Raw genomic sequence first — 72,089 nt, 5'->3', positions numbered from 1 at the left:
GAAACATCAGTTTTTGATAGACACTGGAGCACAGAAGTGTTCCATTGATCATTCACGGGTTCCAAATATTCCACTTTCAGGGCAAACCAATGTTTCTGTAGGGTTTTCTGGCACACCAGTTGTTTGTCTGGTTTCTTTGCTGGTACCCATTTCTTTGGGTCCCTTTACGGACCACTGTCCATTTCTGTTGACTTCGAATTGTGGAGAGAACTTGCTGGGGTTGAATCTGTTAAAATAATTAAATGCAGTGATTTATTGTTCTTCTGATGGAGTGCGCTTGACGATTTCACCACAGCAATTTTCTGTCTCACAATTCTTGACTAGAACTTTGCCGCCAGAATTCATTAATGTACCAGAGAGCTTATGGGCTGTTCACGACAATGACGTCAGTGTTTTACAGATTGAACCTGTTAAGATAGTTTTGAAACACGGAATTGAGCTGTCACGCATTCCCCAGTACAAGATTTCAGTTGAGGGCGAGCGAACTTTGAAATGCATTGTTTCCGATTTTGTGCATCGCGGGGTGATTGAAGAAATTTCAGGAAGTTTGTGTAATAGTCCGATTTTACCCGTGTACAAGAAAGGCGATAATGCAATTCCATTCCGTTTCATAATTGATTTACGTGCCATTAATAAAGTCGTCGCACCACAATTTCCAATTGTGCCTGATGTGACGACAATCTTAACCATGATTCCAGCTACAGCTACTTACTTTAGTGTTGTGGATCTAAAGAATGCTTTCTTTAGTATTCCTATACACAAGGACAGTAGATACTTGTTCGCGTTCACCTTAGGGGACGCTCGTTCACATTTACTCGAGCACCCCAAGGGTACACAGAGGGTACTAGCATCTATAGTAGGGCTTTAAAAGAACAGCTTGATACCCTTGAATTGCCCTCTACCTGTACATTGCTTCAGTACATTGATGACTTGCTTTTAGCTGCTGACTCTGAGAGCGCCTGTAAGGAGGGCACTGTGTGATTGCTTATCCATCTAGCTAAGCATGGTCACAAAGCTTTGCTTAAAAAATGTCAATATTGTTGCCAGGAGGTCGCCTATTTAGGCTATCTCCAGTCAAAGGAGGGAAGAAGAATGACACCTGAAAGAATAAAACACATTTCTGGCATGTCTGTCCCAAATACACAGAAGGAAGTTAGAGCCTTGATAGGTATGGCTTCTTACTGTAGGTTTTGGATCCCAAATTTTTCACTAATGATCAAACCGATGTTGGCTTTGACAAAGAAGGGCATTTCTTCGCCATTGCCATGGAACGCGGAACACCAGCAATCGTTTGACTTGCTTAAGACTGCATTATGCTCTGCACCAGTTTTGGGCACACCAAACTATGAAAAGGCCTTTGTGTTGTTTGTACATGAATGCGATGGATGTGCTTTGGCTGTATTAACGCAGGAACATGGAGGGAAGAATAGGCCGTGCGGTTACTTTTCTTCCACCCTTGATCCTGTGGCATGCGCTTTGCCAAGATGTTTGCGAGCTGTCGCTGCTGCTGCTGCGTCTGTAAAACAGAGTGAGGGAATGGTCCTAGGCCATGATCTAACCCTGATGGTGCCTCACTTCTGCACAGTTGACGAGATATGAATTGATCTTGTTTGCTCCTCACATTCAAATTAAGAGATGTTGTGCTCTTAATCCGGCTGAACTCCTACCTTTCCCGCAAGATACTACTTGCGGCGATGAAGAGTCACATGACTGTCTGTATACGACCGAACAATAGACAAAGGGTAGAATTGATTTGAAAGACACTCCTTTGGATAATCCGCAAGGAGAGCTGTTCTGTGATGGCTCTTGCTTCAAACTTGCGGATGGTACATCCACAGCTGCTTATGCATCACTACATTAAGCACGGTTGTGGAAACTAAGAGAATCACGTATAATTCTGCGCAGGCCGCAGAGATTATAGCATTGACCCAAGCTTGTGAACTTTCCAAAGGGCTTGCAGTAAATATATATACTGATAGTCAGTATGCCTTTGGGGTGGTTCACAACTTTGGGAGACTTTGGTCAGAGAGAGGGTTCCTAACTTCACATGGCACCAAAATCCAACATGGCTCCCTAATAGTACTACTCTCAGCGCTTGCGCTCCCTACTCAGTTAGCAGTTATGAAATGTGCACCACATCGAAAGGTTACAGATGATATAGGGAAAGGGAATGCTTTCGCTGATCAAATAGCTAGACAAACTGCTACCGATCCCCTTACGGAGATTTATGTTTCAAGGGAGAATGTAAATGCTTATGCAATGGATGAGGGTGTTGGGTCTGTACGGGATATCCAAGCTGATGCCACGTTAGAAGAATCCAAAAGGTGGGCTGAAGGCTTGGGGAAACTTGATGATGACGGGTGTGGGGTGGACATAGCGGAAGGGAAATGGCTACTCCCTGACGTGTATGTAATAATGATGGTCATCATGGCCCATGGCCCAACACATGTATGTGCCCAGAAGATGACAAAAATGTTAGAGAAAGTTTGGGTAAATGACAACATTTCGAAAATTGCCCAGCGCTACGTCCAGGATTGCATGATGTGCCTACAACACAATGTGGAAAGGGGACAGTAACGCCAAGGGGAAGTTTTGGGCCACCCTCTGTCCCCTTCTAAGTTATCCACTTTGACTTTATTGAAATGGAACGATGTGACAATAAGAAGTATGTACTGGTGGTCATCTGCGCGTTTAGTAAATGGGTTGAGGCTTTCCCTGTTAAGGATACTACAGCCATGACTACTGCAAAAACCATGTTAAGGGAATACTTCCCGCGGTTCGGGCTACCAAGAGTTATCTTGTCGGACAATGGTCCACATTTTGTCGCTGCTGTAATTCTGCAGATATGTGCGGCATTACGAATTGACAAACGGTTCCATTCGGCCAGACATGCTCAGAGCGCCGGACTAGTAGAAAGGCACAACGGTATCATCAAGAACAAGACGTGTGCCGGCACCAAACTAAAATGGCCGGACGCCTTACCGATCGTGTTATTATCCATGCGTACAACCCCTCAAACTAAGACTGGGCTCTCTCCATTTGAGGTGGTAATGGGGAGACCTGCCAATATTTGGAACCTTCCTAAATGCAATTCATTGAGAAATGTTGAAAATGTATTACTTTCAGATTATTACAGCCAGTTGACTAAAAAGCTGTATTTGATGTATCACCAGGTACAAGAAGCTTTACCTGTGCGATATGAGGGCCCGGGCCACAGTATACGGCCTGGAAGCTGGGTGCTCGTCAAAGCATTCGAGCGCTCTTCCTGCCTTGCGCCTCGCTGGCGTGGGCCGTTCCAAGTCCTGTTGGTCACCCAGACAGCGGTGCGGGTCTCTGGGAGAAAGAACTGGATCCACGCGTCCCACGTCAAGAAACTTCCTCACCCTGTGCCACACGTTACAGAAGAAACAGAACCCCTCGCTAATACTGCAACCAACGATCCCAAAGCAGTAAGTAGCACTGAGAGTGTGTCGGAGAATCTCTCTGAGCCCATGAGGCTTGGGGAAGCCGCCATTTTGTCTTCACACACTCCACAAGTTTTGCATATGGAAACTGCTATTTCAAATTCGGCATATTCACTTGTCTCTGACACGTTGCTTGCAACAGGAAGTGACGACATATTGTTTCTGGATCAATCATTACCGGGAAAAGTAAGGTACAATCTGCATCCAAGAAAATAGACTTATGGCACAGTTTTGCTGTGCATCTGATAGACTTACGGCACGGTTTGGCTGTGCATTTGAAGAAGAAATGGATCATCGAGGGTTTGTTTTTGCCCAAATTTGAGAAAGGGGATTCTGTTGGCTAGGGTTGTGGAAGGACTAAGAATTCGCTCGACCGGGAGGTCGCCAGCAACGAACATTGGGTATCCATCTGGAGACTACAATGCCTGCTACCGCTATCGCTACCGCTCGTATGGGACTTGTAAATAAGGGGGTGACCAACCGGGACGATGGACAAAACGCCTGGGCCCCAAAAATGTATTGCTGTATTTTTATAATGATATTTGGTTTTTTAATAGTTGCTGCCTTAGGGTTGTGGTACCTTGAGGAAACTCATTCTTTAGAACTTTTGTTACCTACTGAAAGTACACCTATTCTTCCTACTCTCTTTGTACATTTGCATACTCTGTCCCCGAGGGACTCTCAGCATAGACAAAGGTAGTACAATAATACTCTACTACTTATCATGAATGCTATGCATGCCATTTTTATTAAGTCTAACTGTTGGGTCTGCTCACATTTACCACAGCACGGGGATAAGGGGTTAGGTTGGTACATTCATCCTTTGCCTCTGACAGCTGCTTGCTATGCTTCTCTTAGAGCACTGTTCTTTGGCCGTTGGAATGATAGCATCTCAGGGAACTTTGATGGCACCAATTTGAATAGTTTTGAGAAACGTGTTTTGATTCCCCTGGGATGCTCGCTTTTCGCAAACAGGAGTAAACCTAACGTTGCTTCTATTAGGCCTTCTGATAAACTGTCGCATCCTTTCCAATCTTTGATTTCCTTTAAGATGGCTCCAATAGGCAATAAGGATGCCATGCCTCCTTCTTACACTGTTAATCATAGCCCCGATTCAGTTTCTTTTTGCATACAGAGGAATGGAACTCAGCCAATGTGAGATTTTCTAGGTTGTGCCAACATTGCAAATTTGACTGGGGAAAACAGACCTTTGTATGTAGGCGAACCTGTCTACTTTGTCTGTGGTAATATAGCATTCCCATGGTAGCCCAGGGATTGGCAGAGAACCTGATATTTAGGGATCCTGTTACCTGGGGTGTTTATAGCTAGTACAAAAGAAGTTTCAAAGGCTTGTCCACGGCGGGACGAGAATGGTGACACCCCACCACAAATCTTGGGAGATATAGCAAAATCAGTTGTGCCATTTTGGGGGCAGATAGCGAATTCAGAGGATATCAGAAAACTAGCGAGAGTACTGGAGAGAACCATCAACCGGACCACGGACATACTTTATAATATGACGTTAGAACAGAAGGCGATACGACTAGTAGCACTTCAAAACCGGATGGCATTAGATGTCATTCTGGCTGAACGTGGAGGAGTGTGTAAATTAGTGGGGTCCGCTTGCTGTGTTTTTGTCCCAGATTCCTCCCCAACCATCTTCAAGGCAATACACAATCTGCAAGTCCTTAGTTAAGAAATGCATGTTCCCGAGGGAAACTGGGATCTTAGCGCTTGGTTCTGGGACTTCTTGCGATCTTGGGGTTGGAAGGTACTTTCGGTCTTGCTGATTATTTTGGGAATCCTGTTGTTTATTTGTTGCTGTATTCAGTGTCTACCTGGTATGTGTTCGATGCTAGGGGGATGTTGCGCACAAGCGATAGGTTCGATAGGACATAAAGTGTATGCCCCAGATAAAACTTCCAAAGAATATGTGTTGAAAGAAATTTTAGCGAATGACCTAATGGCAATAGATATTTCCGACAGCGATTCAGGGTGCATGGACGATGATGCATGGAGTTATTTGCAAGGAGACCGAAAGTAGTTTTAGCACTTGGCATAGGCCAAAAGGAGGGGTTGTCAAAAGAGAAATTATATCGTGCCTCCTATTGCAATAAATATATGTATATTGGCCCACGCCAAGCTGCTCGAAAGTCGTCTGCGAAAGAATCCGTGTTGCAAGGTCCTGACCTTTAGATCAATGTAAGCTGCCATTTTAGGTCAATCCGCCATTTTAGGTTTGCTTTGTAAAGTCATCCTGTGAGTTAAAATGGTGGACAATGTCATTCCAAAATACAACATGGCCGTCTTGACCTCTGTACATAGCTAATATGTAACTTGCCTCCAGGCCACTTGTTGAGGTCGTGAACTGAGGCCTTGTCCTTCGTTGACCTGTGTGTAAGGGATTACTCGTGCAATGAAACTAATCCACGAGTATACTATAAAGACAATATATTCAAATACTGAACGTAGAACACTTGTTTAAACCACATTGTATTAATGTTTAAGAAGACTTACATGGAAAATCCCAGAATACACAGTTGCTGTATAGGCTTGTTGATACATGTATTAAAAGCAAACCAGTTACATGCGGTTGTTGGAGACTTGGCATGAACCCTAGATCGGTGATGTATTAGTGGAATATTAACCCGAAGTGGGGCTGGACATCGTGCTCACAAAATGTATAAAAAGCAAATGCATTCTAATGTATAGCGTCTCTCACTGAACACATTGAACCACGCTGGAGTTTGTTGTGTTGTACTGAGGGCCGATAGCTATCTGATTTTGCTCTGTTTTTGTAACTGGATTCAGTATAAAATAAAGTACTTTGTATATTTCTTTGTAACCCGTGTTCGGTGTATTTCCTTTTGGGGTACTCAGCCTCAATATTTTGATTTTGTTTTCACACCATGTCCTGTCTTGTGGACCATACCCCTTCCAGTCTACTAGGTAGTATAATTTGGATCTGACGTACTTTGAATCCAGGATGTCCTTGACTTCGAATTCTGGCTCCCCGGCAACTACTACTGGCTGTGGTGGCGTTGCTACCCGGATTCCAGGTTGAACAGGTTTAAGGAGAGACACGTGGAACACAGGATGAATCTGCATGTTTGACGGCAAAGCTAGTCTGACCGCCACAGGATTTATCACAGAGGTGACGGTGAATGGTCCCAGGTATCTTGGACGGAAAGTTTGGGTTCGTTTAATGGACATGTGTTTAGACGCCAGCCAGACTTTCTCTTCCACTTGGTAGTTGGGGGCCTTCGCTCGGTGTTGATCAGCAAACTTCTTTTGGCGATTCTTAGCTTGAAGTAGGTGTTCAGCTGCCCTTTTAAAGGTTTGAGAAATGGTTTTGTGCAAGGTTTTGATTTCTGGCATTTCCAGGGTTGTAGGAACGTCCAACTCAGAAGTACGTGGGTGCCTGCCATACATGGTATAAAAGGTTCTCTACCCAGTGCTGGTGTGTAGGGAATTATTATAAGCATATTCAGCTATCCATAATAGGTCGAACCAGTTTCCTTCAGCTTGGGGTAACATGCAACGCAGATACTGCTCGAGCGTCTGATTTGTCCTCTCAGTTTGACCATCCATTTGGGGATGGTGACTGGTGGATAGCCGGATGTCGATCTGGGCCATAAAGCAGCATTTTCTCCAGAAGTTGGATACAAATTGAGTACCTTGGTCTGAGACCAAAACTGAAGGAAACCCATGGAGCCGTACGATGCCTTCAAGAAATACCTTAGCCAGAGTGGAAACATTTGGGAGCCCCTTAAGAGGAATGAAATGTGCCATTTTTGAAAATAGGTCCACCACCACAAGAATAGTGTTAAACCCTTGACTGGGTGGTAAGTCAGTAATAAAATCGAGGGACAACGTATGCCAGGGTGCTGGTGGGATTTCCAATGGTTGGAATAGCCCAGCCGGGTTCTGCTTGGATGACTTGTTTTGAGCACACACTCCACAAGATAGGATGAATTTGATAATGTCTTTACGCCACGTGGGCCACCAATAATTTTGTTTTACCTTGGCTAGGGTTTTAGCGATTCCGGGGTGGCCCTCGATCAAGGAATCATGATAACTGGTCATGACTTGTTCTCGTAGTTCTTGGTTTGGTAAGAATAAATGATTCCTGAAGTAGGGCAACTGATCTTTTATCATGTAATGTTCTCCTTGTGCACTCCATGCTTGTAATTGCTCCGGAATCATCAGGTTTTGGAATTCTTCATGTAATTATTTTTGAGTTATGGTTGCTGTGATTCCTAGGAGCTTGTCACTCGGGATGATTGCTATCGGGTCAGGGGTCTGATACCCTTGCTCTTCCACCCCCATACAGGAAAGGGCATCGGCCTTCCCGTTTTTTACCCCTGGTCGAAATGTAATCACGTAGTCATATTCAGCAAAAAAAACAGCCCAACGTAGGTGTCGTGAGGATTGGGCCTTTGCCGTTTTTAGGTACTGGAGGTTCCGTGGTCAGTTATTACGGTGATTGTGTGTCTGGCACCCAAGTGGTAGTGCCGCCATGCCTTAAAGGCTGACTTAATGGCCAGGAGTTCTTTGTCTGTGATAGCGTAATTGAGTTCAGGGGGTGTGAATTTACACGACCAGAAGGCAACAGGGTATAACTGGCCCGTTTCGGGGTCCATTTGTGAGAGGACGGCTCCCATAGCCATGCTTGAGGCGTCCGTTTCCACCAGGTATGGGAGATCAGGGCAAGGGTGGCGTAAGATTGGGGCAGATGTGAATCTTGCTTTGAGTTCCTGGAAAGCTGCCTCGGTTTCTGTTGTCCACTGGAATTTTTTGTTGCTTTTCCTTAGCAATGACGTTATGAGATGCACGATTTGCGAAAATCCTGGGATGAACCGGACGTAGAAGTTTGCAAAACCCAGCATACTTTGAACCCCCTTGAATGAATTTGGGGATGGCCATTTCAGGATCGCATCTACCTTGTGTACATCCATTCGGATTCCATTCGGGCTGAGAATAAAGCCCAGGAATTCCACCTCAGAGACGTGGAATGAGCACTTTTTGAGCTTGACGTAGAGCTGGTGTTGACAGAGTTTCTCCAATACAGATCGGACATGTTTAACGTGGTCCTGCTTTGATGCGGAATATACTAGAATATCCTCGATGTACGCTAGAGCACAGACATCAATCAATTCCCGTAGGACATCGTTCATGAAATATTGAAATGCTGCAAGCGCGTTGCAAAGGCCAAAGGGTATTACTTGATATTCGTACAAGCCGTATTTGGTGCGAAAAGCTGTTTTCCATTTGTCCCCCTGTTTTACGCGAACAAGGTGATATGCCCCCCTCAGGTCTAGTGTTGTGTAGATTTGGGAATCTTTGACTTGATCAAGCAATTCAGGGATCAGTGGCAGGGGGTAGCGTTTTTTACGGTAATCTGCTTCAGTGCGCGATAGTTGATGCATGTTCTCAAGTCCCCCTCCTTTTTTGGCACAAAGAATAGAGGACTGGCTCCTGGAGACTTCGAGGGACGGATGAAACCGTTGTCCATGGACTGGTCAAGATAGGCCTTCAGGTGCTGGTTTTCTGGTTCCGTGATTGTGTAAATTCGCCCACAAGGGATTTGTGCACCGGGTATCAGGTCGATTTGGCAATCGTATGGTCTATGCGGTGGCAGGGTATTAGCCTGTTCTTTCTGAAAGACATCTTGAAAGTCCTGGTATTCACTTGATAGGGTGCCGAATTGCCACAGTTGCAAGCGTGGAGGTTCTGGTGTCTATTGGTTGTTTCTCTTGGCGATAACATGTGTGGGCGCAAGTCTCGGGAAAGGCCAATTATTTTGCTCATCAATCAATTTGAGGATTGTGAGCTACCAACGATGGCATTCCCAAAATCAACCGGAACTATGGTGCCTTAATGAGGTTGAAAACGATAGATTCTTGGTGTTCATCCTGGCACTGAAGGGTTAAAGCTGCAGTGCATTGAGATACTGGACCAGAAGCTATTTCCGTGCCGTCGACAGTGGTAACAGTGTCGGTGGTTGATTTAGGGCATAACGGAAGCCCCATCTTTGCCGCAAGATCCTGGTCGATGTAATTCCCAACGGCTCCACTGTCAATGTACGCTCTTACTGCGTGCATCCGAGATGGTTGTTGGTGATTGATCAAGACCACAGATAGTGCAAAATGGGAGGTCTGTAGTTCACTTTCTTCGCTCGACAAGTGGACCCCTACACTTGCCGGGCTGAGGAGATTTCCGATTCCTTGATGGTATCTTCCTTGTCCGTGGCCCCTACCGTCCTCCTTGGTGCCTTCACAGCACACTCTTTAAGGAAATGACCTGACCTTCCACAGTACAGACATAACTGCTGCTGTCTCCTTTTATCCCTTTCCGCTTTAGTCAAGTGGGTTCTGACCCCCCCGATTTGCATTGGTTCTCCTGAACCTTCCGTTTTGCGGGCAATATTGTCCTTTAAACGCACATACATAGGGCGAGGGTCCGGTCTGGTTCAATCTGCTCTTCGGTCCTGCAACCTATGATCCAGTTGAACAACAAGGTCAATTAATTCTGAGCAGTCTTTCGGGGGGTCACTACTTGTGCGAGAACATCCTTGAGCTCCCCCCACAACCTCCAATGAAATAATGTGGTTCTCTTCTCCACTGGCCATTCTGCTTCAACTACGAGTCTATTGAACGTGGCTATGTATGTTAATAGTTCTTGATTCCCTTGGCGTAGGGTCAGAAGTTCGTTGTCTAATGCCTGCCCATGAGTACGACGGGCGAACAGCTTTTCAATCTACTGCTGAAAGCCCCTGAAGTCATGCAGCAAAGGATCGTCTTGGGCCACAAAGAGTACAGACCAGTCCACGGCGCTACCACTCAGGTAGGATAGCACAAAAGCGACCCGTGATTGGTCATTCGGAAAGGCCCCTGGTCTACAAAGGAAGTGCAGGCAGCACTGGTTCATGAATGTTGCAAACCTCTTGGGATCCCCCGTAAATCGTTCGGGCGGGGCCAAGGGAACTGCCCCAGGAAGGGTTATCTGAACGGGATTGGCTGATGGTGCTGGCATCGAGGGCACGCTTCCCGGCAATGGTGCATGCCCTGCTTGTGACTGGAGAAGTTGCCGGCTTAAATCATCAGTGCGTTCTTTGGCTACTATCAGCTCTCTCCTCAGGGTGTTGGTCTCCTGCCTGGCTGCATGTACTTCAGAACGTAGCTGCCCCAACATGTGGGCTAACTGGTCGGTTTCTGACGTTTCCATGATGCCCAGGTGGATTTTGATGTAAGGCTTTATGTTTTGTAACGCTCACCTGGTATCCACAGGGACGTCACTCAGCCTGTTCTGACCTCTTACGACCTCAAACCCTTCCCTGGATTCTACTCGACTGGAGACTGGGCCTGAAACACAGGATTGGTAGAGTTTAACTCCCTATTGTCTCTGTGTGTTTGAAACACTTCTTCCCCAGGGTCCAAACCCTCCCTTTGATCCACAGCTCACCTTGTTTTCTTGGAAAGTGTGCTCTCCATCCTGCTTTCAGCGCAGGGGCACGTTGATTGATGCGGGCTCGTTGCTGCCTAGTTACTTCACTGGCAAGAGTCTGACAGGTAAGTAGAATGAGTCTTTTGAACAGTTCTCTAACTTCGTTCCTTTCCTTCCTTAGATGATGGCCGGCGACCGGGGATGGCGACAATCTGCTGAGATGAGTAGCACTGAAGGTGAGTGAGAGTGCGATGCGCAATGCGACCCTTTCGTATTTGTATTGAACTGAGTTATTTTTCTGTGTCTTTTAGGTGCCGCAACGTTTTCAGCGTGGATGCCGGTTATGAAGAAGAAATGCAGTGAGTAAGCGTGGTATGCGGTGCCTCTAGATGTTTCCACGCTTACCTGGAGTGTCTTTTCCCTCTTGCAGATGGATGAGAAGTTACGGAGACAGAGTTCCCCCAGAGCGGCTGGGATTCAGGTAAGCGTTTGAAGCTCGTACAGTCTTTAAAAAATAAGCGAAGATTTGCTGAATGCTTACTAATGCCTTATTTCTGTTCTTTTCCCTTTTCCTTAGGAACCGGCGTGCCGTGATGGGAATGACACCGCCGAAGATGCCCGCAGAACAGAAGGAGCGATGAATGATGGGCAGAAGCGCCGCAAGGTTAAGGCTGTTCCTAACGGTGTTCTTGTTCTTTCAGGAGCTGAGCGCAGAAGAAAGATGCAGGCCTACTGGAGACCGATCCGAACACGGTGAGTGTCACGCTGCAGGTGCAGAAAACACAAAGCATGTTTCTCAGCCTGGGCGTGACTTAAATAGTCTCTGGGTATCCCAGGTGTCTCTGGGCTGAACCACACCCAAAAGACTAGACTGCACATGCAGTTCTGGGAACCGAAATATGTGGGGGCATCCATCTTGTCCCCATCAATGCACTACAAGTGCAATCCCCAATGTTATCCTATGGGAGTGAGTGAGTCTGGTGCCACAAGTGCCAAGTCTGACTCCAAGTGGGTCTTTGGAGGGATGGAGAGGCCCTTGAGGGGGCCATGTAGGTGATTGTGGCCTGGCTCCAGCCTGACATCTTGGAGGGCTGTGGACATGAGGGGCAGGAATCATGACACATTCTTATAGTTCGTTTTTAGTTTGATTCCTTGGTTTGAGGATGACTGGACAGGTAGATGTCTCAACACACGCCGCAACATTTTTTTTTAGCCCATGGATGGTTGGGTTGTAGGTGTATCTATTTCTGAAATCTGGTTGGCTTGAGGTAGAGGATACCTGGGTAATTAGTTTTAGAGTATCAGGGTAATTCTGAATGTTTGGAGTTGCTTCCAATCTGTTGAATTCAGATAGACGAGTAGTTAATAGTCTTAAATTGTATGGTTGCCAAATTAAACAATGTCTGCCTTGATTAAGGGCTACTGAATGGCTGCAGCGTTCAGGGGCGGATGTGAAATGGAGACCCCATTTTACTTCCAGAATTTGGTGGTCGCTTGCTGCATTGGGAATCACTTTAAATGTAGCGATTTGGCTGATGGCTTTGGCAGAAATAAAAACGTAATCAGGAGTTAAGTATGCGCTGCCTCGTGACCAGGTAGGGATTGGGAGAATGTTTCTTATTATTTGTATTATTGAGCATGATGAAGTTTCTTATTTCCATTTGGATACTGCTTAGACTCGGTACGAAGCAGTTGGTGTTGAGATCACCAGCTATTATTGTGGTGCGAATATGAGGGTCCAGTAGGATAAGCTCTAACATGGATTCAACAAGTGCTAAAAAGTGGTCTTCATTCGAGGCTATGGGGTTCGAGTACATGTTCAAGACAGCAGTGTGAGGATAGAGGGTATGATGGGGGTTTGACAATGATATTTTCACAAATTCTATTCTTGAATGTGGGGAGGCCCAGCTTTGTAATTGCAGTTGTGAGTGGAGTTTGACTGCTGTTAGGCGGCCTGCAGCTGGGCGGCCTCTGACGGCCTTAACAGCAGGAACCCATGCAACCTGGAAGTTTGGCCAAATCGGTTGAGTGATGATACAGGTTTCCTGGTGGAGGATGATTTCATATGCATCTAAAATCATGGCTTTCGAGCAGAGGAGATGTGTAAAACCTCTTGTGTTCCATACTGCCATGGAACATGACGAATGCAGCTGTTCTTGTTTTATCTAGTAGGAATTGGATCTATTAGATGTCTTCCTGGCCTTGGAGAGCCATGTCCACTTAGATTTTGGAGAGTGGACAGATGTCTGTGTAGGTGGAGCTGGTGGTTGCTGATTAGAGGTTTTTAGTTCTTTCCAATGTTGGAGTGGATTTTTTTGCATCTTTGGCTGCCATGCCTGTTTTTTTGATTGATTTGGGGGATCTGGCAGTCGTTTCTGGTCAGCTTGATTCAATCTTTGAGGAGGTTGTTGCTTTAATATTTCTAAATCAAATCCACTGGCTTTTAATTCATCTATTCATCTCTGGTCTACCAAATTAGATTTTTCACAATTTTAGATGGGATATTTAGTTGGACTGAAGATGGACTAGTAAAGCTAATGGCTTTAATGTCATCTTTAATGATGTGCTCTAGTTGAACGATGGATTGGAAAGCCAATAAAGAGTTGTTCTGTTGGGATGGAGATCAGCATGGAGCCTGTCACTCATTGTTATGATTAGACTGTCTGTGTCCAGTATGACAGGTTAATTGTCTTGTTGACAAGTGATGGGGTCCAGTAGTAAGGATGGGGCACTATTTGATGTGCCATGGCTTGTAGGAAGGGGACTGGCTACTGGCGTAAAACAGGTGGAGTCTGTTTCTGTTTGAGGTGTGGTTGTACATTCGACTACCTTTCGGTTTTCTATATAAACTCTCTTCTAGAGTTTTGAAATTTGGGTAGTCAACATCTAAATTAATGCAAATTGTTTGTTTGGTTTTGTTTAATAAAGATTGCAGACAGTGTAGGATCTGGTGGACTATGTCCACAATAGGGAGAGAGGAAATATAGTAGACTGAATAGTTCATGATTTCTTCATTGATTTCAACAGAATCAATCGGATCAACATTAATAGGCAGTGAAATTACATTAATACAATTAGCAATTGGAGCCGAAGCATCCAAGTTACCTTGAGCTGGCTCCAGATGGGTCGGTGATGGAAGATCAGCAATCCGGTTCAATCGAGGGTGTTGGAGCTTGAAGGTAAATTCTTCTTGAGGGTCTGTCAGATTTATAGAGGAATCTGTCTCTTTTCTAGGGATGAAGGGGTTCTCAATACATTTCTTGGATGTTTGTTTAGAATTTTCTTTTACTCTGGGCCGGCTGATTTTTTGTTTTTTAGATTTTCTTTATTTCCGTTGTATGTTTGATCGAAATCGATCGAATATTGGCGTTTTAGAGCCACTGACTTCTATAATCTCCTGGTTGTTTTTAAGTGTCACAGGAGAATTAGGTTGATTTGGGGACGGGCTCAGTGTGATTGAGGCATCTAGTGACGCTCCATTTGGAGCAATATTGCTCTCCGTCCCAGCCATTGGGGAGCTCAAGGTAACTGGGTAGGGCTCTTGGCGAGCTGGAGTAGAAATACTTTTTTTCATTGTGGAAACACTCGAGACTTTCCAAGCGAGCCAAACAATTTTAGATCCCAATGACTGTAAGATGGAACTATGGTAATTTGCTTTATTTTCTATAGTCTCGTGCAATTTTGACAGGGTGAGGCTGCTTGTGTTGATGGTAATGAGAGTAGCGTTGATAGATAGAGAGGTAGGAGGAGGGAAACCAAATGAAGGTCTTGGTGTAGGTTTAGAGAAAGATGCAACCAAGGAGGAAAATTTGGTGTCACATAGAGATCTGGAATGTGATCAGGAGTTGTCGGGGTCAAACAGGTCTGGATAGTGGCGTTGGATAGAGTAGCAGATGGATTGTTACCTTGAAGATCTGATGTGAGTAAGGTAGGTGTGCGAGGCAAATCCAGCTGCTATTGTTGAATGATTACAGCATTGGAAGAGGAAGCCATGACAGCACTGTCTTTGTTTTCTTAACAGAACTGTCTAATGTCGGAGCTCACCAAACGAACTCGCTTCTGTGGGAGTAGGCAGGAGAGGAGAGGGTTTGCACCTGATGGTTCAAATGAATGTGGCGATGCGGGCTGCTTGGTGAACAGATCGGCAGCTTGCTGATGCCCTCTAGGGTTCCAATTTGTAGCTGGTCACGATTAGTGGGCATGGCTATAGAGTGAGAAAGGAGAAACAGAAATTTGAGTTGGTGTTGGGCACATTAAAGGTCCATATGCATCATGGAGCGGTAGTACAAGTACCCAGTGATGAGGTTAAAGTTCGTAGTGATGATCCTGAGGATAACAGGGAAGCACGTTGTTCTGTAGAGCAGCAGACAGCATGGGCAGCTGGTTCAGTTGTCAGCACTCGACTGACGCACTCAATGCGAGGCACGCGCGCTGATGCGTGCAAGGGTTCCAATTTGTAGCTGGTCACAATTAGTGGGCATGGCCAGTGATAAGGTTAAAGTTCGTAGTGATGATCCTGAGGATAACAGGGAAGCATGTTGTTCTGTAGAGTGGCGGACAGCACAGGCAGCAGGTTCAGCTGTCAGCACTCGACTGACACACTCGAGCAGATGAGGGAATTTATGTTGAACGAGTTTACATTTTTGTCATGTCACTTTGGGGGTACGGTCTTAGCGTTGTCTGAGATGATCCCGAGGTAGTATTGGGGTAGGTGGGTCCACCTGGCAGCGATGAACATGTTGGTGAAGTAACTGAACATGGAACTGGCAAAGTTCACGCACACTTCTAATCTACACAGCTTTAGGAATGGGTTATTATGACTCTCCTCCCCTGAGTTTTTTCACAGGGATGGTGTCCATCTCTCAGAAGAAGAGTTTGATGCTTTCATTCATGATTTGCTGGGGGATATTCATGGGTGCTTGTTCCGTAGCACTGGGGGAGGGCTGTCAGACAGTAGCCAAATTAGCACTGTGGTGCTGTTGACAGGCACCTATACAATGGATTATAAAAATTCTCACACCAGGACCAAATATTGAACTAAGATGAACTATGATTTCGCTACTCGGGTTGTGGGTTGAAGGGTCCACTCACATCGAATAGGCCAAACAGACGTTGGCAGTGGGGGTGGCCCCTCGGGTTGCTCATTGGGTGGAAAAGCAGTCCAGACTTGGGCGTTGAACTGCCAGGCTGAACATTGGATTTTGTAATTAACCCTAGGGCAGCAGAGACAGCTAGTGAGACAGCTAGTAGGCCATACAGGCAGCTAGTGGGTCATCAGGGCTGCTAGGGTCAAGGTCGTGGTAACCGATTATGTTGATGTAAAAGACAGGTGGTGTTCCCCGTCATGATTTGTGACAAAATATGTGCTGTAATAAAGTGCAGTCTATTTAAATCCCCAAAAGTTTTTGTAATTTTTGTATAATACAATGTGACATTCATGTAGACATGGGCATATAAGTGCACCCCTAAGGCCGGGAGCTCAGCTGTTTGCACATGCCGGCGCCGCCAAGTGCTTTGTCGCCGTTTCCCACCTGCTGTGTGGTCCACTAACAGATGACCTCTGTTGCATCATGCCACCATCACATGCTTTGGTGTGGAATTTCTGGCAGTGGGGCTTGGAATACTCTCAGCTTGCTCCACTGATTTGATGCATTCTGGGGGCTGGTTTGAGTATTTCTAGGCACTCGGTGAAGTATGCAGATTTGCATGGAAAATGTGTCTTTTCTATCACAGTATAAGTCATATAGAAACCCTAATTGTTGTGCATTTTGCTATTATTAAATACTACACCTCTTCATAAAAAGACGATGACACCTGATTCACAGAAGCGTTTTATAATGGCGCAATCCCATAGGAAAACGTTCTGTGACTCAGGCCCCAAGTCTGATGATCCGGGCATCTATTTTCCAGACCTGGGCATTCATCTAACAAACTAATGTGTCCTTGTATTGTATTATCGAACTTCACTTCAACAGATTGCAGGTGGCGTCTGGCGCGCATGATGTGTAAAAAGAGACCCTGAAACTGGGAACCCCTGTGGCATAGAGTCAGGATCCATGACCCTGTGATTCTTGGATTCAATAACTACATCATTGTATAGCACCTAGATTGATATCTGCCAGGTTTACGCAGTATAGACAGCTAGATAAACCCTCCCGAACAAAGCACACGCATGATGGATGCGCACGATTGACAGGCAGTGGGGCTTAGACAATCCACAAGGTCATTAACCATGGACGTCATTTAGGGGTCGCCAGGTCTCCCTTGCTACCCCTGTGGTCTCCCATGCTACCCCTAAAAAAATTCAAACCAAACATTTTTTTTTTTTTTTATTGAGGCTCATGGGCTGGGACCAGCAGCATGTGGCTCTTTGTTTCTGGAGACACAGAGGTGTTGCTAGGGGGGAGCTAAGGGGGCTATAGCCCAGGGTATTTTGGTTGTAGCCTCGGATAGAAGCTCAGGAGCTACAACCAAAAGGCTAGCTAGCCCTGAGTCCCGCGACCTGACAATAGCTTAGCCCCTGATCTTCTCCAGACCTAGCTACACCCGGGCTGGAGAGGCTGTTTTTCTGATAGTTATAGCCGGAAAGATAGCTCAGTGGTTTGAGCGCTGGCTGCTGCAATGTGTGTGTATTCTGCAGTTTGCAGGTTCAACTCCCAGAAAGGTCAACTCAGCCTTTCATCCTGCCGAGGTTGCTAAATGTGTACCAACACAGGTTGGGTGATATTGTATGTATATTTGTTCGATATGAAGCGCTTAAGCGTAAGTGCTATATAATAGCGTGTCATTAGTGTTTGGCCTTGGAAGTCTGCTTGCATTCACAGTGATTTGGTAATATGGGCCTATACGCACTGTTATTAATGATACATATGGTGATACATTCTTGTATGAAATGTATATCACTTTACATTGACATCATAACCATATTTTTCGTAGTGTACTCAGAAACAATGCTATGTGGTGCCACTTCCTGTTTTGTCAAGGGGTGAAAGGTCATGTTCCATTGCTTCCTGTGATGTCACTTTGCGGTGAAGTCAAATGACATCACTTCCTGTGATGTCATCAGAGGTCAAGGGTTATGTGATGTCACGCCGCTAGCCCTGGCATTTTGGTGAAATGACGTCCCTGTCATTAACCCGGTGTGGGATGCACGGGGCGTGCGCCAATTACTCCCCAAGCCCATGCACACAGAAGGAGCCCCTGTTTATGGTGTTTGGTGACATACTCTGTGTTGTTTGCATGGTTTATGTCTGTGAATTTTCACCGTTCATGGACGTGTATCAGGGACGTCATTTTAGGGTCAGAAAAGGTCACAACTGCAACTTGTGAGGTCTCCCTTGTGACCTCTGTGATCGCCATTGCGACCTCTAAAAAAGAAAAACAAAATAAAAAAGTGTATCTTTTTTTTTTTGTAATGCAAGCTCCTGGGCTGTGGCCAGCACCATGTGGCTCTTTAATTCTGGAGTGGCTAGCTTTCTTGTTCAGGTCCCATAAAAAAAGAAGAAAAATGAGAACAGGAGTGCCACAAGTCTAACACTTTCTGCACTGACCCTAAATAAGAAAGAATAGGAATACCAAATAATGTGTCTTTCTGGAATTCTATACAATAATTGCTAGACTCATTAAAGGTTTATTTCAGGCACACTTCAGGGGGTGAGTCACTGATTTAGTCTGTTCTTAAATGCCTTAACTCAGCCTTTCAAACTTCTGAGGTCGATAAATGAGTACCAACACAAGTTGGGTGATATTGAGTGCATATTTTTTCTATATAAAGCACTTAAGCGTAAGTGCTATATAATAACACATCATTATTATTTGGTAATGGACGTCTGCTTACATTCACAGTAATTTGGTAATATGGGTCTATATACACTGATCTTAACGATACATATGGCGTTCCCTTCTTGTATGAAATCTACATCACATTATACTGATATCGTAACAATATTTTTCGTAGTGTACAATGCTATGTGATGCCACTTCCTGTTTTGTCAACAGGTGAATGTTGTGTTCCATTGATTCCCACGATATCACTCCGGGGTGGGGTCAAATGACATCACTTCCTGTGATGTCATCAGGGGTCAAGGGTCGTGTGATGTCACTTCCGCGACCCCTGGCATTTTGGTGAAATGACGTCCCTGGCGCATATGTGTTTTGTTTGTTTGTTTTGGCTGGTACGTGTATGGCATGGCAGATACAAATGCATATCTGTGCCCTTTCTGTCTGGCAATGCTGCCCAGGGATGAGAATCAAAACACAAACCCTGCAGCAAATCCCAGTGCTCTCTGCCCATTCCATGTTTGGTCATAAAAGACCAGATCTCATTGAGGGCAACGGTCTCTTTCCAAAATGCTCTTCTGCCTTCGCCCCTCGCTCAGTGAATCCACTTTCTACCTTCCACCAGCTCTGTTAAGTTACTAAAGCATTAACATTAGTCACTGAATGGTTAATTGTGAATACATTCAACAAAATGCATCTTTATTAAGCAGCAAGTTTCTGAAAATTCCAAAACACATTTAAAAAAATGAATTCCCTGCTACTCCTTCTGGGGTCTTCTCCCATCTCCGATGACACTAGTCACGAGTTGCACATTCATTTTCAGCGTTGAATTTTACTTTTGTCTCCCTGAACACAAACGTACTCTGAGTATCCCAATGTGCGACTAGAATAGACCCGGTGGTGGTCGCACACCATTGAACACCGGCAGCCTGCTAATGCTAGATTAAACCTGGATGAAAAAGGCTTTCTAAAACATCTCTGTGTAGCAACCCGTTGGTGTGGGTATGATAACCTGCTGTTGTGAGTGTATGCTTGCCACGTGGACACAGATGTGATGAGGGGGTCTTACTAAAAGTCACTAGGCCGCCATCTTTCCCTTAGCTCCCCATCTCACCTCTTCTGCAATCTTTTTGCCTTTGCTTTTCTTACCGAGTTGCCCTTTGCTGTTGTCGCTGCAGGAGCTGATTGTGGCATCCCGCAGGAGGAAGAGTGAGTGGCGCTTCCCGCAGGCCACCTGCAGAAGATAGTCTCACACTTTCAGCAGCAGTCCCTGTTGCCCCCTCTGTCTCGTACCACCGCCTCCTACCGAGTGGTCTAAGTGAGCAGGAACGGTCGGGAGCGGTGTTCCACTACTTTTATTTTTTACTGTTACCAGCTCCAGTACTTTTTGGAACCATTTTCACCCTTCCGGAACTGTTCTTTATGAAGTTAAAACACACGTCTCCGCTTTACCATCGGATTTCAGTTACAGACAAATTGAAAACTATTTCAACTCAATTGGTTTTCAACCAGCATGACTGCAACCCTTGAAAAATGTGTTGCACATTGTTAGTTTCGTTCCTACTGTGTCCACTTGCGGAGTCACAGTTCCACCACTTTTTTTGCCACACTTCTATCATTGCTCCTACCTTTTGTACCTCTGCAGCTTCTCCTCCCCCTGTCTGTGTTGCGAGCTGTCTCTCCTACTGCTGATGGCACAACTCATAGCCAATTATGTTTGTGAGCTTTTCAGAGCAGGGTTTCTATCTGCCGCTATGGTTAACCCATGTTAGGAAAGAATAGATGGTGCATAGCACTGGTGATTAAGCTTTGTTATTTATTGTTGCAACAAAAGAGTCTTTCACATGTAAAGGGTTCTTTGACCAACAGGGATACCTGAGCAGAATACTATCAGCCAGACGAGAGTCTGTGCGGCTGTAACGTCTCAGTTGCTGCTACCTGTCCACACCAGTGTTGTCAGAACATTGGGCGGTCCAGGGGACCCAACAATCTTGCAGAGTGCTGGTAGACCTGTGGCCGGCACTGCCCTGGTGTGGGAAGTACAGCAAAGAGCGCCAGCTCTCTTCATATCTTCTACTAGACCCCGTGTGGCATTACCTTTTGTCTTACTTGTTCCCAGCATTACATCAATATGTATTTTAACACACAGTGAGCAGCATTAGAACCCCTATCTAAGCCACCAATGCTACACACCCCTGATTCCTGTCTGCCCCCCCAGCCTGTTCATAAAGCCATTGAAGATGTCCTAATTCAAAGTTGACCACGTCCATTGAGCTTTTCCAAGCTTCCCACTACACTGAGACAGCTGGACTGAAAGTTCAGCTCTTGCTACACAGAGAGGTGCCAGGAAAACATGTTTGATACTGTCAAGCTTTCTTAAAGAGATTAAGGTAGGATAGCACAGGGGCAACATGCTCGCCTTGGAAGCAAGACGACACAGAGGTTTGGTCCTCGCTTAGAAACCTCTGGGTATTAAGCACGTTATAAATAACATATCGTATCGAGGTAGTGAACCCGTGGACTAGTTGTCTCTCTCCCAGACACTCTTGCTAACCTGAGCACTGGTTAAGTTCCTGCTCCCTACCTTTCCCAAAGACATTTTAAAGCTTGTTTCAGTTTCCCATTTTCCATCATCCATTTGCCTATATTTGATATCTGCTCTTCAATACAATTCCCAGTTTACCTGTCTGCCTGTACTATATATTCAGGCAGTGTATGCATGTGCTTTTCCTTGCAGGGATGGTGATTCATGTGTATAGTGATTCTGTGTTTTTAGCAAGAGACTGTTATTTTGATTGAGCATCGCATAGATATTCCTTTTAATTTGGCACTTGGAGCCCAGTTGTTCCTTACAAGCTGATCCACATCTCATATAGTCAGGTTTCTAGGCACACACTACCAATTTCGAGGTGACACAGGTTTAGTATTCACTCCAAAACGTTGAACCATTTGCATCCCCTTGTACCACTTCTTGCCAGCATCAAATTTCATCAAACTGGAATTAACTCTGAAAAGGGTGGTGTTGACGTTTTCTGCCACCAAGGATTCAAATGATGGCCGTGTCTAAGTGCACATTTTATTGCATGTGATGTCTGATTCTTGGATCAAGATCTCCTCCCCCTCTTCGTTTTTCTTTTTGCCTGACGAGGTTGGGGGGGGGGGGTATGGCAAGCACTTGAGGTGGGGAGGGAACAGGCAATTAGGATCGCTTTCCTTTAGCACACCTTTCAGTTTTATGTCCTGACCTATGGCGTGTTCGCAATTAGGTGGAGGCATGACAGGCATGGGGTTGTTTTTGTGAGTATGGGCTTCACATATGCAATACCATAGTTCTGCCATAGATTGTCCTCAGAATATCCCTTTCCATGCTTTTATTTTCAGCAGGGAGCATTTCATAAAGAGATATGAGGGTTTATTTAAGAATCTGGAGATGTTCTTGCCAGATTCTTTGGATGAAGCACTTTTTTCCTGACAGAGATAAATGAAGTGATTTGCCATGGGAATCTTTTCCTGGATTTTGTAATATGGAGGTTCTTTTCCAGATTGGAAAAATTCTAATTTTCACTCTTCATCATTAACAAATCTTCTTTGGGTACTTGCCCTTTGGTTTGTGTGAATTTGTTTGTTACTACAGGATTGCATTTGCTGATCTGTGACTTTTAGTATATTGTATGTGGTATATTTAGTTTAGAAAGGAGGTTTAGAGGATGTTGTAACCAGTTCAACATAGGGCATGCTTGTGTTGAATTTCCACCTTCTTGGTTATTTCCCGCTTGTCTTCTTTTGTGCCATCAGATGTGGGACTCATGGAAGGCATTCTCTTTGTTCCACTGGGATTCCTTTGTTGGTTAGAAGTATGATAGTGAATCTTACTAGTTTTACAGTTCATTATTTTGTTTCTGCTTGAGCGATGTCCACATATGTCTTCAAGGTCTTCCCCATTCTTATGATCTGGGATTGTTGCCAGCAGAGGCTTTGCTGGGGGGGGGGGTGGCTAAGGGGGCTATAGCCCTGGGTCTCCTGGTTGTAGCCCCAGATAAAAGCTCAGAGGGTACAACGAAAAGGCCTGCTAGCCCCGGGTCCTGACAGTCCCAACATTAGTGTAGCCTCTGATCTTTTCCAGACGTAGCAACACCCCTGGTGCTAGGCTTCTCCTATATTGCACCGAAACTCTGGAACTCACTCCCTGCCACCCTTAGAGCTGAAACTTCCATCTCTGTTTTCTGCAACAACCTCAAGACCACCTTCCTCAACTAGCAATGCAACCCCCTCCTCTTCTTCTATCATGTATATTGTAATATAAACAGAACTGTAATATACCTATATTGTAACCTTGTATATATACTTTGCATTACTATGTAACTAAGCTTTGTACTGTAACAAATGCCCCAATGTCCCCGGGCTGATGTGCGCTATATAAATACGAATAAAACAAACAGTGCTCATGAAAGTAAAGGCAAGTCTGAGGATGCAATTATGGAGTTGTAAAACTATATGTAGTTGTTCCTGTACATGTGAGAGTATCCTATCATGGGGCTAAAAATAACATTATATTAGATAAGACCATTTATATGAAGTGCAAACAGCATACGTTTTGTTTGGGTCTGTTGAGTTTATAGAGAAGAACGAGGGGCAGTATTGCCTACTGGGTATGTCCAGGGAATCCCTTCGAGCTGCTAAGGTATTGTGACAGGAATGCAGGAAGTGGGCTTCTTGCTTGAATGTTTGGGAGGCAGGGTTGCCAATTGAAATCTTCAATAACATTCTTTTAGGCTTTCCTCTTTGTCTTGCAGCGTGATCATTTTGTTGCTAAATAGGCGCATAGCTAGTTTAGGGGGAACTCGGTGCCCTTAGAGATTTGTGAGCATGTGGCCATATGCTAGTGAACATTTTTTGAGGTTTGAGAAACGCTGGCAGAAAGTATCATTTGACCATTGGGTGACTAGAAAGCACATAAATTCTGGAATCCTTAATTTTGTGTTTGCTCATTTGCTTACTTGTTAAAATGTCACAATCATACTAACGAGAGCCGGAGGGACAAGTTTCCCGATCATCACCAGTAAGAATTGGAATTCACTACTGCCAGCAGTAAGATAGGACCAATCTTAAGGCACCTTTCAGAAACATCTCAAGACTCTACTCTTCTCTCAAGGCCCTTCCCTGGGCTGAGCTGCCTACCTGTCACCAGGTTCACTCTTCTGTCGTAATCTTGCAACCAGCGTTTTAATGCTCATGGGTTTAGCACACTTTACAAATGCATAAATAAACATCATAAATACTTACTGATAATATACCAGTTCTGGATTAATCATAGTTGGGATTTGTGACGGATAAAAAGGGTTCATGAATGTCACCATGGAGTTGATTGGTTGAAGCCTTTCTAGCCTCAAGTACAATGTAAGCTTGATTTCGCTCACTTGTTGGTGTGAGAGAGGATGTTACATGCGTGCCTTGTATGATCATGCATTGTTCAGTTACCTTTCCAAAATGATAAAGCTATTGGCTAGTGTTTCTAGTATTCGTTGTTTACCCTACATTGAATTTTACTATTGTCATACTAGATGAGCAAGGTTCTTTCAATATTTCCACCACATCATGATGTCATCTTTTTGTTTGTGTCAGCTCTCCAATCCTGCCGACCCCCTGCAACTGCTTTCATTCCCACTACCCCAGAGACCCATATGGCATCTTCTATTTCCATTTAGTCAAGTAATCTTCCACCACTTTGGTGTTGGTTGAAGTTGGTGGTTTGCTCAAATCCAGGCCTTCAGCTTTGAATGTTCCTACATGTAAGAATAGGAAACGGAAGTGGAAATCGGACTGCAAAGGTGTGTTCAATGGATCGTAGGCTGCCTCAGCTGTTTGCCTGCATGGGATGATTCCGAATCTATAATTGCACTTGCCTGCCCTTGTCAGAGGCCATCCAGACATACTGCCTGGGATGCTGGGGAAATCAAGATTAGGGATGTGTTAGAGACCTGAAGGTCAGAGCTCCAGGCCCAGTTCATGACCCCTGTGAATGTGGCCATCATTTTTCATCATCATGTTTACATAGTGGAGTCTTGATGCCCTCTGGATGACATGGGCGGTTTCTGCCTTTGTGAATGGTAGAGCAAAATGGTGGAATGTAGATACCATGCATGAAAGTCATGTCTAATCGAGTCCCTCATTCAATGGAGCCTCGAGCTCTTGGTTCACTAGGTAAGGAACACAGTGGAAGGATCCTCTGCAACCATGCATTAACTCTGTTTGTATTTGTATTTATTTGGTCGGTTTGCCAGACAATTCTACCATAATTGTAGCAGATAGGGCAAAGAACATAGCTTGTGGAAACAGTCCCTATGAATGGGTTTTATACATAGACTCTATAAATGTATTATTTAGTTTGAGCTTGTTAAAGTAGGGGGTAATAATGTCCCAGGAGGATAGCTCAGGGGCAAAGTGCTTGCTTTGGAAGCAAGATGACACATAGCACCACAGGTTCGATCCCTGGGTCCACGGTTAGAAACCTCTGGGTATTGAGCACATTATAAATAACCTATCAATATCATAATGTGTTGGTACATAAACAAAGATGTTTGGTGACAGGGAGACACACATACACATAGTGGGCATTTAGGGAGAGTATTTAAATGAATACAGTTGTTTCACATCAGAGTACAGCAGGGCAATTCCAAGTAACAAGGCGGTCAAGGGTGCCCCTTCACTGAAAAGCAGCATAGGACTTGGATATGTTTGAAGTGAAGACACCTGAAGAGTGAGTCATTTTGGAAGGAAATGCAAATATCCATGGGGTGTCAACATGAGCCAGCAATGTGAGCTCTATGACTGCTGTTGTCCCAGCATCCCAGTAGTAGCTGATATGGGCTTAGACAAACTCCTCTCGGCTTCCTCTAGCTCAAGCCCACTGATGACTCCCTAACTCGGCAACCGGGTCTAGATCCGGTCAATGTTAGGCAAGGAGGCATTGAATAATCTGCTTGGGGTATGGAGATGCATCGTTGGTTATGGGGATGGTTGCAGTAAGATCTTGTTTTTTTGGTGGTTTCCTATGTTGGGACACCCTCCTACTCAGCCATCTTAAATCAATATAGGTTTCATGTTGTGACTCCTTTACAGATATATCTATTTTCCTGTTTATCTTTTCAATGCTGATTCTATCTCGGTCCCTACGTGTTCTCATATTTCTCCCTTTCCCTTACTTTTCCTTAATGTTTAATCACTTTTGGTTAAGTCGTCATTTTTACTGATTTAACAATCTCAAATAAACAAAGAATTGCAACTTTATAGAAAGCATTGCTGGCAGAGGAAAATCAGCACATTCATTCCAGTACAGATGTAATAATGTTTTAGTATGTCCTATCACACTACTTGTGTAGGGCGTCATCTGAATATATTGCTGATGCACAGCTGTCCTTGTTGACTGCAGTAAGGACGTATGGAAGAGTAGACATTATCCTAAATCTGGTTGGCCGGACTCTCCTTCGCCAATGTGATCTGTCTCTGCAGATGGAAGAGATGGATCGGTAATGGACTGCACGCGCCTAATGCAGATTACAAGGTTCACCAGGTACATGCAGTGAATCTGGCTCCATAGCCACCCTTCACGCCTGCATGTTGGAAACCTGCAATAGATTCTGCCATTGTCAGAATGATGTGAATGGGGCCACCTCTGCTGCGTTGCCTTTTTTTCTCTTGCGCTTGCTAAGATTGCATCTGCTTCTGCAGGAAAAACTGGGCTCAATCCATGCAATTGCGTGGATTCTTCACCTGCGCGAGGGTGTATCTGCGGGAGTTGCAGGTGTGTCTGAACATGTGCATACATTTCAACATCGTCCATTCCATTTGTGAGACAATAGTCCAGTCATGGTTTTAACTTTGCATTCGGGGACTTGTGCCCACGACGTATAATAAGGAAATCCAGGACTACCTGTCACAGAATGCAAAGTTAAAACCGGGAATGGACTAGCATCTCCCGAATGGGATGTATAATGATGAAACGTATGCACTAAAAAGAGTAGAATCAGCGGAAGCAGAAACAATCCCAGAGAAAGATATTTTCTTTGACTACACTTCGGCATCCACAATTTCAGAAGGAGGGTCTAAGGGGAGTAGACTTGCAGATGGATCGCTGCTCAAAAGCAACGTGCTTTGTTTTGCAATTGTAGAATACGTGTAGCAGATGTCATGCACTGATGGATAGCTAATTAAGAAAATTATTTTCTAGCTTCGATGTGTTGAGCAAGCACTGCTAATGAGAGGTTTTGTGACTAATGATGACAGTGTTGTTGACTGAATTTGCTGTTTCAATGGCTGATTCCCTGTTTCCAGAACCCAAAGTTCATCCGGGGTGTGTTCCCTACAGAGATGCTCTCAGAGGCAGCCTGCCCTGCAGATGTCTGCCGTTTTAGTTCACACACCAATGGCCACCGAGCAATGGCAATTCTGTCTGTCAGACTGATGCTTTACACACGTGATGAACTGGAAAGCGTATATAACGTACGTTTGTGTATTTTAACAAACCGAATTATTCAAAAACATCTCCTTAAATACATTCAATGATGTTCTGTAGCGCCTCTCTCCAAGAAGGGCGCCCTTGATATATATAACCTGTGCAACAATTATGTTTTTATTATAAACAAAGTTCACAAAAAAATGTTAACAGATGAATTGCAAGACAACCACCACAAAGCCACACATTTAAAACAGTGGTCGTATTACAGAAACGTTACGTAAGTGTAATTAGCACTAGCTCAAAAATTGGTAGGTGGGAAAAATATGTATTCTTTCAATGCATTTTTCCACCAGAGACTGGGGGCCTGATTTACAAAAGCACGTTTGTATTTGTTTTGTATTTATTGTATTGTACTATTATATATGTTTCCACCTTTCTTTTATGTGTCTAAAGTTTGTAATAAACTAAGTGGCAGGCCTTTGGAACAATCTTCCGGGCCAGATAAGGATGGAAACCAACTATCAACGCTTTCGAAAACAATTGAAAACTTACATCTTTAAGTAAAACATACAAATCTTTCTGGCCCAGTCCGACATCCTATATATATCTGTCTTGTGCTTTGTGTTAGTTACCCGTCACTTGTTTTCGTGTGCTTGTTTCTGCGCCCCGAAGCTTGCGAGCTACCGGCGCAATATAAATAAATAAATAAATAAATAAATAAATAAGTGCACAGAAAAAAAATAAAAAATAAAAAAAACTTTTGAATATGAAAACTCCATTGAAAAAGGATTTGTAAATCAGGGCCTATGGGCTTAATTTACAAAACGTTTACCACGAACCCAAAATACTTTTGACTGCAAAGGTTTATAGTATGGAGCAAAGTGACTTAGCACTACAGAAGCACACTCTGCACCGCTCTACATGGGCACTATTTAAAAAAAAAGACAACGTTTGGTACGGAGCTAATTGAATTTGCACTGCAAAAGTACACTTTGCACCTCTCTAAATGGGCCCTATTTAAAAAAAAAACGTTTAGTACGGAACAAACTGAATGTGCACTGCAAAAGTACTCTTTGCACCGCGCTCAACATTTTGTAATTTAGGCTCTTGGACTGTAGTAAACATTTCCCTGGTGCAAAATGCATTGAAAGAATATATTTATTTTGCAGTACGGCAATGTTATCCCTAGGGCAGGGGTCTGCAAACTTTGACCCTCTACGTGATGGGCACAAAAGATCCCATCAGGCCAACTAGCATAATCAATGATGTGGGATCATGGGAGTTATAGTGCAAAACATAAGGAGGGACGCAGGTCGCCGACCCCAGCCCAGTCCTAATTTCTATAATAGCAAAACAGCTCTACCAATTTCTGGTGACAGCAAACATTATTGTAAAATAGTTATCTTTAATAATGACTTGTTTTTACATCTGATACCACCTGCTTTGCTTTTCCAATTATAAGTAGCAAGTGTTACTCCTAGATAAACTCAAAAGGACTCCTTTATGTTGTAGCTTTATGTTTTAACTGCTGATTCAGCCCTGCCGGCATTCAACATGTGAAACAATAATGACTGTCCTCAACTTTAAAAAGCAAATGCTCTCTATCTGTGCTCCGTCTCCCATTGGTGCTCCCTCCCCGTTCACTCTCTTGCACATCGCCACTGGCTTTCTTTCCTGGTCTGACTTCATTTTTGCTATCTTTCATATTGGGTGATTTAAAAAAAGTGGAAATCACATTTAGGCGACCACTAACATTTCGGGAACCCCTACATGTAATTCTAATATTTTGCAAAACTTAGTGCAAAATATAAGTGTAAAAACAGGTGCAATCACCTTTAAAGCTTGTTTTCCCACTTCATTTTGCAAAAAGTGTCCATGCCACCTGCTATGGCAGACAGCATTGACAATCGATTCCGCTGGAATCTGCATGCTTTTTGCAGCGGTCCAAAACAGTAGTATTTCATTGGAATCCATTGGCTGGCTTTACGCCAGCATGAACATGTCATGCTGACATGAATACACCATGTGTTTTTTTGGGGACAGAGAGGGAATGCATGTCAGAAATGTATATGGTGGCCTTTGCCTCCACTCTAAATCCAAGTAGAATCATCATCCCCCGACACGTCCACCATTTGCGTCTTGGTTTTACTCCTTATGTCTAGGCCTTGGGGACTTAGAAAAGAACCCCCTTTGTGTTTAAATGCATTCATGGAGTGGCTCCTTCTTATCTTTCGTCTCTTGTGTCTGCTTATATCCTACTCGAGTGTTTTAATCTTCATCTCTTTTCCAGTGAGCTGTTCCCCTCCTCTGCTGGGCCCAGTCTCATTTCCATTCTTTCTCACTTTTGGGCCCTAAACCTTGGAATGCCCTTCCTTACTGTTTACTCTCTACAGGCACCAAAGATATCTTTGGACTTTATTTAAATCGTGTCATATTTTGCTCGCCCCTCCCCGCCACAGGCCAGGCCAAAAGGTGATTGTCTTTCACCTTCCTTTGTTGTTTTTTACCACTTCTCGTAAATGCGTAAATGCGTTCAGTGCTATGTTCAAAGGGCTTTCTAAGCTAAAGTAAATTTAAAAAGTCCTCCCGCTTTCAGTCCTCTGCATCATTTCATTTTTGTTTTTATAATGTATGCCAATTTTTATTTGCCCTGGTGTTTTTACACTTTTATATTGAACATTAAATACATGAATTTTGACATGGAATTCATTGTTGTGCCCCAATGTTTTTAGATCGCACACAAACTAATTCCCAAATGGTGGTCCTGGAAAAAGTGTATCTACATCTAGGAAATTTTGCACCACAAGATGAAGATATGGAGCGATGGTGGAGGCGGATCATTTCAGGAAGTAACATAAGACTTGTATGTGCGACTGTGAATTATCTTGACTCGATTCTGAAAATGGACTCTCTCAACTAGAATTATCACTAAGAGTCTGTTTTAGAAGACTGGTCGAACCTATTTCTTAGCTATGAAGTGATTTCTTCTGCTGAAACAAAAGTTTGTCTCTTGAATTCAAACTGAAGTTTTTCAATAAAAAAAAAAAGTGTATCATTGTTTTTTAATCAAAGTGTTATGCAACCATAAACGCTGCATGCAGTCACAGCCAGTTTATTTAAAATTGGATTACATTTTTTTGCCCCACCCTTTCCCCTGCATTGTGATCATATTCGTGTTTAAAACTTTAAATAATAGTAAGCAGCTGTAAAAAATGTAAATATTAGTGCAGTCATGCATGTATTGTAAACACTTGCTCTGTTTGTATGTATTCTAACCTTTTTACCCCTTCCCCTAAACAAACTGGTTTATGTTGCATATGCAGTCTATTACCCTACTATTGTAGAGCACCTGGGAATAGCACTGCCACGCCTACTGCGATCCTTCTTGCACATTGCGTATGGTCGAAGTTCTAGATGACATACATAGATTAAGTTGATGAATAGATTGATTGAAAGTTGCATGTACAATTAAACTGAAAACTGTGTACACATATATAGATAAACAGTTACACACATATATGGATTGAAAGCTGCACCCGCATATTGTGAGAATACTACACACACGCGTGTGTTCAGAGCAGAGAGCAAAATCCCTGAGAGCATTATTTTCCAAATCCAAACCTGCAGGATTAATTTGCAAGCAGAATATTGTCTACACGTAATGACTTGCACACAGCCTATACATTCACAAACCCACACTTATGCAGGGGAACCTAACCGAATGATGTTTTTTTCTAAATGCTATTTGTTCCAATACCTTTTTTCTGATACCATACTTTTTTGACAATAGAGAAAAACAAATATATTGAAGAATTTTATTGTATGTGAACACATTTTCTGGTGAGCAATGATGAAATTATTGAAGTAAATGGTGTGCCTAGAAGGAAGCAATCATAGAAAGAGTGTATTTAAAATGGCTAGTATATTTTAAAAAATATATATCCATATATCGCACAAATTTGGTGCAAATCTGTCTAGCGGTTTGGGCTAAAGACGTGAGCAAAATGTTTTTCAACATATGTCTACCCTGATCTTCAAGTGTTTTGGGACCCCCACTATAACTTTGCTGAAACCACCCCAAACATCGCATATTCATTGAGAAGTAGAGATATCCCTTTTCTGCAAACTTCGGTGAAGATTCGTCAAATGGCGCCAAAGTTATAAGTAACCCAAAAACTGCTCTTGCCATGGATTGAACAACTTAACCATAACTATAACCATAACTACAGGGCCGCTACTGCATATATATAGTTATATATTTTGGGGTGGCTTATAACCCCTTGCCATAAAGCATGTTGAGTGGGAAGGGAAAACAGCTGCACCAGAAAGGTTGAGTTGGCATGTGGTGCACATTTACATTTTCTAAATTAATTTTTACTGCTCTGTGGGCATGTACAGGTTTTAAGAGGACATAGCACACTCAGGGCCTCATTACGACCCGTGCGGTAACCATGGCGCTAGTAGCGCCATGGTTGCTGCCGGTATTTTACCCATTCCGCCATGGTGAATGGCAGAATTACCGTGCCATTCCAAGGTTGGCGGGGCGGTAATTCCCCATTCCCCATTCCCATTTTTGCCCCCATAGGGCTCAATGGAAATGGGGAAGGCGGTAGTTACGGTACCGCAAATTGCAGTGCCGTAATTACCTCCGAGGTCCCTATGCGGGTCCAATCCTTAACGGCTGGTAAAACCAGCCGTTAAGGTAGGGACCCGCAAAGGGACCTCGTAATTAGGTGGTAAGGGGTTAACGGTGCCGCCACCTTTTACGGCGCTGTTAACCCCTTACCTCCTGGGTCGTAATGAGGCCCTCAGTCTTTTTGCAGTTTAAATCTCAATGTATATCCTGCCTCTCCAAACCTAAACAGTATTTTTCCAAATCAAACCATACACACTACATTTTTAGCTATCCAGATATACCACTGCATATTTAGAAATTATAATAAAGGAGAAAAAACAACAATTCCAATTCCAACAACAAAGACCATATTAACTATAATATAAAGCATAATGGTAAATGCAATCAGTTTTCTTTCTTAAATAAATAAACCATAATATGTATTTTGCAAAGTAAAAAAAGTTATTTGTTCAGAAAAGAATGACCATGTAGCACTGCATATAATCTTAATTTACATTTCCAACTTGTAATCTTCAGTAAATAAAAAAAGAATTACTTCATATAACTTACCCTCACCACACTGCAAATAAACCTTTAAATATGTAAATATGCACTGGCAATTACTTTCAACTTTTACAAATGATCTAAATATGTTCACATTAGCCACAGAGTCAGCATGTGCATAGTGTGAGTTCTGCAATCAGAATGGCAAACGTCTACAAAATGGTGCCTATGATATTTTTCAAAAATCAATGGCACAAAACCATTACTGTAGTAGGCTAACTACTAAAATGGCTGACATATTTTCACTGCAACCTATCACAGGTAAGTACACAATTGCAATAGTAACACAATCTCTTCACCTATCTATTTCTCCACCTGTAGTGTCCCCCATGGATCCAAACTCTCCCCCCTGGTTCTTTAACACTTGCCTTGCTCAGCTGGCAGTCCTCATTTTCTCTTTCTCCTCCAACTTTCAGTGTTACACAGAGCACACACAAATCTTTTTAAACTTCCTGCTGACCCTCTTGCATCTGTCATCATCCCATACTGCCAATCTGCCATCCAGTGCTGCTGCACTATCAACAATCTCTGCCTAAATGCCAGCAAGAGTGAGATCATTCTTATTGGGACCTGAGCACCCTCTTTCTTCCCCTCATTCTGGCCATCCTCTGTGGGCTCTCCCCTTCTCTTTCATCTGAAGCCAGAAACCTTGGAGTCATCTTCGACTCCTCTCTTTCCTCCAGTATATTGCCACGAAGTCAAACTTTCAACTCTTCCTTCTCAAAGAAATTCTCCCTTTTCTCACTTTCACACAGAAGCTCAATGTTACCAGAGCTCTGGTTCTCGATAGGCAAGACTACTGCAACATCATTCTCTTGAATCTACCCTCTTCCTCTCTATGATCCCTCCAGCTAATCCAGAATAGGGCAGCAAGCCATATCCTTGGCCTCACGCCCAGGGACCACATCGCTTCTGCCCTAATAACTCTTCACTGGCTCCTGGTTGCTGCAAAAGGATTACATTCAAATCCCACTGCATCATCCATAAGGCTGTCTGGGGCCGGGGACCACGCTATCTGCAACTTGCTCTTACTAAATACTTGCCCTCTAGACCGCTACGTTCCTCTGGTACCAGCTCTCTGTGTGTCTAGCATTTCCCTAAACAGAGGACCGGGGCCAATCTCTTTTTGTCAGCTGTCTCCCTCTCATGGAATAGCCCCCCCCTTCCTCTCTGTCTTGAGCTGGACCTCCTCAATTTCCGGAAGCTCCTCAAGACTTTCCTTTTCACCACCTCCATCCCTTCTTCCCTCCTCTGCTAATCTAACAGTCACTGTGATTGGTGACCAGGGCCCGTATGTGTCCTTTAAGGCGCTGGCCTCCCACACCAAATAAAACCAGCTTCTGCCTACACACAGCACTTGCCTTGGCACTTTCTGGGCTTTGCCACTGTATGCCTGCACATTTACACCTGCTGCTCACTCATGAGCACGGGCACTTCAGAACGTACCCCCCCTCCCTCTTCCCCTCTCCTCTCTTTGTACTTGCACACTCTGAATGCTCAAAAGGCATAGTAGATTCATCTTTATCCTCCAGTGTATTAATTGTTTCCTAGTCCGTGTTCCCTCGCTGTTGCTCTGTGGGCGCTTTGAAACACAATTTACTTGTTCTATAAGCGCCTAACAAATGCACAATAAATAAATAAACCAATTGTAGACACCAAAACACAGACATCATGCATGCCCCACTCTTACTATTAGTCCCTTACTATTGGGTCCTGTCCCAAATCGGAAGCGGCCTCTGTGATACATGTTACTCGGAGGTGCGGCTTGATTCTTGTGTTCCGTAGTCAGTCAGCACGCATTTGGCACGGGCGAAGGTCCCTAACTCTAACCCTCGCGAGTGCGCAAGCGACTCCCGGTGCAGAGACAGAAGCTCCGGAAGCCTGTGGGAAGCTAGCCGAAATAGACCTGCTCGACCCTACCTTACTTACCCCTCCCTGTGCCAACACTCCAACAGCAGTGGGGCATTCTGAGGGCACTCGGAGGGGGTACAAGGTGTGGAGTTAAGTGCTGCTCCTGACTTGGAGAGACCTGGAGAGACTGCAATTGGGTAAGGTGGTATCTTGCTCTCTGAGCCCCTCTTACCTCCCTCAAAATCTGCACGTGGATAACGTGGGAGATTTACCAGCTGAGGAAGGGACGTACGGCTGGTGGAGTGTTTGAGGGCTTTTCAAGGGCTGGCATTGAGGATTGGAAGCACAGCAGAGTGGAGTGGAGTGGAGTGGGGCTACGGCTTTGGTGTTTTCTTCTGCCCCCCCAGCACTTTTTCTTTGATGCTCCTCCCCTTATTTATACTCTATACACCGACTATCCTTTTGCCTAAATTAATTATTGGCTTTAATATACATGGGCAGGGAGAATTTGATTAGGTGCTACATTGCCTTATCTCCCTTTTCTAGTCCTACTGGGCACCTAGCTGCTACTACCACTGGTTGCGACTGCGGGCATAATTGCCTTTGAGCTACCAGGGTGTGGCCCAGGAGATTGTGGGTTTTGGCCTTTGATCCTGGACATTTACTCATCTTGTTCTCTCAACAACATTCAGGCTCCCAGGTGAGAAGATATACTCGACAGTGATCGAGGAGTGTGAATCATCCCCACTCCTTTACTTTGGGGGTGGAGGGAACATCAACTTTGTTTTGATAATCCTCATACTTGCTATTTAATTTAGTACTGGAGAGTCTGCTGTCCTTTGGCAGATAAGGCTGGCGAAGCATACAATATACCTTCCACCGACATGCAGCAGGGGAAAAAGTTTCCCAATTCGAATTACAATCTGCGCAAATTGAAGACCCTCTCCATTAAGAAGAATATGGAGCCGGACATGAAGGTGGTTAAGACTAAGAAGAATGCAAAATATATCAAGCCGGTGGACCAATGGGCTATTACTGAGTTCTTTCCAGCAAATCCACCTCCAGAAATAAACTCAACTACCATTGAGGAAACCGTCGTTCCTAGACCTAGTGGCAACAATTCACTGAATACCACCAATTTTGATGACATTGATAACAATTCTCTCCTAGATCTGTGTTTAAACATCCAGAGAGGGATGTCATCGCAAACTCCACTCATGATTGCTAGTGGCTCATTACCTCATAACATTAGTAATAGGAGCACTCCTCCTGGCCTACATAATACCATTGGTAGCAGTGGTTGATTGTCTGCCTCCCCTAATTTAGCAATGGCATCTATGGAGGATGCACCTGATAAACAGGACGATGATCTGGACTGTCAACATCCCGGATCCTCTGAGGTTGCCGAGCTTCAATTATCGGTTGCTGCTCTCCAATTTGTGCTTAAGATCTTGTTGCAAATGACAGGTCGTATTTTGACCAATACTAACATCTTACCATGGCGTTAGAACAGAAGGAACATCTCCGTGAAGAAGCGGAAACCAACCTATCTGATGCCTTGCACATTGCTGAAGAAAGCGATGACCCGGGCACCATGGAAGAAGCTGTAGCAGAGCCCCGCAGAATCCGTTATCAATGTTGAAACCCTGGAAGTAACTCAGGATAAGTTAGACGACTTGGAGGTGGTAATAAGCCCCTTTATTTTCTACGCAAGCAAACAACGCAGACTGGCGAGGAAGGCTCTTAAAAGCAAAAAATCTAAAACAAATGCCCTACTCCCTACGGTTGCTCTACAGATAGATCTGGATACCCGTTCGAAAAAGGCCAAAAAGAGATCAGTGGAATCTGGTATATGGGTGCCTATGGCTAAAGGTTCTCTTTCTGGCTGGCGTGTGGCGGAAGAAAAAACTATTAGTCCGGATCCAGATATGGACCATATGAAAAACCTGGATCGGATCTAGATTGTAGCTTGCCAGAATGTACTGAGCAACCAGCTGTGTCTGCACATGAGGGAAACTCATCGATATCGGTGACATCTGAATTAGGAAACAATACTAAAGACATCAACGAGAATCACATCTGCCTTATCAAGAACCTATATCAGAGTGGTAAAAATTCTTGGCTTGCACGATCTGAGTTGTTAGTCAGACTTTATTGTATCCCCCAACTTCGAGTTCTGAAAACTGATGATTTCCTCTTTATAGAGCCCCTGACAGGCCCTAATCCTAATGTCTCTGCCTTACACTGCACCTTCTTGTCGACAGCACGGCTGATCAGAAAATACAAAGAGGAATTGAGGACTGTTGACATGGACATCAATGTGGACTTGAATGAACCTGACATGAGTACTGGCCTGGAGGCTAGTTTAGTGCCAGTCCCCGAGCCTATTTGCGCCAAGCCAGCCGTAGCGAAAAATCTTGAACTTGCAGAAGTACAACAAATCCTAAAATGGCTGATGGAATCCCTTCTGGGGGTTCTACACAATCACTGATCCTTTTCCCTTCTTATGTGGAACTGCAGAGGATTTGCCCACTTGTTAAGAACGGAGGGTTCTGTCGACCTTCTGTCCAAACACAATTGTATCTGTCTTCAAGATACTTGGGCAATGGACCCTCTGCTATGGGATGGTTTTGTTGTGTATCAATCTTTTGCAAAATGGGGTACAAGGGGCCGTCCCTTTGGTGGTTTACTTATTGGGGTGGTAAATACGGTGGTCTCTCGAAGGGTGCACTATGATGTCGAGAACTACCTTATGGCGGTAGAGGTTGAATACGAAGAGGAAAGTTGCTCTCTAAGGTTTTTACTTATTAACCTTTACAATCCCCCGGGATCAGTATTGGGAGAACCTCTACAAGAAGCATTTCAGATCCTAATGTCATCTTGGGCATTGAAACCTGGGAATGTGGCAGTGAGGGTCATGGGGGATTTCAACTGCCACATGACAGGCGAGGGTTATATTTCGTCTAACTCTAAGTACAACATGCCTTATGGTCCATGATAAAAGAGAGACTGAGGGGTTGGGCTGGCAACAAATGTTTGCTTATTGGGATATGGAGATGATTAATGGGCGCATGCCTGGTGATAGGCTGGGGAAACACACCTGGACAAATGGGTTAGCATCCAGCACTCTGGATTACATTTTCATGTGCCCTGAAATGCAATCAAAAGTTTTTGACATGAAAGTGACTAATAACAACTGGAGTGACCATGCAATGCTGTAATGTTTCCTTCGATTACCTAACCACACTACCCCTACACTGAATATTGGTAATATTAACAGCAATAGGTCAGGCTCTAGAATTATATGGTCAGAAAAAAACATTCGATCAGCTACAGAAGCCCTCAAATATATCTCCTCGGTTGGCTCTCTAGACTTCAACAACATGACTATAAATGCCATTGAAGAATGGATTCTGGCATTTTCAGGAAAACATGCTGTGGCCAAAATGGGCTACATGATAAGAACAGAGGGTGCTACACACCCCTATAATAAAGGAATCAGAGAAGCCAAGAGAGGTTTGAGAGCTAAAATTCGTAGCGCCAAGAACTTGAACTTACCAGTAGCTCTTTACTGCGAGAGAGTTAGAAGAGTTAAACATTGCTATAGAACCAGTATTAAGCATATAAAAAAAGACAGAGAGAAATGGTGCCTACTTAAAACTAGTGCAGGCTATCTGCTCTAAGAACTCGCGCAATATTTGGACTCTATTAAATGAGACTAGGAAAAATGGCAAACTCCAACCAATGAATCCCATAAGTGAGGAGGAATGTATACAATTCTTAGAAGGATGTAATTTAGGGGACACTAAGATGTTCAAAACACCTTTGAATAAAGCCCCCACCTTCCCGCCTTTTGAAGTATCCACTGGGATTATCTTGAATAAAATAAAAGATCTTAAGTCCTCAAGAGCCCCCGGCCCTAATGGGCTGGCGAATGTGGTAATTATGAATCACACGGAATTCTGGGCGTAGCTATTCTCCATACTTTTTGAGAAAATCTTAGCGCAGGGGAGGATCCCTCAGTCTTGGCAAACAGCCATCCTTATCCCCATATGTAAAAAGGGTAATCCCACCGATCCCAACAATTATAGGCTTTTCTCTTTGTTAGATGTCACAGGTAAACTTTTTGTATCATTATTGTTAAGTGAAGTGCAGAAATGGGTAGACGAGGCCAACATACTTAGCAAATTTCAATGTGGATTTCGGCGGGATTTTTCTACTTCACACAATCTCATGGTGATGGACATTTTACGTACACGTGCACTCACCAAGGGACAGCCTCCTTTGTATGCCCTCTACATTGATTTTTAAGTCTTCCTTCGATTCCATCCCTAGAGACAGATTGTGGCAGAAACTTGAGACAATGGGCTGCCGGAAGCCCTTTCGTACTATCTGAGACTCCTGCACCAAAACACTTCGGCCTGTTTTAGGCTAAATCATGAAGGTAACATGACCAAAAAGGTGCCCCAAAATAGAGGGGTAAAGCAGGGATGTGTTACTGCACCCCTGATATATAACCTCTATCTATACGATATCCCTGCAGTACTAGCTGAAGCAGACAATTGTCCTCGGAAAATTGGGGAGGCGCCTTGTATTGTACTAGTTTACGCCGATGACCTGGTAGTATTAGATAATACTATTAGTGGGCTGCGGCGTTCTGCTACTACTCTATGGGAATATGCTAATCTTAATGGTCTGACTATTAATTTAGACAAGACCAAAGTGCTCAGATTCACTGGGAAAAGAACATCCTGAGTTAATTTGAAGGTGGGTCAGATTAATATACCTTACGCACCCTCCTATCGTTACCTCGGAATTGAAATTGAGCCAAACAGCGATTACCCATATTGTAGACAAGGACGCAAAATCAGGGCCGCGCAAGCTACTGGACTGATTGCTGCATTTTCAAATAAGCAGGGTGGTTACACGCTCTGGGGGACACGGCACCTGTATATTTAAGTATTTGTACTCATGATCACCTACGATCTAGAGGCCCTTCTTTCTTTTGACTTGGCGTCGCTGCAAGTGTTGGAAGGTAAATTTTGGCGTCGGATATTGGGATTGTCCCCAGGAGTACCAATGGCTCTGATAAGATTAGAAATGGGCCTTCCATCATTAAAAGCTATTGTACTCAGAAAGAGAGCCGGATTCTATCTTAAGATGATCAGTGGCAGCTCTAATCCCCTAATGTCGGTGATACATCAGGAAAGTGGTCAAAAAACGTACCACATCACCTTTATGTAAAGAAATGGCAAAATTCCTTGCTGATATAGGTTGGACACATAGAGGCACAATTTATACTAAGGAAGTACAAAATGCACTTGGAAAAAGGGTGGACCTTTGGGACTGGCTCGAGAACTTTGCCCATTTGAGCACCCTTAAAAGCTACCAATTAATTAAATATAGATTGTATACCTATATGAAGCCCCAAGTGTATCTGAATCTCTGTCCTACGAAAAGACTCAGGCGTTTTATCATTCTGTTTAGATTGGAACAACTACCTACTCTGAGGAACTTGGGAGTCAGGGAAAATATTCCTGTCCATGAGCGAATCTGCCGCCTATGTAAGTTACCAGAATGTTTGGAGACAGCCAAACATCTTCTTACGGAATGTCTGACATTGACTAATACACTAGTATTATACCTTGCTGAATTTGCCCACAATCCCCTAACTATATGTGAAATGTCGTTCTGGCTATATTGTACAAACACCTGCAATATGCATCTGTTTATAGCACTCTATAATATATGGCTAAAAATGTAATCAAAATTGGGCCATTTGATCTGAACAATCTGATCATTGTAATAAGGAAAAATCCCTTGATATTTTGAGACCTGTTATTTTCCTGCCACATATTTTGTACATTATATAATTTTGAGGAGAGTAGTTGTGTAAATATGTATATTACTGATCAAATAAGTATAAATTTGTCTAACATTTGGAGTAAAGTTGTTAACAATATTGTTCTTTTAAATTCATATTCACTGTATTGAATATCATTTGTCTATTGCTTTGTTTGTTATTTTATCAATGAATAACTGTTTATTATGTGTAAAGTTTGAATTTTCTCATTCTATATCACATTAAAGTTTATTATTATTATTATTATTACTATTAGTACACATTCAAACTAAGAATAATTTTCCTAGAAACTCAGGAGAACAGATATCATGGCTGGTTGCAAAACTGTGTGGCTGATTGGAGGCAGTGACTCTTTTGGTTACTGATTTCTTGCAAGGAACTGTTATGATTTTGAGGAATGCCCTTGTCCCAATATTTCCAACATTGTTGTGTCTAAGAAGCACAGGGAGGCCAGATATAGTACTCATTCATTGTGATGCCAATGATCTGGGTAATTCTATGAGGCACGTCCCTTGCTTTAATGATGAAACAAGATTTAGAAAGGTTCATGGAACATTTTACTCACACAACATTTATCTTTTCCAATTTGACTCAGCGGCAAAAATGGATGTCGACCACCAGATTGAATTCCAAAATTGAAAAATCACAGAAAAATTTAAAAAAGGTAATTTCAGCTTTCATGAGAGAACAAAAACAATTATGGACATCAAACAATATCCAGTTTTGCACGTATAACCTGTATAGACATTATGTAGTACACCTAACTGATTAGGGACATGCTCTGTTCCTTGATAATAACATAGCAGTCCTCCAAATGTGCTGAAATACTACACCGAGTGTACTCCAAAACAGTTCTTTTAAGGACTACCTATTACATACATATGCAGACATATAACATATACAACTTTAAGCTATAAACAGTCTCTTGTAGCCGTGGACACATGTAATTTTTAACACTCAAAAGCACATATTGCAAAACTTTCATAGCTCAAATGACACAAGGGTAGAGGTGAGGGCATACAATCATAAAGACATGTACAATTGTGTGGTGTAACATCCACAAAATAATATGATTACTGCACAGAAATGTGTGTCATAATACCCACAGCTACCACAGCAGTTATACCGGTGACTACACAAGACTGCCAAAATGCATGATGTCGCATGGGCTTGATGATAGCTGTGGATACGAATGCGCTGCTTGCTCCTTCATACTCAAAAACACATATTGCCAAAGTTTGAAAATAGAAATGACACAAGGGTAGAAGTGAGGGTAGAAGTGAGGGCATGGAATCAGAAAATCATGTAACATTGTGTTGTCTAACATCAACAAAATAATATGATTATTGCACATATTTGTGTGCCCTAATACACACTGCTAGCACAGTGGTGATACCTGTGGCTATAGCCTACTTTGAGAGGGCATGACATTTCAATGGCTGGACTTAAGCCATGAGCATAAATAATCACCTTTGTAGCTGTGAGTGTATGGACATTTTAACATATCAGTAGACACATACCTGCAGGGGCTTCAAACTTCAAATAACTAAAGACTAGAGGTGAGAAATCAGAGCAATTAGAAGTGAAAACTGTACTTAAAACATTCAAAAACAAATACGTTAATGTGGTTAAAATATTCAGAGTATCTGCGACTATGGGCGCGGGTATACCCGCGGCTATAAAACAATAGACAATAGAGAACACTTTCATTTTCAATATTATTTCATAATGTCTATGGGTGGCTCTGAAAAGAGCCTTTCTTTTTATGCCAATATATGTCTTTATTTATGCATTTGTAGAAGTGCACTAAACCCTTAGGCATCAAGGCGTTAGTTACAGACAGTAGTTACGAAGACAAAACGATAAAGATTAGACTAGCAATGTACACACAGATCAAGCAGTTGGTGATGAGGAGTCAAATAACAAAGTCCCAAGTCCCAAGGTGCTTCCTAATGGTACAATACAATTGTTCAGCTCTTAGTGACAAAGGGAAGGCATTCCAATTTTTGGCAGCGATGACCCAAAAATATCCTTTCATTCAGACATACTCCTCTCCTTTACTACAATTATATACAATATTTAGCAAAATGTCTCTGTGCTCTTTCCTTAGATGACTAATTTTATTTTCCCAAAGAGAAAATATCCTGTGCTCCCAGTCAAAAATACTTTCCACAATTTGAACACATACCTCTTATTTCTATTACTCCACCTAAAGTAATATTATAGATCTAGAAAAACATACTAAGTCAATGCACATCACCTATGTCCTCAACATCACTATTAGTCCCATTCTTAAAATTCTCTATTGTCCCATAATCTTCAAAGCTATGAGATTCATCACCTAACAATCCACATAATGAATTGACACAATGACAAATGATCTCCATTTCTGAAATGTACAGCAAAAATAATATCTAAACATTTTTTAACTCCATTATCTGTTTAAAACACACTTCTCTCTCAGGAAATACCACCTTACTATATAGAACAACATTTAAGATAATGAGACAATAGAACCTCCACTTTAACTGGTCCATATAAAAGTCACTCTAAAAATGACGCTGTCTTTGAGGTTGAAAAGCTGAACAGCAACTGAGGTACTTGACCTTCTATTGGAAACTGCGCACTATAGAAACAAGACCCATTCAGAAAGTAAATGCAGAGAATCCCTCCAAGTAACGTTTTTTCATTGTTCAATCTAACAAGTGAGGTGACAAACACTGTTTTTTACTCTCATCCTACAATGTACAACTACACGGAATGGCTAGAAAAAAACTATCCCACAGAGGAGGAAATACTGAAGGAAGATGCTGTAGAAAAGTAGCCACAAGAAAGTGCAGAATATTTTGGATTTTGTGAGTTCATTCTTTATATTTATGTAAAATGTGTGAAACAATCATATTTGTAAGTAACAAATATCATTCAGCATATAGGTATACCATAGCATTGTAAATACAATACCATTCAAAGTAAGATGTATCACAGAGGTAGTTAAATGACATATTGTGTTGCACTGTGGCCTATGTTTAAGTTACACATAACTCTTAATATTAGTGTCACCGGCACTTAGAAACATAGTTTCTATGAACTAATTATGAAAACTGAACAATAAAGAGCATTGTTCTTTTTACCATGCCATTCTGTTTTACATACACAGTAATTAAAATTAAATAGGTAACTGAAGTTATTAGTAGTAATTACGTACTTTACTGCAGTTTAGGTTAAATCCAAATGTATGTCTTAATGTGTGTTCCACAGAAAAGAAGAAAAACGTCCCCAAAATTATACGAATGAAAACACTCTATACACTTACTGTTTTTAAATGTCTGTGCTACCAGAAAAAGTACTTTAAAGTCAATCATGTCTTCAACTGCTTACAAATATTTTCAATATTTTTGAACAGATGAAGAAGCGATTCAAGTATCTACAATAATTAAACACCAACCTCCTGCGGAATTCCCTACAAATACAATCATGGATACTTGATGAAATTAAAGACATTTTAATTAATCTTTAAAATGATATGGAATCACAGATAAAGAACATTAAAGACCTGAAACGAAAAACAGAGAGTTAAAATGCAATTAGACTGATGAAGAAAATCTATCATGTGTACATGCTAAAAGAAAAAGAAATCCCACAACCACTTCCCCAAAATAAATATTTGTACAAAAATGTTTATAGTTATATATGTTGTTGATTAACACAATGACAGTGTTTCTGTAACTTTTCACAAATACTACGCTCAATATATCTCAAAATAAAACTTTCCAGGACTCATCTACCATTCACTGGGCCCATAGACATTCATGGTAGCCACAGTTATAGAAAAATATTGCATTTCGCGTGAAAAGAGGAGTGGGGAACAGGGAAGGAAAGAACATTAAGGATGGAACTAAAGTACAAAACTGTACTAAAAAGTGTTTTTGTTCTCTGACAATGTGTCTGCTTCGTTAACCCCCTTACAAAATCTGTTAGAAGTATCCAAATACATATCCAATGTATCCCTGTGATATTCCTTCAGATTATTTATTAATTTTATTTTACTAAACATAAAACAACCCGAACTCTCAACGAAAATATCTATTCACAATCCTTATAGATTACTGCAGTGATACCATAAACAGGTACTTAACAAATGCTTCTCCCATACTGTCCCCAGTTCCTCACAATCACTGTTGCAGTCTTTGATTTCCTCATAATTATATGATGAACGAGAATTATCACCTGACATATCAGTAGATGAATTATTAGATACAGGCTCACAACTTTGTTCCATTTCTTCACCTTTCTCACCAAATAATATATACCTCCAATAACTGTTGTATGAACCCTTCAGCCCCTCCAACTGCTATTGGCACAGTTCTTCTTTCCCATTAGAATGTAAAATAAATACCAGCATACAATATTATACAATATTATAACCACTTTCAACAGCCGGTCAAGTGACACAGCGAGTAGAGCGCTCGCTTTGACATCCGTGCAGAGCCTGCGAACGCAGGTTCGAATCCCGGCAGCGCCAAACTCAGCGTTTCATCCTTCCGAGGTTGATAAATGAGCACCACACACCGTGGGTAATAATAAGCAGCGCTCAGATACCTGAGGGTTCGTAGCGCTATATAAATGCCAAATTATTATTTATTATTATTATTAACATGTAGCTTGGAACAACCAATGAAATAATCACTTCAAACTACTATTGTGATTGTAGAAAACAATGCACACGTATAACTTACCTTTATAGTCACGGCTATTCTGTACCCACGGCTGTCGGGGTAGGGTAGACCAGCTCGCCAAAATACACAGCGTCCCATTCGCATGCCAGTAGCCGCGAGTATTAATGACAGATATTGCTTCATCTACGCTACGCTAGGCTGGGCCCATAGACATTCATTGTAGCAGCGGTAACAGAAAAATATTGCATATATGGCACTTTTCTCACATAAACTGTATTAAATGGATTATATAACAATTATTCATCCATTCAAGCAACTTTTATTCTCTAATGTCTAGTTTTTTAAACAGAGAGTGGCTCTTAAAAGGCTGTTTTTTTGGTAGAGGGAAGGGGTAGGGTGGAACTGGGCCAGGGACAACTTTAGGGTTGACACATATAAAAAAATGGGTAAAAAAGGGTCATTTTATTTTTGTTTGTATTTGTTTTTGTTTTTTTTTATATTTCTTTTTTTTTTCAAAAAAGAGATAAACAAAATGGACTCTTAAAAAATAAATGTGAGCCTGGTGGCGGCAGTTGGCCTGCTGTTCTGAAATGGCCCATGCAGAGCCATCTAGGGTGGCATCTCCCACCACGATCCATTTGTGTCATTTGCAGCACATTACTTTGCACTCCTGCAGATTGGGTGTAGGCAGGATGGGATAAGTTTAGGTGGTCCTGGATCGAACAGAGGCAGTAGCAACAGAAGTGAAACGCAGTGAAGAAGCAACAGCAAATGATGTGGATCGCACAGAGGTGATTTTGGCTTTCAGATACCGGTGTGCAGATTGCGGACCATGGACTTGCACCTTATGATGGAAATGTGCCTTCCTGTATGCTGAATCAAAGTGGAGGTGCCCAAGCTTTGCAACGGTTTATTGGAAGGTCTTCTCCACAACACCTCACGCAGAAAATACATTAAACTTCCTCAGCCTCCTTTTTACTATGATGCTCCTTTACATGGAAATACTGGTGAGCTAGCAGCAACAGTTTTCTCGGCAGACTGCTTATTCCACATAGGTGAGACAGTAGACACCCACACACCATCTTCATCACTGCTGATCTGAGACATACTTAAATGTGGGACCAAGGAGGAATAAACAAAACTGTACAAAAACACAACACAAAAAATCTCTGCCACTTAAAATAGAAAAGGTTTCAAAAAAATAAGCTGAAGTAAAGAAAAACACAAACTACAAATGACAGGACAAATGACAAAGGTAAAGGAACACAGGATGGTAAGAAAGTAATGGAACAATGTGGCTACTGCTCTTTAAAAATTCCTGGATGCTCAAAAGCAAGTTCACCCACCAAGAGACAAAAAATTATTAGAATAAATGAGAGTTGTCATTGGGTTTGATGAGTAAACCTGGTTACGCCCATAAGCCAATCAGAAGCCGTAATCCATATACACAGCTATGCCCAGACACAATTACATATTTGTGCGTACAATAGTGACCAATCAGATTGCACACTGTGCCTACACTTGACATATAACCGTATTAACAGGACCAACCAATCAGGCACGCGGTACATTAATGCAGCTGCACCCATTCACTCCTTCTGCACCGGCCAATCAGATTTTTCACTGTGGTAGCGTGACTTGAGCCTTTTCAACAGGAGTAGCCAATTGGGTGATGCAGTGCATTAACATGGTTATGCCCAGGCGCAATGATGCATATCCGCACGTACCACACCAACCAATCAGATTGCATGTGCAGTGAAATGAGACACATGACTCATAGTCCCTTCTACACATCACGATTTCTATTGGCTTACACTGTAGGCACAGCAACAGGTAGCATGCTTAAGTATTTACGTGAATACAAACCATGCCACCTGATTGGTTTATGGTCATAGCCACTGTTATTCACCGCACCCAAAGACAACTCCTTTACTTTTCCTCATTGCTTTTTCTTCTGACTACTGAGCAGGTTCTCTGTAAAGTAGAAGAAATGTTTTAGCAACCTAATTTTTCCCATCCTTTTTTGCCCTCCTTTGTGCATATACCTCTTCCCTTTGTCCTGTCATTTGTTCTGTTTGACAATTCATTATTTTAGTTAGTTATTTTCTTTTATTTTAAATATTTGTATTTTTAGTGACATGGTCTTTTTTGTCTTGTCTTTTTTAATTTGATTACATTTTCCTCGCGGACAGATATTGTCCAGCATGTCTGACCACACAAGAAGCAGCGACAATGCCATCTGGGTCTTGGCACCACCCCCCGCAACAAATTGTGTGGGATGAAGGAAACCACAGACAGTTGAAGGCACTTCCTGGTGGAGGAGCACCATTCTTGAAAAGAGATTGAACAAGTGCAGCGCACATTCTGCAAGAAGGGTTTATACTGGGCACCTTCTAACATCCTCATTCAACACTTAGTTCGGGTCCAGTGGGACAATGTTGATGAGGACTACTGAAATACCCATGGGCAACACAACATAAAAGCACATGGGCCTAAATTCGTACAGTGTGCAACACCTGCCGTGGTGTCAACGTATGCCCCAGCAACCACCACAGCAACATCTGCACCATCCACCTCCACCAGCATAACTTCAATGACCTCCACTGGAACCCAACCTTCTCTACTGCTGCCCAGACTGGATCTAAAAGAGTGCAACATTTTGTGCTGCAAATGCCACAATTGAATCATGGTGGGAGATGACACCCTAGATGGCTGAGCATGGGCCATTTCAGAAAACCAGGCCAACTGCCACTAGGACTATACCTTTGCTTTAAGTGCCCCTCCCTTTTTGTAAAAGATAAAAACAAAAAAACAAAACAATAGAAAAAATTACTGTTAGATGTGTGAACCCTAAAGATCTTCCCTTCCCAGTTTCACCATCCTCCTTCCATCTCCCCCAAAACACCCCTTTTCAGGGCCACTCTCTAAATCTAAAAATAGACAAAATAAAACTGAAACTGCAATAATAGATCACTACATCTTAGGTGATCTAGTATATGCAGTCTGTGTTGATGATGTGTGGGGGTAGGGTGAGTGGGTGGGGTAGAGAGGGTGCAGGTAGGGTGAGTGCGGCTAGAGAGGGTGGAAGTACGGTGGGTGGGTGGGGTTAGAGAGGATGGGGTTAGTGTTGATGGGTGGGAGTAGAGAGTGGGATGTGGGGGAGTGGGTGCTGTTACACAGGATGGAGTAGGATGGGTGAGAGTATGGTGGGTGGGGAATTGAGAGTATGGTTGGGTGGGAGGGAGTAGAAGGGTGTAGGATGGGTTGGATATAAAGGGTGGGGGTACAGTGGACAGGGGAGAGAGGGTGGGGGTAAGATGCATGGACATGGGTATAGTGGGGTGACGGAGGGTGACGGAGGGTAGGTGGGCGAAAAGAAGGTGATGTTGGGTAGGTGAGTTGAGGCAGAGAGGATAGGTGTAGACAGGGTGGGTTACAGAGGGTGAGGGTAGAGAGGGTACAGGTAGGGTAGGTGGGATAGAGAGGATGGGGGCAGGGTGGCTGGACAAACATTTCAAAACAGTATGTGTAAATACCTCCGTTTTACTCAGCGCATTCCTGTTGATATCCGCCCCAATGCTATATCCCCAATGGAGTGAATTTCCAGGGTTTAGTTGCAATACGTTTCTCACCTTATCTGCTCTAATGCTATATCCCCATAATGCCATTTTCTATGTGCTTGTCAATCCATTCTCTGATATATATGTCCACTTCGGCTTTGCAACGGGAATTTCAAGGTTTTTGTTGTGTTAAGTTAACTCACCTTAACTGCACTTCAACAAAAGGTGTTTCCATGAATTTCAAGGGTTTTGTTATACCACAATATTTTTTCATACCCACTGTATCATTTTTAGCGCCACTGTCCATTGCCTTTGGCTATGTCCGGTATGCATGGCATTTGATGATGTCATTAGTGATGGCATACATAATGTAATTAGTAATATCACCAGTTGTGGTGATGGTATGGTTACATACAGTGGGCACAGTCCTAGGCCATGCTCCAAATCATCTGGACACTGGCAATGGCCATGGTAATATGAGCACAGTGATTATGTAATGAATTTGAACTTTGTAAATTGAATAATGTAGTTATTGGGCTAACAAATTGCAATAAGCATCATATTAGGTATGGAACCTTAGATATGCTGAGAAAGGTATAACTTGCGCCTTTCTGTCTGTAAAAAAAAGAAAATATATAATTAGTAATAGAACATACTTTATGAAATTCAATTAGTTACAGTTGTACACATATGTTTACTTTTTTCACCTTTATAAGTAGTATTTCATATGCACTATGTTTTTTACAACATATGGGTGTGGTACACTGTTGCTGCCATCACAAATAATAATCATTAGGTCATTTTGAAAAAAAACAAAGGTGGATTGAAAAAACTCATACACTAAAATGTACATGTCAAGGTGCATTCAGAAAATCCAAAGCATGCATTTATAGTTTCTGAGAGTTACATGGTTGGAAACTTATAGAGTTTGTGAGAGTTACATTTTTGGATCCAAAGTGATACACGTATCTTGGTCCGAACTGAAGGAGTAATCTGGTCTGTTGGAACTGCTCTTCCTGTTCTTCCCTAAGTCTGATCCTTAAGCCAACCTCATGATCCATTTTATTGCAGAGGAGGTTTAAGAGAATTGCAAGCAAATAAACCTTTAACATCAGAGGAAGCTGTCAAAGTGATTAAGGGGGGGGGTCTACATGGAGCAGTGCACCAAAGCAATGTATGTGCAGTGGAGTGAAAGAAAGGCATTCTTCCAGACTTTAATTTGAGCAAAACAAATTAACAGTGCAGGCGTTGATTAAGAAGTTTGCACTTAAGTAAAGTTGTGGGCAGATTTCTGTGTGTTGCTTTTTCACTATATCTTGAATGTGCTAATGTGTTTAATGTGATCCAAGTAGACAGTTTTAAGTGCAAATAATAATTTTCTGCAACACAGATGTGCAATATAGTAGACTGAGAAGACAGCAACTCCCCAAAGCCGTGTGTAAATTGGTTGCTTTAAGTATTCTTGTTTTTTATTGAAAAGTAATATACGTAGAAAAAGGGAAAATGTAGATCTTCAATCTGCAAATAGAAATATTTTAGAGGGTGAACAAGAGCTTATGATAGAGCAGGCCCTCAACCACAGGATAAATACACTCTGAGAGTTTTCACTGTAAATATTTGCTGACACTTACTATCTACTTATCCAAATGATCCAAAGATGTCCACATCAGCCACATAGTAAGTATGTAAGTTCCACAATCAGAATGGCAAAACTCTACAAAATGGTTCCTATGATACCTTTAAAAAATCAATGGCACAATAAGAGGACTATATTAAGAAAACGACTAAAATTACCGACATATTTTCACTGCAACTTATCACAGCCAAGTACACAATTGCAATAGTAACGCCAACCAATTACAAACACCAACACACAGACATCATGCATGCATCACACCTACTACTCATAGGAATTCAATCTAGGAGTAATTTCCCTGCAAAGAGAGAAGAACTTCAGATATCATGGGTAGTTTTAAAACTGTGTGCCTGATTGGAGACAGTTCTGCTCGAAATGTATTGAAATACTACACTCAGTGTACCCAAAATACTAATTTCAAGAACAAAGTATTACATAAATATACAAATATATAAAAACATATACATTTGTTTTTTAACCATCATTTCATAACCACGAACGCCATGGAAAAGGCTAAAGGACCATAGGCATCCATTGCAGCGTGGCAATAAACAAAACCATACCTGTAGCAGTGGGTACATGTAGATTTTTTTACATACTCAAAACACACAATGCCAAGGTTTCAAAGTTCAAATGATACAAGGGTAGAGGTGAGGGCATGGAATCGGAACGACATGTAAAATTGCGTGGTCTAACGTCCATGGGATAATATGATTATTGCACAGACATGTGTGGCTTAATACTCATGGCTAGTCTACATAGCTGTGTGTACAAGAACAACCAATCAGCTGGTGTGGTACATTAATGCGGCTATGCCTAGGTGCGATGGTGAATACCCACACATATGCCAACAACCAATTCAACCAGTTATTTTTACTTTATCACAGTTATCGGGAAAAACTAGGGGTAACAATCAAGCTTCCCTGCTCTCCCAGGCCATCACCAAGTGCCTCCACATCTGTGCCAGCTACGCCACTCCCCTTATGGACTCCTCCCCTCTGCTGCCCTCTTCCCTGCACCTTACAACACTTGTTTTTGTGACACAGTTTCAGTTGACATGTTGGCTAGCTGCGGGTATACCTTAGGTTATGTGACAAATGTTTGAGCATTGTGTTGCAGACTTTGTCCCCAGCCCCTAGCCCCCCTTCAAATCCCAAATTTCACTTGGTGTCTTCTTGCCTCCCTCCCACCTCTATACAGTTGGCAATTGCATGTTTTTTCACCTGAAAATGACTTTTTTCTGCGTTTTATTTTCCGATACCATCGGCTATAACCTGCGGTATAACCCTAGGGTATAAACACGTCTATCTCTCTCATCGAGAAAAAAGAAAATTGGCGGTGTTTCATTTATAAACACCTGGTTTCTTGGCAATTTACTTTAGAAATAGCTATCTATTTTGGGGAAGGCGGCACTACCTGTTCCCTCAAATGCTTAATAAAGTACTGGACTGTTTAACCCCAAAAGGATTGCAAGTCAACACTTCATGCCCAAGTTGTTTCGGACCTGATCGAAATGTGTCCAGCGGTTTTGGCTGTGTGGTCTGGCAAATATTAACTGTTTGTTGTCTGTGTGAAAATTAATAGGAAAAAGGCTAAAACTGTGTTTTTTCTTTTCTTGATAGCTTTTTGATTTTTCAAACAATCTTTCCAAAACTTTCCAGTTTGGTGGGGCCTGTGGCAAACTTTTTGTTTTACAAAATTGCAGCAAAATCCATCCCACAAGTCCACAAGTCCAAAGTTATTAGCAATTCGTCTTTTCGATTTCCTGTGTAACTCTATTTTACCTCAACTATAGGGCGGTTCCCGCCTCCCTATAATATAGGAAAAAGAATATGAGCTATCCCTGCTGTAATCCCAACAGATAAACAAGGTCAAAAAGAATTTACCAGGCACTCAGTATATGTGCAAAATGTACAATTTATTCAAAACATGTTTTAGTAAGTGCTAGTGCAAAAACATGAATTTACATACATAATTTTGTTGTCTCAACCAAAAACACTACACACCACGCGTTCCATCCTCATTGTAAAAAATTTGTCAGGTTAGTCACATAGTCTGATATCACAGGCTGTTTTTTTTTATGTCTAGCAAGGCAGTCAACTCAGTGCGTTTCGATCATGTGATCGAGTTCTAAACACTGAGTCCAATGTAATGCCACCATGGTAGAGATAATAACACGGTGTGATCAAATACAATTTATGAGTTTATCCAATTCTGATAGAAATGTTAATTACCAATACCTATTAACAATCCCACCCATATGAGCAAGTGCAAATTCTAATATTGCAGTTATCATTATACCAATCTATGACAATACACGTGACTTGGCCCAGCCACAGTTTCAGATGCCATAAAAGTGAACTGCACTGTTGTTTTGAAACCTACCGTTGGATTGACAAAAACCCCACCGAAACGGACTCATTCAATCTAGTATTCAAAAATACTTTCGAAAATACAAACAAGTGAAAATGAAACCCATGTCACCTATTACCCTGTTTAAAATCTAGATAAAACTTACCACCTGGTACAATAAAGTGTCAGTGCTCATAATTTCCAGGATGTGAAGAAAGGTCATTGCAATTGTCGGAATTCTGAAAATTCACGTAGTCCCACATTTAAATATACCCAAAAGTACTAAGGAGTAATGTGAGCTCTTCCCAAATAAAAACGGCAATGCCTGAGATTATGAAATTAAAACTAAATTGGTTGGCAAGGCAAGTTATACCATGGCTCCAATCGTTAAGTCAAGGCATACAATGGAGACGTATCAGGGTTAGTAGATTCTTTTCTGTATACACATTTACATATAGCCTGGTGACAATCTGTAACATACCTGGCATGTCTCTCTGCCCTCAGTATTGTATAATGCTGCAGTTTTTCTTAATAGGGGAGTGTTTTGTTTTCCTTATCAGTAAGCATCGGGAGTATGTTTCTCTGATATGTCTGTACCTAGGACAGTGGGGTAGAACATGCTGCTCATGTGCAAGACCTTGGCTCTCAGGGCTTGTCACTTCTCTTCGCATAGACCTGTTTCGACCACCAGTTTTCTGTCCCTAAACCTGTATCTTGTCATTGCCTGTCTGTGTTGTGAATTCCTGACAGAGATGAACTCGTTTTCTGGGTAATAGTTTCTGTGCAGGGAACTTTCACAGTCCCACTTCACCTCCCAAGCCCTTTCCAGCAGTTAATGTATTGGCTTTCTAGCTCTTGGTCTAATACCTGTGCCTGGCCTGGCCTGGCCTTCCCTGTATGCTAAGATAGTGATGGGATTGGCCTGATTGGCGATTTGTGTTAGCACTCTGGGTCATCGTTTTGTGGCTTCTGTTTTTGTTCTTTATGTGCCTGGTGGTGGAGTGAATGTGTGCTGCTTTCACATCTGTGGATGCTTGACAAAAAAAGGTAACTCGTAGTTTAGTTCAGATGCATTGTGTCAGGAGTGTGCATGCAATAAGAAAACTGATTGTGAGGGATTTTAACAGACGCGGACACTTTATAATTGGTTCTTTATAACTCGCTTGACACCCAGAGGTTTCTAAGCGCAGACCTGAGGATCGAACCTGTGTTGCTCCGTGTCGTCTTGCTTCCAAGGCGACCGCGTTGCTCCTGAGCTATCCTCCAGATCTAACTTTGGCTCAATGTTGGTCCCCAGGCAAGAATGTTACATGAGCTTTGAAATTGTTGAGGGGCTTTCTATGGCACAGAATTCACCAACATCTATTCAGAGTGTCTGAACAAAATATCACCCAATAAAACAAGTAGTGTCTTTCTATCTCAGGAACTATGCCCTCTTCCGTTCCCTTATACACCCGTGCATCCCCTCATAATCGAGGTGTCATGGTCATATATCCAAGCCTTAAATCATATGCTTATAGGTATGATAAAATGCCTTGTGGCCCACTTACATGCAATGTATTTCCCTTGTGTGTTCTATGATATTCAGAGCTCTCACACCTGGGCACACATTCACCCAGACATGAACTAACAGGTACTTAGATGGGCCCTCACAACTTTCGAAAACACACGAATATGCAGAGAGGCTCTCTCTGACACATACAAACACACACACGCGCATTCTTTCATGTCCCCAACTACTAAAAAACACACTTACCCACACCATCCAACAAATATATGTATACATGCAGGAATACATATACCAACAAAGAAGCACACATTAGGTGCACACGTGTGAGGTGCACACCTATAGAAAGTAATGACACACGTACAAACAAACACATGAACACACACACCCACAAACACAGACACGGACAAACTCTGCCAAACATACAACTATGGATGGATGGCTTAATAGTGGGTGGTGTCGATAATGAACTATTGAGGGACTTTTCATAAGATACTCACCAAGTGGGGTAGAAGGGTGTACTCCCAGACTACAGGTCAATGGTTTAAAAGTGAATGCGAAAGGAGTCCAGGAAGTGGAATTCATGTCATATGTGCAATGGGGGTTGGCTTATTTGAAACTGCCATGACATTTTTGGCAGAGGAGGTTGTACTCTTATGATATGCTGCATATATATTATATGATTTATGCTTCATATGCCCTAGTACTCCCCTCGTATGCCTGGTTTTGCCCAGGTACTCCCATCACTGCTAATGTACTTCTCTGCCCTCACACAAAATACACAAAGAGACTATTTCCCCTGTGCTGCCCACATATGCATGGACGTAATTGGCTCATGCGTGCTGACCATGCTTCTGAGATGTGCCTATCACCAATTGCTTGATTGAATTTCTAGTTGACCTCTTCAGTTCACGATGAAGATGCAACTTGACTTCCAGATGTGCCAAGAGGCATGCATCCTGTGTGACACATTCTTAGTTTAGCTCTATCATATTACCCAAGACAATGTTCCACACAAGAGAGGGGTTTGACACATAACAATACATCCCTTATCTTAGTTTTGGGTTCTTGTATATATGTGAACCTGGGCTTTACCATGACAGTACCACCCATGCAGTGATTGGGTATGAGTATATCATGGCAATCCAGAAACGTTTCCAAGACATGTGTTTTCTTCTGCCACAAGGGGCACGTCTACAGCCCATATATGTGCCATGTTGGTCTCCCCATTGGAATAGTCAATCTTGAACTTCCCTGAGAGATACATTGCCCTTAACACGTTTGAAGTAGCATAGCAAAACAAATATCATTTTTAGGAGGTAACATGTATGTTTTCAGGTGCACAGAGCAATGACAATGCTTTAACTTGGACCATCGGTTGGCTATTCATGGTAACTTCTGGCCACTTTTTGACCCGTTGATATTTAAGCCCATTGCCACTTTATCAACATGGTTGTTTAGGACGACATAAACATTGTTTTTGGCAAACAGGTTATTAATTTAGAAGCCAAATATATTCAACCAGGTAAAAGCTTCTATAGCATGGTCTAACTTGTAGTTGGAAGCTAAGAGAACTCTGGATTGCTTCTAGAGGGGTTAGGGGGCAGGTACTAAAATCATGAGACCAGAGAACCAACTCTTGCATCCTCCATTATGCAAAACGATTTGCCTTTCTGTCTTGGCACCTCACTTCTCCCCTCTCAGAATAGACGTTACCCCCTACAGAGCTCCTCTTCTTTGTTACTCCATAGGGCTATGATGTGGCCACTTGAGCGTTGGCTTCCCAGAGTCCTGTTCATGATGATTTGAGTGGCATTAGTTCCACAATGGTTGTTTCATGTTTATTCTCCCCATCATTGGAACTAGCAAATGTATCTCATTGGCTTGCACATGGTTTCTGATGTGCCTCAGTTGTCAGCCTCTGGTACCTAGAGTCAGAAGTTCAAAGGAGCAGTGAAAGCCTCCCATGTGAAAACACAGGGGGATTGAGGGGGGAGTATAATGGCCATATTGGCAAGGGTATATTTCCAATTCATCAGCAACTAGTCAACAGAATATAAATATAAATACTACAGAAGTACTTTTGCAAGTAGCTAAAGCATTGCTGCACCTAATGTTCATTTGCTTTAATTATACACAGTAAACTAACAAAGTAAGACATAATTAGCAACATTTTCCAGATGGCTTCCTAGATCTGAAGATACACACCTCAGCTCTAATTGGGGTTTAAAAAGGGTGGACAACCAGCATGCAAATACTTCACCTACCTGAAAATGTGATACAGGCTGCAAAGACACTCACTGGAACATTTGTTAAGGTGCCAGATGCGCAGAGCTTCTTAGTCCTGGTGAGCCCAACTGCAAGAGGGATGAAAGTGTTCAAATACTGAGGGAGGAGCTAAGCTGCACCCACCTGGGAGGGTGCGGGAGTGCCTATTACCTTGTGTGTGAACAGCTCATGCTGGGATAAATCGTAGTCCCTCTTCCATATCAAGCATCACCTTATTATAAGGTAATGGAGCAGCAATCTTGGAATGGTTGAAAATATCAGTGTGTTGATAGGAATGTTTTACAAGGATTTGCAAACATGTGAGCTTAGGGTCCTTTATGAGTAGCGCGTCATGCAGTAGATGGGATGCAGAGTAATTCTTTACACCAAATAATCAGACCAAATCAGGAAGATGGCAACGTTTGTTTACTGTTTTATTATCAATTGTCTAAAACAGGGAGTTACAACGGACATCAACGGACTTCGCACAGCGTTCTCTCGAAGCATTTAATAAAAAACAACACTTTATAGTAAAAATGCATCATACGTGATGTCATACTACATGGCAAATAAGAAAAACCTACAGGGGTTGTGGTTGGCTCAAGGGGAACATCTAAGCATACTTTCCATAAGGGGTTGGGTTGTGATTGGGTCTCTACAGTCGGTGGACAACTCATGCCCACCCCTAGTGCAAGTCATCTTCATCAGTTATTAGAAACACGACACTCATTGGCTCTCAAACTATAAGGCCATTTGTTATATTGCTCTCTACAATTGGTTGGCACGCTCTTGCCCTTCTGGAACATACGGCTCACTAGCAGCACTTAAGCTCATACCCCAGGTGTCAGGAGGTGGACATGACTTTACCTCCTCACCCAGTTAGCCCAACATCTCTCATCACCCATGCCTTCTGCTATGAACATTGTCTTTGAACTTGGCAATGTATTCTTGTCTCTGGGAATATAAGGGAGTGTGGGCACACGCTTATAATAGTTCTGGAACTGCGTTCCCAGCGCTATTTTCATCCTGGGCTCGTGTGACAGGAGACTGCATTCGGCCCATTTTTCAGCATTTAATTGTCTTGAATTAATACATTTGGCACTCATGGTGTTCCTTCTTTGTACCTTAACAAGGAATGATTCAGCTTCTCACATTTTCTGCCTTCAAGAATAGATAACCAGTCTTGGATGCCTTCAGTCTTGACACGAGGCCAGAGCGCCCTTCTCGATTCTTTCATACTCCCAGCCAATTCTCTGCTGCGACACAGCCTTCAGCCCTTCTCTTCATGGGTTGAACTTACTAAAATTGTGACACTGATGTCCAGCTTCTATATAATGGCGGCTCTGCCTGCAGTCTATTCACCAGCTTCTAAGATTACTTGATCTACTTAAGTTGCTGCATCTGTACAGTTATTGAACAGCTTGTATTTTCTACAGTGCTCTTGACACGTGCAATCTTCATTTCACACATGAAAGTTTACTTGATTCTTTACTTCGTCATCAGTTTCTATAAGGTCCATACATTCTCTTCTTCAGCCAGTCCTCTCTGCGCATCATGTTCATTTCTTGTGACATCACCATCTTCTCTTTCTCTCATTTTCATATTCCTTCGGGGATCTCCTCCAAGAGATTGTCATCTTTTTGGGAATATATCTAATAGTGTTTTCTTAGTGGATACCTTTTCTCAAAGACTCAACGCGGAATCGTCACAACTGCTGGTGCCAAGCATGCCACTAATTGAGGATCCCAGCATATAGTTTGGAGGAGCGGGACTTCCTGGAGGGGCAGTTAGCTGCTCCTCTACACAAGCATGATTTATGGGGATATGATATTGATGTACTCAAGTTAATGGATGGATGTTCATGGCTTACATGATGTTGGTCCGTATTTAAGTTTAGCGCCTGAAGAAAGAATGTAAAAAAAAATGTTGTTTAAAGACAGAACAACATCCAAGACAACATCCAGACTTAGCCAAATACCCCCTAAACCGCCCAAGATGGGAATCCCCCAGCAAAGTGTTGTACTGACGTTGCTATCAGTCATCCAAAAAACATTTCATCAGTAGATAAACTCAACTAAGATATTCACAATGACATGGAATTACTGCAGTCATACATGAAACAATTCACAGAGAGACTAAGCCATGCAGGGGAAATAATGTCTATTCTGAAGGACAGAATGGAGGACCTAGAACACATTCAAGGCAAACTGTGAGCACCGAAAGTCACTGTCACATAATAAAAGGACAAACAGACAAAACAGCATCAGAATTTTGGAAATTACAGAAAAAGTAAAAGGTTCAAACAGAATACAATGGCTTGAAAAATGGCTCCTGTCTGTGCAGCAGACCACATTTACCCCGCCTCGAACTCCCGCAAGTTCAGAGATTGCTTTAAATTAGCTTAAGGACTGAATCGCTGGAATGAAAGCCTAGACCGCTGATTGTATATCTGTTACGATATACTCAAGTGGTGCAAATCCGAATTGTAGTCAAGAATCAGAGAAGTCAGCAACGTAGGGAGGGCCACAATTTATACATCTCTCAAAATTTCTCAAAGCGCACATTGCTAATCAGAAAAACATGTCACTCTCTTTGACCTGACCACACCAAAAAGGTCTGTGCTGCAGTCTCCTGTCGTCTGCTAGAATGTCAATAACTACCTGTAGTTGTCTTGCTAACTCCTCCTGCATGTCTGGTCTTGAAAGATGGATTCCACTTTTCAGATTCCAAAAGGACCCAGGAAGCAGGCTGAGGTCTGGCTCTTTAGACACAGATTTCTCTTCACACAAGCTCAGCGAGGAACGGAATAATTCCAGATCCCATCTGAAATCTAATATCCTACCCAGCGTAAATGCAGATGATTGACACTCCAAATCGTAAGGGCAAAGGTTCCTTATAGGTTGGCCTATAGGTTATTCTTGTAAGAGCTGTAACCTTTCTTACATGGCATAGTTATGACATGTTTGTAGTTGGGGCTGCTGCATCTGCTAAGGATGCCTCCACCCTTTGATGCCCCTACTGCTGAGGCCTATGACCCATCTCGCCTTAACTAGGGGCTACATTTCGTCAGTAGAACAATGCCGTCTAGGGGTTACGTAAATAGCTGGACATTGCAGGCTTTTGTTTTCATGTTTCTTAAAGTGATTGCATGTTATTACACTACATTCACTCTTTTCTATCCCTTACATTGTTTGCAGGGGGAATATTTTGTAGTATTTCTTCAGATTTGGGAGGGAACGACTTGGGCGTGCTTCTGAGCAGAGGGGTCTACTATATTTCTCTGATGGCGAACATATATATTAGTGAATATGAGGATTTTAAGATTGAAAGTGACCTCTGTAAATCATAAGCCAGCTAAGATAGGATTGTTAAAGGGTTGAAAGCCCACATTTAAAAAAGAAAGGTTATGTCCCATTTAAAGAAACTGGAGGCATGTGTGCCCCTCATTCAGAAAGCACACCTTTTTGTTATGGAGTTGTCTAAACTCAAAGGACAGTAGGTAGGCCAGATTTACTATGTGGAAGCAAAGGGTCAGAAAGCAGAAATATCTATCCCATTACACAAGCAGCTTATGGTTCCAGCAATTACCTTGAAATAAGAGGGGGAGATGGGTAATGATATATTGTACGATAGATAAAACCCCATTAACACTCCTCTATGTATATGGGCCAAATCAGGTGGACCAGGGGTTATAGGCTAAACTCTGAACAATGTTACAAACGATGAACAGCACATCCATCCTGGTGGGGAGAGGCTGTCATTTTCAGCTAGATCCCATTCTGGAAAGGAAATCTCAATGTAAGTTCACCCCCTCGAAAATGCATAAGGCTTTTGAACATTTTGTTCATGACAATAATTTAGCAAATGTAACCCAGGAGCGTTAGAATATACACACTATTCCTCGGAGCACTCCTCTTTTTCTCGAATGTATTATTTGTTCCTCAGCAAAAGGTTTGTGGCGTATGTGTACAGGTCGGAAATCTCACCAATACTGGTGCCTGACCATGCACCAGTGGTAGTAGAAGTCGGTTGGGGTGGGATCCCACCTAGGAATAATAAGTGGTGCCTTAATACCAACCTCTTGCAATCTCAAGAATTTAGGAACTTAACCACACAGTTCACACACGACTCCTTCCTCACAAATGAGGATGGGAGCATCACAGTTGCCACAGACTGCGATGCATACAAGGTGGCTCTTAATAGGCATAATTTAGCTATGTGGCCAGGAAACATAAAATGGTGAGACAGAAGTATGCTAAGAACCTAACCACCATTAAGAACATGGAAGTGAAATACAGCCAATCACCCACTCTGAAACAATTAAGAGCCCTTGTAGGAGCAAACATTGATTATAAGTAAGCCTGCATGGAAAAAGCCTCCAAGATGCATCTGAGATAGCATTCCGAATTCTTTGGAGTTGCCAATAAAGTGGGTTCCATGCGAGCTACATATTTAAAAGTTAGAAATAATAACAATAAAGTCACAGCTTTAAAGGTAGGAAAAAACATGACTACTAGGGACGATGAAATCGCAGGGGAGTTGACCAAATGTTATGAGACCATATACACTACTGAGTCACTTATTTCTCATTCCTTCATTGCCGCTACATCTACAAAATACGCCCCCTCCGACCCGTCATAGGGCCCCCCTAGCTGTATTTAGCAAACTAGAGAGAAAAATCTTGTAAGGAGAAATTCAATTGGTGATTTCAAAGCTTAAGAAAAGAAAGGCACAGGGCGGGCGAGCTGCTTATGGACCTTTATCCTGCATGTATAGATCTCCTTGAACCCAAGCTTTGGGCTCTTTTTGCAAATTACAGCCCAGATGGGCTGTGCCAGGCGACCTTTCACAAATCATGATCCTAAGTGGAAGATCCACTACTGGTCAAAATTGATAGACCCATTTCTCAAATTATCGGTGATGCAAAAATCTCTGCTAGAACCACAGCACTGCTTCCACCGTCTTCATCAGAGGCAACTGTGGAAAAGGAGACACAGAACAGCAACATCAGTGTACTGCACAAAAGCCTGCGTGGTATCACCAACATTCACTGGAACATGACTGTCAAGGGAACAAACATCAACCTCCACACCCACACATGAGGACATGCACTCCACATCCATGCAGACACCTTCCTGGCCATCACTCCACACAATCATAAACTAAATGCCACTGTCACAACCAATCTATTGTGCATGCTCTGCACACATGTATCAATTGCACTTGCACATGTGAGCATGCCATAGCAACAAGCACATGCACATGTCATGGACACACATCAACTCAGAGTGCCAAAGCAGTTCCATGACCAATCACATCAGATTCCTGTGAACTGAAATGCCTCAACGTAACAAAGCCAGGCATTCAAATACAAGTGTAGTCACACATTCCCATTTTGGGCACATACACATAAGTATGTGTAAAAGCAACTCTGAATGTGCATGCGAAGGGGAGGAGATGGACAAGTGGAGTACTGCATATTTTGTGGTGCCACACATTCTGTGCACTTCATGGATCATATGTACTTCTTATTTTGGTGGGAGATTTGCCTCCGTGCATACGCACATCTACGGTGTGTCGCTTATGCATTTTGTCCAACTCTGGGTGCCCCTGTGTATCATGCACCGCTATTCTTACCTTTCTGGTAGCTTTCCGGGGTTCTCATACACAAATAATGTGTTGCTGTGGGCCACTGCATATCACATCCTGCTTTTTTTATATTTCGGAAGCTATCCTGGTATCACCTACACATGTATTTACTTTTTAGGGGTGCCTGTGCATTACATCTACTGTACTATCCACACCTGGGTTAAATTTGAGCTTTGCTGGACCACAGAACTATGTTTTCCATCACATAGACTGCCCCCTCACTCATATTGCCCAGGACAATTACTTGGTGTGCCTTCCATATTTCCACCTGGAACATGAATGAAAAGGCCGAAAGAGGGAAAGGGGGCAGATGGGGCTGGGGTCAGGGGCATGCTGTGGAAGCACCTGCCTAGCCCCTAGGGGTCAGGAGCGTGCTGTGGAAGCAGCTGCCTCAGGCCCAAGGGGTCAGGCCATTCCCCGGTCCACTTGTGGTCCAGCATCTGGATCCCAAAATGGTCCCAGCCACTCAGGGGTGGCACCAACACCTTGTGGCACCAGTGACAAGAAGGTTAAACCTGCACAACAGGGACATGCTCAACCCCATGGCACGGCACAGGAGACTAGCATGTTGAAGAAGAAGAACTTCCATGATGAATAACTCCAGAACCTCATGGGCTACGTGACCAGTCATCGCCATGACATGTGCCAGCATCCGGGGAGCACCCATACAACTACTCAGCATATGGTGCATTGGCAGCATGTCACGGACCAGATCAAAGCCTTAGGGTTTGAGAAGCGCACAGCTGCACAGGTAGTGAAGCACTGGAATTATCTCACCCGTCGCACCAAGTCCAAGCTGGGTGCCAACCTGGCTTCCGCTCTGACAACTGGAGGGGGATCACCAGAGGAGGAGGAGCTGACCCAGCATGAAGAGGCTATGAGCCAATTCATACAACTGGAGCAGGTGCAAGACATGGGAAGCCTGGATAATTACGAGGACACATCCGCTAGACAAGGTTGGTGAAGAGGAGAGAGTAAGTTAATGTAGTTATAGATAGAACCAAGATATAGAGACCCACAAGAAGGAGAGGGTGTGGGAACATGGAGTGTGGGCTAAATGTGGGAGGGTAACAGGGAGCAGGCATCACACCAATTTGCCTCTGGAGTGATTTCCATTTGAGACATCAGAGATGTGTAAAGTCTGAACATATTCATGCCATAGGGAATGCCATAAGGTATGTTGTGTGTCAGCTTGGATGGTCTATGTGGCATGGCAGCACATACATACATGTGTGAAAAGAGATTCAATAGCCTACATAGCATGAAGTGTAACTAGTTTTGGGACACATACACATGTCTAGCAGAGCAAGGTCACCCACATGAAGGATGCAGCAAACAACTGTGCATGTAGTGGTATCATGTGGCAGATGTTGGGGGAATGCTTATGGGGATGAGTAGTGTCAAATGGGCGTGTCCCACTAATGTAAACCACATGGTGTGTATCCACTAGTGCGTCCAATGAACAGGAGTCAGTCTACCAGAAGACATGATTCACCCAAGGCAGTCATTCCAATGCAGCCATATGTGCACCACAATTATACATCATGCTGATGCATTACTTCACATACTCAGGATACACAATGTTGGTCACTCACTGGTCCTCTTAATGCCATACATCACTTGGGATTATTTGCTGTTTCCATAACTTACACCATGCTCTCTTTGTCTACAGTCCCTGTACCAAGACAACACTGGTGTAGCATGTGATGGATGCGGCCTTGTATGTGCATATGTATGGCTGTCTGTTGTCGTTTAATGTAATTGCACGCGAGAGAGACACATGTCCATGCCCATTTCACTGGTATTATTCAACAGTGTGCGGTAACATGGCCCCTACTGCAGTTCCTAACAGCCCTGTTGGTTGGCAATGTGTCCACTGGCAGCATTGCCCAGGGCATGGAATTGTCTGAACAGTCTGCATATGCCATGCTCACATTGCTTGTTGGCCATGGTGTGTGGATGCTGTATTTATTCTGACTACATGCCCTGCATTTTGTTGCATGACAGCTATGTGATACACTTGTTTACTGTATACACGTTGCACATGACTACACATGTCTTTTTCTGCCCATTTGCAGGTGTGGATGCACCAGATGCAGAGGAGGATGAGGAGGATGAAGACGAGGCTATGCTTCAGACCACCAGTGGAGGATGTGGTGTGGCAGGATGTGAAAACCCACTGGTGCTTCAGACCATCCTCAGCCGAGCTGCAGACTTCTCTGAATCTTTGGACTCAGCTGGCTCTGATGCTGAACAGGATGTGCAGTCCTAAATTCTGGCGGAGGTGAGTGCACCAATGGGTGGAGAATTTGGGGCCCGTGAGTATGCAGTGGGTCCGGTGCCTTCACAAGGACAGTCAGTGGTGGCCCGTCCATCGGCGATAGTTACGCTGCAAGGTCACCCTCCCATGTATTGGTTCCTGGTCCTGGGAAAGATGTCCAAGGGAGTGTTGCAGACCTGCAACCAAGGACAGGGGCATCACAGCAAGTTCCATGCTCTCTTGCATCAGGTAGGCATCGGCCCAGCACATGTGGGGGATGTGTGCAGCCTGGGCAGACAGAGTGGGAGCAGCGGATGTTGCGTTCTGCACACAAACAGGTTGCTGCCATAAAGAGTTTGGCTGAGGGAATGGATAGGGTAGCCACTCCCATGACTCCCCCAGCATCACAGGTGACAAAACAGCTGCAGGTCATGCGGTCCACATGCTGCTCCCACAGACTGCACATGGACGACATCATCAGGGGCTGATTGGCAGATCTGCAGTGTCTGCAGGCATCCCTGCTTGCAGAGGGTCGGGCACACAGTGATGCCATGAGGCGTGAGATGTTGGCCCACAGAAATGCAATCCATGAGGAACAGGCAGCCAACAGCAGACTGTCCCAAGAGGAGTTGTTAGCATTGAGGCAGACAATCTCGGCGGAACTCTGTGCAACCTGTGAGGTTGTGCAAAGTGACCTCACAGCCCTCAGTTTGCTAGTGCATTCATCAGTGTCATGTATGGCAGCTGCCAGTGAGGACCAGGCCAGGGCACTGCATGGTCAGACTCCAGCACCACTTCCACCTGCAGATTCAACGCTGGATGGGGTTCCAGCACAGACAAGCGTCCCTGTCCACCATAGCCGTGAGGTCCATGAGCTCATGGAGGTTTTTTTCTTTTTTTAATTGGACATCCACCCATGTGGATGTTGACATGCACCCTACCGCTCCCCCTCCTGGGTGGACCCCCCTGCCCTCCTGTCCGTGATGGACATTTTTGATTTAATTTTGATTTATTTTCCCCTTGTAGACCCCAGGCCCAGATGTTGGCATTTTATTTTTGAGTTGCCCTTTCCAGTTTTATTTATTTGGGCAGGGTTTATTTTTGTTTGAGTTGTGCAGTTGCCCTCTCAAGGCCATGAGGTATGCAGTGGTGGACATGCAGGCATGCAGAGTGAGGTCAACTTGCATGTTTGCATGGTGGTGCTCAGGATGGCATCTGCAGTTAACTATGGGTTCAGTGTATCCTCACATATGTGTGCTGTGTGATTGGTACTTGACTATGCCTGTTCTAATGTCTTGTCCCATGTTGTTACAGTAATCCGTAATGAGGCAGTGACTGCTGTTCCGGGGAGACATCATGCACCCTTTCACGTCCATGCACCCCACCATGCACTGGACCTCCTGTCCCTCATTCGGAGGCACAGTGATGTGGGATTCACATCCTGCCACCTCAGTCAGCAGGTATGCATGAGCACTGTCTTGGATGTTTAGCATGCGTCATGGTTCCCTGTGTTTGGTGCATGTGGAAATGTACTTATATGTGCTTTGCATGCTACCATGCGAGGATGTCTTTTTAAGTGGTACTCATGTCACTGTCTTTCTCCCTCAGTCCCCTCAGCTATGCCTGCACCTAGTGTGGTGTAGTGCATGTCCTTGGCCATCTCCAAACCAGACAGTGCAATCCTTAATGTGTTTTTCACTTGGCGTTCCCTCTCACTGTCACTCTCTCTCTTTCTGTTGTGCTACGCTGCACTCATGAGCAGATCACAATCTATGTCCTGTAACCCTCTTGCACCCTGTGGTCCTTCTGCAGTGAGTGGTCTCAGCATATTGTCATGCTCCATTCAGGTGTTGTCATGGATGTGCAGGTTCTTTCTGTTGTTACAATTGATGTCATTGCATTTAGGGGATATGTCTCCAGGTGGGTTGCATTGTAATCAAGGTAGGTGGGTATCATGTGTAGGTAAGTGAAAGGCATTTGCAGACCCTTGTGTGGTGTTTGACTGTGAGTCTTGCACTGTGTGTGTTCACTTTAGAGTGACTTGTCTTGTGGGGCATCAGTACTACTTCATGTGTGCATATGTCACATGGTGTGGCTCTGGTCATAGGTCTGGGCATGGTGTGGTTTCTATGGATTAATGGGGTCACAGGTTTCAGCTTCCACACTGTGGGAGTTCCAGCTATGTGGGCCTTTAATGGGTGGTTAGGAGTGGGTGTCAGGGCCAGCTATTTGTGGCCTGTGACAGGTGTTGCGGGTTGTATTGGTATGTGTTTCATTGCACTTTGAACATGTGTGTTAAGAGACACTTTGCATCCCATGTAATATTTGTGGGGTGATGGTGCAACAGCACATTTTACCTCTCTTGCTCAGGGTTCCACTTTGATGGTGTGCTGCCCCAGTTACAATCCACAAACACAGCATCATTGATGCCCATTTTTGAGATGCTATGGACACACTAGGTTGTGCAGAGTTGATGTTTTCACATCATGTCCCACGCATCCTGCACCATGTTGTTTGCAGCTGCTTCAAGTTGACTACAGCTGGGTGCATGCTGCTGATGCATTCAATTGAATGCACAATTGAATCAATTGTATGCTGTCACAATGAAGTCTGCATTGACCTTGCACTTTTCTCTTGCATCCTACCTTTTGCATGCATTTATCCTTGCTTGCAGTATCACATTGCTTTGTCTTGTCTTCTTAGGTCTTCCATGGCAGTTGCCTCGGTGGCCAGCCTTCCAGTCTGACATCGGCCTCTGTGAAATGCTGCCTCTAGCATCATCCTGCCTGGAGTGCAAGAGGTTAGTACTTGTGTATTGGCCTTCTTGTGATTTTCATCATGGGCTCCCACAACTGTGTTCACTGCACTATCCCAATACTATGCTGGTGATGGCATACCTTGTCATGTCGTTGCTTGTCTTCCAGGGTGCCCCTGCTTTTTTGGGGGCCCAATTATCTGCATATCTGAATTCTTGAAATGTTCATACAGCATGTTGACTGATGTGTGAGTTGTGTATGTGCCATCGACTTTGGAATGGGGATAGGTGATATGCACATTTGCTGCATGTCATTGATATGACATGATATGGCATTTATAACGTGCCTATACACAAGTGTTTCAAGGTGTGACGAGGCAAGGGAGGTGAAACAGGGGGAAGACAGACAGCGATCCTACTAGGCCAGGTGACAATAAGATCCACCAAGTGTAAGGGGAAAGCGGAGGGGGCAGTGCAGTACATAGGATAACAGTAAAATAAATAAGACAATAATTAAAAGTGCAGCCAGCTGGTGGCAAGGGTAGGAGCAGACATCAGGGGTCATGTGCTAGTAGGGGCTGTAGGGATACAGAAACAGTCCCCAAGTGCAAGGGCTGCCAGGGGGCCGTGCAGGTGTGCAACTGGCAGTTAGGGGACCAGGGACCGAGATTAGAGGGTAGCCAGGTAACCAGTGCAGTTTCAGATTCAGCCACGAGATCGGCAAGGGAGAAGAGGAGAGAAATCTGAAGCAAAGAGTAAGGTCTTGAGGTGCTACCGGACCCAGAAATAGTTCTCCTCACGTTTCAGAGAGGCAGGGAGGCTGTTCCAGAGGCAGGCCCCAGCATAAGAAAGAGATCTACCACCAACTTGCTGTTTGGAGAAGCGACTGACCCTGAGGGAGTTGGAGGCGGATGAGCGAAGAGTTCGGGAGGGAAGATATTTAGGAAGAGAAAAATGAAGGTATTGAGATGCCAGGCTCCAGAAGGCCTTGTGGACAATGCAGAGGGTTTTGAACTTAATTTTGCCGCCACTGGGAGTCAATGAAGAGATTTTAGTACTGGATAGATACGATCCCTGGGATTGAGACCAAGGACAAGTCTTGCAGTCCTGTTTTGAATGAGTTGCAGAGGGCAGAGAGTAGAGGCAGACAGATTTAGAAAGAGACTGTTGCAGTAGTCCAGCCTCGAGTGAACCAGAGCTCTGGAGAGAGTGAGCTTCTGGAGGAAGGAGAGGAAAGGAAGAATATGTCTGGGGAGGTGCAGCTGGTAGTGTGACTTCTTAGAGACGTAAGAGATGTTAGGAGAGAAGGAGAGTGTGGCATCAAAGATGACCCTGAGGTTTTTAGCCTCACAGGTGGGAGCAGGAAGGGGGCCAAGAGAGGCCTGCCAGAAAGTGACAAGAAAGGAGGGAGCAGGTGTGACGATGAGGAGCATCTTGGTCTTGCTGGATTTAAGGCAGAGATCATTGGCGGCACACCACTCCTGGATGGTGGACAGACAGTCAGAGATGAGAGAAGGAGAAGAAGTGGCAGAAGGGAGGCTGAAAATGAGTTGAGTGTCATTCGCATAGCACTGAAAGTTGGGACAGAGAACGGCAATGCGGTTGGCAAGAAGTGCCAGGTATTGGTTGAACAGCCAGGGAGAGAGGTTAGACCCCTAGGGAACACCACAGGTAGAGATAAAGATAGAGATAGAGGAGAAGAAGGACCCAAATTGGACCTGGGAGGGTTGATCAGAGAGGAAGGAGGTCAGCCAAGCCAGGGCCTGATTGGTGATACCCAGGTTATCACAGAGACGATTGAGCAGGATGGCATTGTTGACCGTGTTAAAGCCAGAAGAGAGATCAAGTAAGATGAGAACACAGGGGGTGTTGGAGTAAAGGTTGCAGAGCAGGTCTTCACGGATGTTCAGAAGAGCAGTTTCCGTGCATCTGGCAGCTCTGAAGCCAGACTGATGGTCATGGACACAACCAACAGATTCAGTGTGAAGATTAAGCTGGGAGATGACCAGCTTTTCCAGTGGTTTGCCCAGGAAAGGAGTGATAGAGATTGGAAGATAGTTAGCCGGGCAGGAATGGTCGTCAGAGGGCTTCTTAAGAGGGTGCACAAGGGAGTGCTTCGGGGTGAGGGGAAGACTCCATTGGGGAAGGAGTGGTTGCAGAAATCAGCCAGAGCAGGAGCCAAGGTGTCAATGCTGTCCTTAATGGTTTTGGAGGTGCAGGGGTGAAGCTGTTTTGAAAAGACTTTCATAGATCTGACTTGTTTAGAATCCTCGTCAGAGGAGAACCGGGGAAAGGCAGAGAAGGAGGGGTGAGAGATGGCCGAAGAAGGGCCAAAGGAAGAGCAGACAGTAGAGATAGGAGGGGGAGAGGAAGAGAGAGAAGAGAGGATGTCCTGAGTATTACAGATGAAATAAGAGCCAGGGCCATGCAGAAGACCTGGGAGGGGAAAGGAGAGGTAGAGACTGTAGCAGGATTGGCCATATCCTTGCATATTTTAAAGGGTTTGGCCGAGTTGTTAGATGCTGCAGAGCACGGGCTTGTATGTGGGCTCCCTTCATGGTGTGGACAGAGGGCCGGTATTGCCTTTGGAGCAGGCGGCAGGCGACTTTGTCAGTGGATGTACCGGGAGCACGTCATTTCCTCTCAGTCAGCTGCAAGTGAATTCAACCCGGCACACACCCAAGTCAACGACTAGCATGTAGTGCACAACTGAAATCCTTATTTATTTTTGTCTAAAAATGTGTTATTCTGAACGATATACCACTCATATCACGCCCTTCTCCTGGAACCACCCCCCCCGGTCACACTGAACTAGGAATCAGGTTGGTTTGCAAAGGTAAATATTTATTTATGTATTTAAAATGTAATCACAATATGTCTTAAGAGGTACAGAACAATCACCAATGGGGTGCGGTAACACTAAATAATTCTCTTATTAACACAAGGAGTAAGTAGTGAGCAAAACAATTCAACACAGTACATAATACTTTTGTGTGTGTTCAGATCAGATAGCACTGTGGTTATAGGTTCCCCCTGCACACCCCTCAGCCCCCCAATAGGTAATGTAAAGAGATAGGAGGAGAGAGAAGGTATATAGGAATGGCAGATTTCAAACAGAATATCAATCCCACTTTCCCCCCGCAAACACAAGAGAAAAAACGGAATTGACTATCAAGCTGTCAGAATGGCTTTTCAGATTTCAGCCAGGTTTAATTTAATTGTTAATTCTGTTGACTTTTCCTTAGCACAAAACAAACTTGTTGTATCAAATAACAGCTAGAATTCTCATTCAAGATTTTAAACCATGGGATCAAAACAATTACAATATGGGGTACTATCAGTAACAGGCCTCCTAGACTGCAAACATTTGATTTTCAGTTTATACATGTTAAAGTTTAATCAGGCAGGCCCCTGATAGCTGTCACCACAGCAGCCCTCTGCTGCACAGAGATTTCTGACAGATCCACAGGCAGGCCACTTTTGCTGTGGAAATCTCTTTATGCTCTCAGCTTTTCAAGACATTGTAAATTCACAATGATTCCTTAAACTAAGTGAATTGTAGCACCCAGCTAGAATTTTGAATATTTGAAAGGTGTTCTGTTCCGGCATTCGGAAACTTCAACAGCAAATAAAAGGTGATTTTAAAGCAAGATTTGGAGTTTCATTTAGCAAAGCACTGTTTTTCCTTCTGCACTCCACTTTCAATTATTGTGAAGCCCAGTGGCACATTTCAGTAGTGAGAGCTTCTTTCCACCACTGACAACATGCGTGACAGATTGGGCAGCCATCTTTTTGTGCATTGAAAAGCGCGATTTTCAGGGGTTTTGGCGCGCACAAAGGTTTTGAGGCCATTTTGCTGTTTCTGGCCCCATCATAACAGAGTGATGCAGCATAGCAGAGCAAAAGTGGGTCAATACATCCCACACACCCTGCACTTGCATTTAAGGGTGACGAGGTCTGAGTTGTACCAAGAGTTGCACTTGGCTTTGGGTTTCAAGCGGATCCTCATGACAGCGGCAAGAACATCGAGAGTATCAGATATAGCACAGTGGAACATGGAAAGGGATGTGTCCAGATGTGAGTCATCCAGAGAAGGAGGATGGGGTGAGAAGGTGATGGAGAAAGCCTCAACTGACACGCGCTTCATGGGTCGGCTAACCGAGAAGGTAGGTGGCAGTGCTGGAGTCGGCTTGGCCTGAGGGGTAGAGATGGTGAGATGGGAGGAAAGGAGAAAGTGATCACTCTGGGAGAGAGGAGTGGTGAGAGGGATCGAAAGGGGAAGGTCTGAAGAGATCAGAACATCCAGAGTGTGCCCTGGAGAGTGAGTCGGGCCAGAGGGGAGGATAGAGAGAGAGAGGGAGTTGCAGAGGTCACAAAAGAGTCCAGTGGATGGACAGGAAGCATCCAGGTGGATGTTGAAGTCTCCAAGAAGGAGAAGTTGAGTGGTGGAGACCAGGAGTGAAGAGGAGAGATCTGCCCACTCAGAGAGGAAGGAGGAGATCTGACAAGGTGGCCGATAGATGGTAACCACAGTAAGGGAATGGCCAGAAGATGGATAGAGCCTGCAGACCAGGCATTCTAAAGAGAGTTAGCTTGGCCTGAGGGGTAGAGAGCGTGAGATGGGAGGAAAGGAGAAAGTGATCACTCCAGGAGAGGAGGTCAGGCAGTCTGGGGGTTGTTGTTTCTCAGTGTGTGTGTTGTGTGTTTAAATTGAATGCAGTGTGCAGGCGATGCTGCATGTTTGCTGGGAAACATGGTAATGGTTGTCTTGTGAGTTGTTGTTTGCATGTGTTGTATATCACTGAGGGGGGCACGTGGGTCTTGACTTTTTAGGTGAAAGGATGTGTTGGCTGCTCTCTGTTTCATTTTTATCATTGTCTGCAGATCCTTCCATCAGGAAACAATGGCTATTTCATGGGATGAATTTTGACTGGATACATTATTTGCTGCATGTCTGGATGTGGACATTCTGGTGTGTCACCCCCTTTGTCACAATTGTCAGTTGCCTCTTGGCCATTCGTTCTTTTGGGATGGGATTTATTGTGGTCATGTTTCCAGGATCTGTCACACGTGGATCCGTATTACACTGCTTTTCAACATCTCACAATAGGGACATGTTTGTGCGCATTATGCACATTCTCGGACATGTGTGCAGCAATATGCCATTGTGATTCTTGTATTTGGTGGACATGTTACTTTTGTAGGCCATGTATGGCTTGCAGCTCAGAAATGATGTTTGATGAGTTTCAGGATTTATCGCTGCTTACACATTTGACAGGTATGTTAATCATATAGGATGTTTTTGGTGCCAAAGGGGTGATTTCATTCAATGGTTGGCATGGTGGTAGTGATGTCCTCCCTCTTCAACAAGTAAATGGAATGTCTTTTT

Source organism: Ambystoma mexicanum, chromosome 7q (genome assembly GCF_040938575.1).
Source record: "Ambystoma mexicanum isolate Mex_15411 chromosome 7q, UKY_AmexF1_1, whole genome shotgun sequence".
Classification (NCBI taxonomy): Eukaryota; Metazoa; Chordata; class Amphibia; order Caudata; family Ambystomatidae; genus Ambystoma; species Ambystoma mexicanum.
The sequence above is the reverse complement of the archived record's forward strand: the minus strand, read 5'-3'. Positions refer to the sequence as shown.